General features: G+C 38.9%; 1 long non-coding RNA gene across 1 annotated transcript; it reads right to left on the minus strand.

The window, feature by feature from the left end:
* Positions 1 to 5656: 5656 nt before the first annotated feature.
* Positions 5657 to 20192, minus strand: LOC136568420 (uncharacterized). The gene is made up of 3 exons (XR_010785209.1): positions 20116 to 20192; positions 10351 to 10539; positions 5657 to 5745 (listed from the first exon to the last, which is right to left on the minus strand). It is a non-coding gene; the product is annotated as an uncharacterized lncRNA (long non-coding RNA).
* Positions 20193 to 72089: the final 51897 nt, after the last annotated feature.

A 72089-nucleotide genomic window follows, 5' to 3' on the forward strand; every position in this document is an offset into this window, starting at 1 on the left:
TTCCACAAGCAATATAAGCTCTTTGTCCCGTGTTAACAAAAGTGACAATGTAGGGACTGACCTTGGCAGCTTGATAATGTGCTGTAGAGCACTACAGGACCAACTCTTGCCTTGGAGAACAGAGCAGCTCCCACCAACATCTGATCAGCTCCTCCGTGGTGCTTGCAATGCTGGAAACCTCTGAAAGACACAGGTAGCAGCGCAGGGCTTTTTCTACTTCATTTCCCTCAGTAACTTGCAAGACATCCTAGGATGCTCTCACATGCACGGGTACCTGTCTCTCTCTCTGAAATCTTGCTGAACTCACAGATGTAGCACCAGGAGATCCAAATGGCAGAGATGCCTGAAGTCAGACCCAAGGTTCTCCTGGAGCTCCTGTTCTTGAAGTCAAAACTGATCATCTGCTGGCAAGAGTACTTGGTGTGCACTCATTTTTGTGCTATCAGGAAGTAAACAATAACATTTGGTTATTTTCTATTAGCTGTTGACGTGAGAGATTTTGATTACACAAACTACCATCGTCGTGCTAAAACCAGATATCTGACTAAATCAAATAAAATGTTCTTTCTGTTGTCTCTTGAAATGCAGGTTTTCCATTGCTAATTTTTGCCATTTCTTTTCTCTGCTATTTTAATTTCCCCAAAAGCCAGTTTGTTGTAAGTGTAGTTCTTTGGGGTTATTAAAGTGGGACTTACCATTTGCAAATATTACTGTTACAAGCCTTACAATAATATTTTTCAATATTATGGCTATCACACAGACTCAAGTAGACTGAAATGGCTTCAAAACAGTCTAATTTACTTCCAAAAGAAGTTTAAAGTACATTTTAAAACAATTGTCTGTGATTTTGTTTGCAGAATAAAGCAATAAAACCATGAAAAGAAGACACAGAATCACAAAGCAGTCTACATTAAACTGAAACAGTTTTTAAGATCAACACAGTGAATTTCTTCCTGACTTTGAGTCTCAAACATTTCTCAACGTTATAACTTTGATAGCTCCTATCCATGGTTTGACTGTCATTCTTTGATAAAATATTAGTGTTGTACTGTCATTACACCACTGTGGCAAGGAATCACACATTGAAAAAGAGAGAAAAATGACATTATCAGGAGCCACTATCTCAGAATCTGTTTCAAATTTGTATACAAAGCCATTATGACACCCTGCTCTGGCTGGTGCAGTAATGTTTTACAGCACAATTCCATCTGCAGATGTTGCCAAAGGACAATATTCTGCTACATTGACTAATGCATTTCCCTGTAAATAACCCTCTGATTTTTGTGGGACCTGATGCTGCCTCAGATGCCATTCAGCATGAATAAAGGTGTCAGAATATGGCCTGGAGTTATTATCTGTATAACCTAAACCTTAGTAAAGCAATGAGATACCCAGATTAATGGCTAATGCCTGGGATGATATTCCTATCTTAACCCTTGCTGTCTGACCAAAGTGAATAATAACATGCTCATGGTATATCATCAGCCTCTGAAATGCAGTTGCAACAGTATGAAATTTCAGAATAAATATCTGCCTTCATTCTTTTTTATTCCCCTTGTGGATTTAAGTCAGTTCCCTAAAATATTGTTTAATATGATTTTAGAGTTTTAATAGCATCTATTGACCAAGAGAGGACAAAAGTCAGTTCTCCCCCCAGCTTTTTCTCTGTAGGATAAATTTGTTTGAGAGTGCTTTTTATTTCTAGCCTTATGTTAAGAAACTTCATCTCAATTATCTTTGAAGCCATCAAACAGCTTTTCCTAGTTAATGGAAGGTCTTTAATGATACCTAACAACAACATATTCTATATACTACTTTGGGATCATTTGAATACAAAAAGCATTACAACAAGCTGAATTGTATTTTTATTCAGTCTTGTATAGTTTTACACACAAGCTGAATCACTAATAACAACAAAGTCTAGCTCATATATACACACCATGAAAAAATTAATAATTGATAATTATGTTATTGTATAATTTTAAATTTAAATATAGGGACATAAAATAAGCATGTATTTAATGATTCCATAAAGTACTCCAGAATATTTCTGAATATTCTAATAGAAAAGAGAATGAAATTAACTTTCATTCCTTTGGTACTTTGAGGTCTTTCACCATTGTCTCTATGGCTATTTTCTCATGCTTGCATAATTATTTAATACACAATCAAGTCTGGCAGAGATGATGACCATGTCCATAGCTCAGCAATCTGGGTTTCTGATTGCATTTACAGTGAATGTGTGCAAATAAAAGGCCAAAGCAATCTAGTGCCAAATTCTGTGGTCATAAATTCAGCTTAGGGCCAAAATTCTCTCCTAAGTGAACAAAGACAATGACACTTCCAACTAACAGGGAGATTCACAACACCCCAAACAGCACAAGTGTTCCCAAAAGAAATGTGCATTTGAAATGTTGATCCAGGGCTACAGTCTGTACAATCTATGTAGGAAATGCATTCCTGCATGTGGAATTCACAGAAGGTGAATTTTTGAGGAGGATGACTGGGTTTCAGGACAATAGGATAACAATGCAACTTGTTATTGCTGCCCTACAAGATAAAATTACCTGAGATTAGAAGTACAATTCTTGATCTTCCTTGGTCACAAGTAGTTTAAGTTCATAGCTTTGCCCTTCCTCTATGCAGACAGATGTTCACTAATATGAGGAAAAGAAACACTTCATGGCCACCATACAACAAAAATCAAAAATATCCAAGATTCAGAGGGCCAAGCAGACAATAAAGGGGAATTGAAGACAACTGTGATTCTAATTATTAATGAGGATGATTATCTGGTAGGAAAGCAATATAAGGTGATATTTAAGAAAGGAAGTCTTTCATTTCTTAGATGGGAGATGTGTTAAGTTGTTCAAAAATTAGAGGCTGATACAATTTCCTCTGGTTACAGTTTTGAAGTCACTGCTGTAATTGCAAAGGCAATACTCTGCATTTGCCCAGCAGAACAAACTTCTCAAAGCATAGAAAATGGTCCTCGGGCATGAAATTGCTGCCATTAGCTCAGGTGTGATGGCTGTGCTGCTGGGTATTCGCAGAACTCAAACAGCTTAGAAGATAAAAGTTTGGGTGCCAAGGGGGTGTCCATACTGAAATGGACATTTGGGGATTTATGGCTCAGCTAATAAATGTTCTCATATGTCACTTGAGGCTGGCCAGCAAGGTACATGGCCAAAGCCAAAAGTAGATTAAAAAATTTGTGGAGAACTCAAGAGAAAGAAAAAAATGAATTCACCTTTGAAGAAATGCACATGGTTACACCTTTTCTTCTGCCACAAGTTTATCACAGGAGTGTAGGTCATGCAGATGCACTGGGATGTTTCCTTTACACTGGCTTAAAACTCAGGGGGTGAGGGGTTCTTTATATATGACAAAATATGCTGCAATAGGGTAAGCAAAGTGATATATCTAGTAAAGAGACATGTTGAAAGTAGAATTGCAAACCTTACAGATAAATAAATATACTCCATAATTACAAAACATAAGCAACCCCGCTGAAGAAAAAGAGCCTAAAATTTGCTGAATGTTTTTGATGCTGACAACAAACACTTGAAATCGCTCTTCAATTGAACAATACAGCAGGGAAAAAAATGCTCTTACACTGCAGATTTTAGCTAGATCTGATAAGATCTGTAAAGCCTGAGGTGTATTGACAACTCAATACTCTTAATTTGGTGGGAAAGTAACTCAAGGCAGTCTTCATTGACTTTTGCTCTAACACATTAATCACAGAAAGGAATATTTGGGGTGTCTGGCACCAATTTTTATGACTCCTCTGACTAGCTGGGATCACTGATTTGTTAAAGAATATTTCAAGTTTTTGGCTCCTTTTTGTTATGGATTTTGAATTGTTGTTTGGTTGTTTGTTTTTTCTTTAATTGACTGACTGTTTGACAAGATAGACTATTTCTTGCAACTGAGATATGGAATGAGCTTTTGACATGCAGAAATCTGAGGTCTTGTTTTAAAGTAATTATTTAGCTTTTCCTTGAATGACACTCTGTGAGGGATTATGGAAGAAAATCATTATAAGGTTGCACATCAGTCAGGATACTTTTCTGCCCCTTCTCTTTGATTTAGACATACACTGCCAAACAAATCAAAGATTACACTTGGGAGCTGCATGCTGCTGTGATGGATCTCTGGAGAGGAAGAGAGAAAAATGAAGTTAAAAAAAAAAAGGTGAAAGGAAACGTGAGGAATGAAAAAGAAGTTTCAGCAAGTGTTGGCTCTGCTGTCAGTCAAATGAAAGAGAAGGGACAACTTGATCTATTGCAAGATCATAGCCAAGGATAAAAAAGTAGAAGTTCTCCCTGACAGAAACAAACACACACACACACACACACACACACACACACACACACACACACACATTAATTTTGATTCACTCAACTTTTTGGGTTTCATTGTTCTTTGATAGACAAGAGCTTTTTCCCTGTTCTGCTGACATGCCAATGCACCAGTACAGCCTCTTGAAGACATAATGCACACATTCCATGACACAAAATTATATCCTGATATCAATAAAGCTGAGAAATTAGAAGCAAAAAGGATAGTTTTCATTAATTTCAGAGCTATTAAAGAATATAATCTCTTAATGCCTCAAAAGACTTGACTATTGAACTTCAACTATAAGTACCACTAATTAGAGGTCTGCAATGCCTGATATGTCTTGAGAGGAAAAAAAAAAAAAGTAAATTTCACAAACCAGCTCATTAAAACTGTGATGCTGGCTCACTGCAAACAGCTGTCAGGATGGGTAATTTGGGAGTGCATGTGGAATGAGAGAAGAAAAGCTGCTGTAAATGCAATCCAAAGCAGGGGATGCATCAAAGCAAGCCCAGTGATTTACAAGAGGGTGAGTTGGGTGGAAATAAAGAAAGTAGGCAAGACTCCTTGTATAAGGAGTCCCTTCTGATAATCCCATGACATTTTCCCCTTGGGTACAGTTTTCTATAGTGACAGGACAAGCATTACTCCAAGTTGTGCTCTCACAATTAGCTGACTTAATTGCATTAAGACTGTTTTTACCTGTGAATGTACACAGCCTACCTTGTACCAGCCTCACCACTAAATGTTTTATGCTGGAGTGAAGGGTCTGAGGGACAAATACAATTACAGTCATTGCAGAAGAGTGTAGACTGAAAGCAAAGTTTTCTTCGAGGTATCTAAAGAACCTTTACAAGATCAAAAACTTTCATTAAATTGCATTCCAAAACCAATGCAAAAAGCTAAATGTTGTTAAAAAAAACCTCTTAAAGTTTACTTTGCCCAAGTAGAGTTTGATGTTACAGCATGTTCAGATTTATGGTGGAAGCATCTCAATTTAATTTTTAACAGGCTGCCTTATGTAAATCTCTAAGTGAGAGAACTCATTAAAAATTGTAGCAGAGAAAACTGTGGAATTAATCTATGAACTTTTATTCATGACTATCTGGCCCTAGAAAATTATTTGACATTGCATATGGATGTCAAATACTTGCAGACTGAACTCTGCTGGCTACAACTCTTACTCCCAGCTTGCAGCAATGACAGGCTTACACTTGAACTTAACTAGTTCATTACATCTGTTCTTACATCTTATATCCCTGAAAAGTGATACATGCTCAAAAATATGCATCTGTTATAAAACTTTACCTGTGTTTCTCCTTACCTTGGAGATTTCACTCTTTTAGGTGAGATCTGTAGGATCCCTGCACATGAATCTGCAGGATTTTGTCCCAACAAAGGCTAGAAAATAGGAGAGGATAAAATTATTGGTGCTTATAAGATATTCTACATTTCCTGAGCTCCTGTTTCTCTTGCTCTCTCAGGAAGCCTCCCACCAGCTGCAGTCTCTGAGGAGTAGTGAGAGCTCCTGATGTCAAACACCCTCTGAGATGAGTTGATACATGAAGTGAATTCTGTCTTGAAACTGCTTGATGGCCACTTAAATTTAACCAGATTTTACTTTCTTGAACACAGAAAGTACATTTCTCCTTTTAAAATGAAAGTGAAAACTAATTTTAAAAGTTTCCCTTAAAAAATATCAACTTGAGACTGTTTCCCACCCCTCCCTTTCTTTCTACCTTAAAAAGCGAAGATTTCAAGAAGAATTTATGAACTTAGATAATGTGCATTCTAGTCTGAAGAAAACATTAACCCTCCTTTTTTTCTTAGATCTAGACTGCATTCCTTGTCTCCTCAGAGGCATTGCATTGCACAGATTTGCTTTCTTTTGTATTTACAGTGACTTTTACAAAACTCAAATCAGGGTGGTAGGAGCCTTCTAGGAACTTGACTGGGATTTTAAAAAGAGTTTGTATTAATAAGTGGCTGGTGTTTTGTTTTCATTTTTTGAAAGTAGATGGGGAAATACAATCTTACTATTTCTCCTACATCTAGAAACACAAAGCTTTTAGATATACATGGACTTAGCATTCTATTTCTTCCAACTAATGTCAGTAATGTGCAGGTCTGAAAAAAACTATTTTACACATTTATATATGTATATCTCTTAAAATAAATTTTACTGTGAATTATGAGTATTTTCTTTTTTAATCTAGTTTGCATGGAACAAAAAAAGACCTTTAGCTATTGATAAACAGAGATTCAATTACATAAACATTTTATCTAAAAAAGCAGACAATTGGGAGCATTTATTTACCAAATAACCCTATATGGCTTCATCACCAAAAGAAAATATTTTTCTAAAGATATCTGCATTGATTTTAGTTAGATCAGATCAGCATAAACCAGTTCATTTTCAATAGATACTGACATTCCAATATTCCACATCATATTGATTCAAAATTGTTTTTTGAGAGTTATAACGAGAAAAGAAAACGCAACAGAGGCTTGCAATACAGCCTGCTCTATGGAACCAGGTAAATCACACTTTGCAAAATCATTTTCCCCTCTAATAGAGTCAAAAAATGGTTATTATTCTTTAGGGTTGCTGCACTTTAATTTATTCTTCAATTCCCAATTGCCTGAGCAGTTTTTTCAGACGTTGCACAGTCCATCATGTGTTGCATCTATTTTCTGTTTGAGAGAAATTGTCTTGATTTCCATAACAAAATAATACTTTGTGCTATTGTGATAACAATACTGCAACAATCTGAGATATCCACTAACATTTCCATCTCTGCCTTTGTGCCCAGTAAACTGAGATTTCACCAGCACCATCCTAATCCAGTAAGCTTGGATTTGGCTGAAGCATTGGTCAAGCAGCATTTTACACATTAGAAATGATATGAATAAGATAATAATGCTAATAACAGAAAGATCTCTTTCATTTTTGCACCAATAATATTTTAGACAGAAAGACGTGACAACTGATCTTGTAGAATGTGGCTGCTGCTCGCCAGCCTAGAACAGCCTGGGGAAATTGTTCAGGCAGAATCTCCAGTTGTTTTTCCCACTATTGCAAGGCCCCTGTACCATTAGCTGGCAGCAAAGTGTTTTTCTGAGTTTGTGTTGCATCAAAGCTTTGAGTTTTTGTTGGGAGCTGTAATTCCTAAAGTGGCCATCTCTATCTCCCTAGCCAGACCTCTCCTTTGTACTCTGCCAGCCAGACTTTTTCCCTCTTCCACTTATTTCTGCTAAAAACCTGCAGCCTCCAAAACTCCAGCACCTTCTTAGGAACATCAAGTCACTTGGCAGGCTAATTGCTTTTCTGCTCGAAGAAGTTATCAAGTGAGTACACTATTTTCTATAGTAATTACAGAATGACCTCAGGCCAGACTGTGTACAACAACAAACCTCAGTAAGAAGGCAGATCTTTGCTATTGTAAATGGATAAAACTCCTCTAGTGTCAATGGGGTTGTTACTGTTTCTATGGGCAGATAATTTGGCTTGCAATAGTTGGCTGTTGGTTGACTTTGTCTTTTTAGGAACAATTTCTGTATGAACTCCACCTATAATTGCAGGAAAGCAATTACACCTCTTTTACCTCCAAGGTTATGATGACCAATACTCTCTTAGAACCCAGAATAGCAAATTTAATTCAAATCATTCTCTCCTTTGCCAACATATGGATCAGGCTGCTCACTTTCATTTTAGAATATTTCAAAGTGCTGCTCAATAAAATCCCCAGATGGCAGAGCATTTAGCTTTCCTCCCCCAGTCAATAACAAATGCATGCTCCTTTCATTGTCTCTATTAAAGAGCTCAGGTGCAATTACATCATGGAAAACTTGGTTCTCTTTTCCACATATTCAGTGAAAGAGGAAACTTCTCTGTGTCCCTTGCTATAAGAACTTTAAGGATAAGGGACTACAAGGAATGGATCAGTCTGCTACTTGTTCAGACTTGACTGCTTGTACCAGTGTGAAGCAGTAGCTGTTACTGGTCATTAATATAGAAGGAATTAAAAAAAAATTAAAAGGAAGAGGCTAGAGGGAAATATTTCAAACAATTAGCCATGAGCTCACAGCAGGACATGTATCTGAAGACAAAGCAGGTAACAAGGTCTCAATTGTTTCACAGCTATTTACCTGCTATGTATCATGCCTTGTTTAAAGATGCTTGTTTAATCATCTTGTTCTTAGCTTCACTGTTTTTTTTCCTTGCAGTTATTATTTCCTTACAGGAAAAACACTGGTGTTTTTTATGAAGGCTGCCATTAACTCATCAGCCCCAAGAGACAACAGCAACTGCAAACAGGAACTTAAATTCACAGTTGTTAAGCTGATTATGGCAAGGGGTTTAATGCATAAACTCATCTTCACAGCAAGGGATGAAGGCCACAGGGATAAAGGAGATTGCTGGTGGTCAGGTGCCTGAGTGAGAGACCTTGGAATAAACATTGTGGGGAGTCAAACATACAGTTAACCCTGGCCTGGTTCTATTTTTGAAATTCTTAGGGAAAAAAAAACCCCATCACCTGGCAAGATAAATGATGACAGAGTTGGATCTCAAAAGCTCAAAGTCATAATAATCAAATTAACCTTGTCATAACAAATAATCAAATTAGCTTACATATATCTGTCTAGTTTATCTCCAGAAAACTGGGGAGTGCTTGAAAATCCCATGAGTAAAAACAGAGGAAGATCTGCTGTGTGAGCTCCTAGACCTATAAACAATCAAATCAACTCCCTGAAGAAATAGTAGGCAAGGCTCTTAAAGGCAATCTGTGTTGACTGAGAGATCTGGTGTGGCAGTATTAACACATCTTTTTGGCAAGCATATTTACAAAGATATAACAATGCCAAGACAGGTCCCTTTATTCACCATCAGAACTCTGACACATTCACATTTTGATTTTTTTTTTTTTCCCCTAAGTAATAAAGTTACAAAACAATTGCAAGGACAACCCATGACCTTATGTAAGGGTTAAACCAAGGGGTAAAAGAATCGTGGCTACTTGTATTAAAAGAAATATTAAAACTGCTTTTGTTCATGTTCAAATCCATGTTCTTCCAAGTTCTAGATTCCACAGTATAGCTCTCACTGTTAAAATAAAAGTTAAAAATTTCCCATATGTCAAAGAAAAGGAAATATTACCCCTGGGTGCTTGTCATTATATCTCAATATTGAAAAAAAATTGCAACTGTTTTTAATTATCAAGAGTAATGATTCCAAGCATTGTTTCTGAATTCATTTGTTGTAGTCAGCTGTCTGCATTTCTGTTTCTCTAAAAACAGGCCAAAAATAATCCTGTCAGATTCATTTGTTTATGTTCAAACAAGATTTCTTTTCTGTTCCACAAGGTAGGTGATGCTTTGTTAGTTTTATCTGCAGCAGGTGTGATCCAATACTTCGAGTGTACTATGTTTCTTTTTTGTTTTTAATTGGGATTTTTAAGTGACAACGCATTTTTATGCCGTGCTTGGGTTTTTTAAAGGTTCTCATGCCATTTTATCTACTCTAATGTGGTTTTGCTCAAAGAAAGGTGGCATTTATTTGGAAAGAAATGAGTCACTGTCAGCTACCTGGAAGACAAGTGAATCTGCCATCCCTCTGACCAGACTTATTTGTTGTTTACACTTCAAGTTCCATCAGAAGTTCTAGATAAGTTTACAGTGAAAACACAACCATGGTCACCAGGAGTGACAGGGTTTTAACAAGCACAAGGGAACACCAACACCAAACTTGAGACTTGAGAAAAACAAAAAAAAGGTGAGGAGAGAGACCTGGTAGGTTACCCAGAGTCTCAAATCCATACAGGAGGAAAATTCAGACTGGTAGCCCTTGAGCTCTCATTGGCAATGCCTGGTTTCTTCCCTTGGGGAGATAAATACATTTACCTCAGCATTCCAGCTGCCTGTAGTCGTGAAGTTAAAATCTGGGGAACGATTTGGTTGTCCACACCAAAGGTTACAGCAGAAAATGAAGCCAAAAAATGTGCTTACCAGAAATCCTGATGAGCCATCTTCAGAAGTCTGTTTCCACCATGTTTACACCTCCTTGACAATGTTTGTAACATCTTGATCAAGTCCATCTAGCCAGCATGCACACGCATTCATTGTTCATTATCCTGAGGTCACCTCCTAATCTCCAGGTCCTTCACAGTTCTGTCTATCCTGCAGTGATGAGATGTTCTGAAAGAAATACAGCAGAGTACTTACCGTTTTAATTTGGATTTGCTAAGTGAATTGATTCATAAACAATAACCATTTTGTCTCAGGGTATAAATACATGGCTAATAAATGCTATGTTGAAGCAAGGAAAAATTTCCAACTTGCCAAACATCTTGCAAGTTTTTAAGCATCCTCTGTAGCAGTATCCTCAGATATTTTACACCATAGATCACGTGTCTGTAAGCAGTACCTGAATTCCTGAGCAGAGTTTTTTTACCTTCCTCAGGGTACTGAAGTTTCACTTCAGAAGAGCAATAAGTCCTTTAATCTTAATAAACAAAATAATAATAAAAAAGAATGGTCTAAATGGTTTCCTGATATTTACATTAACCTTTGAAAAGGTCTTCTGTTTTCTATATTACTCAATACAATTTTTACCCTTTATCTGAAAAATTCAAATTGATACTAAAAGCTGCATGTTTCCAAAACAACACTGCTTCTCATAAATTATCCTTTTCCAACCATACAGTAGTTTTAAGGGAACTGAAATTGCAGGAACCTTGCCATTTACACAAACCCCAAAAAAACATTTTAGAAAAGAATTTGAGACACTGTGGTTACCAATATGTATATATCATGCCATTATAAATTACTCTTTGTCTTACTATCTACATTTTAAAACAAAAGTTTCTGACAAAAATGCATTTGGGCAATAGTTGCTTAGACTCCTGGGTTTAAAATGTGTCTGAGAGAAGATATTCCAGTGGATGGATGTAAAATTCAATTCAGTGTAATCTACCATTTTGGAACCTGGGAATAAGATGCTTTTGAAGATTTTATCCATAATTTTTTGTTTCCATACTGGCCCTAATTCTGGGTCCATGCTTTTTTGATAGTTCTTCTTTCATACAGTTCATACATTCTTTCCTTTTATTATATTCTTCCTGTTTTGTGTGGTCAGATTCAGTTTTCAGTAGAGGCTTTAGAAAATGCTCCTTTGAATAACAGAGACAAAAGAATGTGGCCTTAGTCACCTCATATATTTATATAAATATATACATATATATAAACATATATTTATACATACGTTTGTAAAAGGATGCTCCAGTACAAGCACATGAATTAATTAACATTTCCTCATTATTGATTAGCCTAACTGCTTCTGAGATAGTGGACTCTTGACTTATCAAAACCTTGCAAAGACTTTAATTTGTATTCTAGTGCTCTCCCTACATGTCTAGAAGCAATTTCAACTTTTGCCTCTTATATCAAGAAGGAAGCTTGAGCCAGGAAGTGAAGAGTGTTCAGAGTAAGAGGCATTACATCCAACACCACTTTAAAAACATTACACATGCAGTGAAAATGAAGCTTGGAGAGAGAATGCATGCTTTGAGCAATTATAGGTGAGAGATTTTTTTTTTTTCAGATTGCACTTTATTTGTGATGTCTCATTAAACTGACAGTTTCTTAGGGAGGGGAGAGTAATTTGAATTAATATAGTATGCATTACATATATATAGCCATATGGATACTGCAATTCTTTAATGAAATAGAAGTAAAAATGTAAGTTATTTGTGGGCATAGCCAAAAGTGTATTTCCAGGGAGATGAATACGTAGTAAATCCCTGTAAGTTCATGAGACATCAGTGTAGGTGTCTGCAAGTAACAAAACACATGTTACCAGTAATAGGAAATATCTTGGCCCACTAGTAATTAATTAAATATTTTCATAGGCTTCCAAGTGTCTCATGTGAAAGTTCAAGCATCAAAATGAAATTTCAGAAATTAACTTGCTTGTTTTAAGAATGAAAGTAGCTTCTGTGGCCACCACTGAGCTGAAGTATTTAAACACGTCTTCCAAAATGTGATAACTTAATTAATTCCTTCTTAATTTCTTTGTCTGAATATACAAACTTCAGAAAAAATGTCATACATCATGCTAAGGTCTTACCTAATATATGTTTGTGCCATAATTTCTTAATTTTTTTACTCATTGTAAGCCTTTCCCTTCTGTAATAAACTTTTGTGCAGTGCAATAAATTCCTGAGAAAAAGAAGAAGGCTCATTGTTACTTTAACTACAATGTTACATGATTTCAGAGGGCGGGTTCAAATTAAAATTAAAATTAAAATTAAAATTACACAGTTTTTAATTAGAAAAATCTCAATAGTAGTATATATTATAGGCTAGAGGAAGAAGTTTATATTTTAACAGGATGGACTCACTGAATTTGTTGGAATACTAGATGGAATATGCTTTTTTTAAACTTATTAATATATTTTAAAGCAACTTCGACCTTCAGAAATAAAAGTTTAGGAAAAGGCCCAGAGGATCATAAAATGATGATGATGCTTCAAAAAACCTGTGTTTAAGTGGTCTTTTAGTCTCAAAATTTCAAGGCTTAAGCTGAGATGAATGGACATTTATAAAGAAGAACAGCCATGTTATCCTTACATCCCTGCATACTCCTAACATGGAAACATTTTTATTGTCTCTGGAGAAGTCTATGATCTTTTTTAGGGAGGAAAAGTTAATCGGTGTTTTTTCCTTTGTCAATCACACTAGTTTTGCCAATGTTCTTTTTTACAAGAGAGATTCCTCAGTAGAACATTGTGAGTAATTGCTGAGCAGGCCCTGCACACCCAGAAAGGTTTTGGAGAAGATCTTTCCCTTCTTAAAAAACATTATTTTCCCCATCTAACCACAAGCAAACTAAATACTTTCACTGTTTTCACTTTGCCTCCTCTGTTCTTTTCTCTTCCATTCTTACATCTCATTTTTCAGTGCTGTGACTCCACTTTTTGTACTTCCCTCTCTACTCACTTTCTTTATTACTCCCTCTTCCCACTTATTCCAAACCAAGGCAGGTGCTGTGTAACCCCCCAGGAGCACATTTCTCTATTCATCTATTTCTAATAGATGTTTCTATCAATTCCTTATTTCTGTGCCAGGCTTTCCCCATGTCAACAGTCCCACTGAGTTCAGTGCAGCCACACACACAAGCAAAGTCACTGAAAAGAGGTTTGGAAGCATTTGCTGCATGAGAACCTGCAAGCAGACAAAGCATTTCAGTGGAAATTCTGGGGAAATTTTGTGGGAAGTGACTGTGTTCCACTCACTGCTTAAATATCCAGACAGCCTACCCCAAAATAGGGTTTGCTGGGCTGAAGTGATGCACAGATCTGTCCCAGGCCCTCTCTCTCCTTAGTAAGGAAAATGGCAGGAATTGTTGAGCTCTGAGCTGTGCTTCATCATATTGGAATGAAAGCAATAATGACTCAAATATTCTTGGGCAAAATTTGTGAAGATTAATTCAGGACATTGAACATTCATTTATAAAAATGATAAAAAGTATAAAAATTACAGAAGTATCTGGTATTTCTTTTTCCCATGCACTTCTGGCACATAGCATTATAGCAGAAAAGGGAAAAAGAAAGGGATATGTTTTGCCCTTGAGAGCAATAATATGATTAGAAGAAGACAGTTTCAGATCTATTGAATATTTCAAACCATACATTTTAATGTGTGTTTCATTAACTTTGGGGTGGCAATGAAAAGGAGGCTCCTTCATATTTTTTTTTCATACTGTTCCACTTCATTATTAAGCAATGATGCCAAGCTGTTCACCAGGATTGCTGCTAGCAGGCTTGAACAGCTTCTGCCAAGTGTGATTAATGCAGATCAAACAGAGTTTATTCAGTGGAAGAGATTGGCAGATAACATTTATCATCTCTTAAGAAAGTTGGGATTTCCAGACTGACGTCAGGCTGGTGATAAACTTAGAGGCTGAAGGATGTTTGACCAACTAGTTTTGCATATCCTTTAGAAGAAAGTTGAATTCCACTTTGATTAGATTTGAAACCTGAAGAGAACCTCATTTACATGCAAAGCCTCCTCCAGTGGTTAACTTTGTTGTTGAAAGGACAAGGCATATCGAGAGGCTTATCAGTGACTGTACTTTTTTTTCATAAGTATAGAGACTATGTGTCACTCACCAATACAGAGCAGCCTGGCACTGGCCAAATCAGGCTGCATGTAGGGTGGGGGAATAATCCAGCCTGGATTTAATTCCTGCTTTGTTAGCTGGAGCAAGCAGTTCCTTCCATTTTTTTTGTTCTTTCTGTCTGCTTTGCAGTATAAACTTTTCAGAGGCCCAAGTTCAGAGGAAGTCTGAAGTACAAAACAGTATTTTGCTGTCTTAGGTGAATATCTTCCTAAATAATGAGAAGATTTTAATGAGAAAACCAAAGTTATTTAGTCTTTACCTTTCTCAGAAGCTATTATCCTTAGGTTGTTTTCCTGGCTGCTGAGCAACACAAAAGCTCTGTTGAGAAACTCATTCAGTTTCTAAGATCTATTGCTTGGCCTTGAACCTCTAACACAGGCCTCTGCACAAAGACCTTCCTAGAATAACAGTTTTCCACTTCCTCTACCTTCCTCAACCAAACACAGCCCTAATGGCAGTCAGCATAATAAAAAGTCTCCAGCACAAGAAAGCAAGTTCCTAACTGTAGTCAGCTAATCTCTGAGACACCCTGTGTTGTCTCAGGTGTTTGGAGGCTGCAGAAAGCTCATTAACACCAGATAAATCACATCCCCAGGCTCAGCCAGCTCATCAAGGGGAGGTTATTGCCCATATAAAACTCTCTTGGGCACAAAGACCTTTCCTTCCCTCCCATTTTGCCTCACACTGACATAACCTCTTCTGCCTGAGCAAGAATTTCTCTGCAGTGACAAAAGTCCCTTTTTGATATCACTGTGACCTACCTAAGGCATCTGTTTGTCACGACCAGTTTCCACAGACGACTTCTTTGGAACGTGCTGTGGTTCCCAAGGCTCCAAATTAGAAAGTTTACTTGGTTTATTTTCCTACAGAAAGGATACTTCATAAAAATAAGAATAATTGTTTATAACAAGCAGTTTTTTCTCTATAGTAGAAAAGTAAAGAGAGAGACTATTTTAAAAATCTCACTTTAGAGCTACTTTTACCAATTGCAGGTAGTATTTTTTAGCATGGTGGTTTCCTCAATATGGCTGAAGCCATGGCTCAGATTTTGCATTCCTTAACAAAAACCTTTTAAAGGTGCCCTTTTATTTATTTGTTTATTTTCTGAATCATTCTGACCACCTTTGTACTTAGAAAAATCTGCTATTGCTAACTCCCTTTCATATTGATAACACAAGTTTGGAAATATGTTGTCTCAGAGACCCTGTGCTAGACATAATTACTTCATCTGGATCTTCAACCTTAGCACTGTCTTTGGCTAGGATCATGGCTTTACACGAGTCCAAACAGCAATTTTAAAAGAAAATAGCAACAAAACCCAACAGCCCAACACATATAATCTGATGCTGCAGCTTATGCCATGGCTCATCTGGCAGATGTTCTGAAGTGAGTGCCTCTGACTCTCAGAGCTCTGCTTTCTGTTCTGTTTGCAAATGATCATTTCTGCTTTCAGTGGTGGTTCCATGCCAGATCCCTGAGGGCAGTGGCAATATGTTCCACTTAATTTCAGCTTTCACTAGACCAATATATTTTTCAAGTAATAGTAATGCAGAGTTATGACCAGAGTAATAAGGCTGTGCCCAATCTATCCTTGGGGTTGTTTGCAGATGGCTTAGTCTGGTGCTTACTGCTGGAGAACATTGGCTCTAAGGCCTCCTTAGCATCTTCCTTCAAGCCAAACTGGAGGATTTTCAAGTCTTGTCCTTTGCCTGCTCTGCACAGCAGCAGCTCCAGGTTGCTGGCTCAGGCAGCACCAAGGTTACTCACGTTGCTGTGCAAAGTCCATCGCTCTGCTTTACTTCAGATATGCTCCAGGGGCAGGAGGTGTGACACTGGGCTCCCTAAGGAGCTCAGAATGCTGCAAGGCCAGCCTCCCCCAGCAAAAAAAAACCATCTACTTCACTTGGTGAGGTTCTTTCACAGCTTCCAAATCGAATTTGTTTCTCCTTAGCTCTGCGCAACGCCACTCTGAGAATAGCTGCATCTCCTCTCTCCTCTGGCAAGAGCCCAAAGCTCCACAGTCCCCCTGAATCGCTGTCAGCTGCAGTAAAGCAGCTCAAGGATCTTCTGTTTACATCTCAAGATACAACTGGAACCAATCCAGTTCAAAGTTGTCCAAGAGTACAGTCAAAGTCACTTTTGTCACCTCAAGAGTGAGTGACATGAGGCAAAAGAGGCAGCTCCTGCTTTTGCTAAGGACAACTCCTAAGGCTTGTGCAGGGAGGGGGTGTTTAACCCCTGTTATCTCAAGGGGTTAGGGCATGATTGCCCCCCAGTCACCATCCCCAGCCTCTGCTGGGGCTGCTGGAGCAACACCCTCCTCAAAGGGGGGAGCTGAGACCATGGACCAGCATTTGCCCCTTCCCTGCTCACCCCCACCCCAGGAAAAGCCTGGTTCCTGTGACAGCAGCCATGCCAAAGAACAAGCACCTCCCTTCCATCACTAAACCTGCCCTCAGCCAGGAATGCCTGCAGCCCCTCCTCATGATAAACCTGCACTGAAAGGCAATTTGAGCATTCATAATCTCCTATATCAGGCTCTCATGCCATTAATGCCACCAGTGCTGTGACCTTTTAGCAAGATATCAGGTACTAGCAGCAGGCTCAGAATTGCAAACTTTAATTAAAAACTGTATTTTAAAATAAAACTCGGTTTAGATGCACTGATAAGTGATTTTCACTATGTGAAATTTCAGAGTTGCTTTCCTGGGGGGGAAAAAAAAAATCATTGCAAGCTTCCTATTAATTTCTGGCTAGCTGGGTTTCAAGGACAATTTTATTAAAAATGAGCAGAGCCTTCTGTAATAAAACCTTTGCAGTTGTTATGACCACCTGTGCTACCTCCCACCTTGATCCACCACATGACACAGCACAGCTAATTTTCCCACATCCTAGCAAGGAAATTGAGCTGTTACAATTTCAGACGATGGGGCTCACATACATATATTTTAGACTTCATTATTTTTCTGTATGACAAGTCTGAAGCTGGCAGAGGTTGCCTAAACAGCTTTAAGATCTCTTTCTCTATGCAGCATGGTATAAAAGTTCAGATAAAATCATTTAAGTTTCTGAATTGGTGCAAAACAAAAAACAAGAGGAAAATAAAACTGGGTTCCTACAGCCTTGAAGTGCAGAGCACTGGCTGTACAGGAAAGGTCTCAAAGGAGATGATCTTAATGGATTACTGTTAATAAACATTACAGTTTATTAAACAGTTTATAAAACAAACAACAGGGTGGCACTCATCTGAACTGAAACAAACAGGGAAATTATGGCTCTTGAGGCTTACTCACCACAGATATATTGCTTCCTGCTCTCTCCTCAGCCCTAGGTCTAAGTTTTATGAAAACACTAATTGTTCCCCACTGTCACTCTCAACCACCGATGACTCAGTAGGAAATAAAAACAAAACAAAAAAAAAACCCCAAAAAACAAAACAAAACAAAAAACCCAAAAAGCCCAACAAAAAGCCAAGCACACCAGCCTGATTGGGTCCCCACAGACCAGCTTTTTTGGCTGTGCCCATCTCCATTTAATTTCAGGGGGCAAAACCTCCTAATCTTAGCCACAAAGGAAGGGCAGGAGAATTCATTTTGGGGAGAGAGAGTTGGCAAGCTGAAAAATGGAAAGCAGGGGAGGAGATTATAATTAATGCATATGGGTAGTTTACATGCTGTCTCCTCTCCATGGTGAGAATGTAGCAAGCTGTCTAATTAGAGCCTGGTTTTTGGCTCCACTTAAATTCCTCAGAAAGCATTGCACTCCACAGGCTGCACAGTTAGATTTTGTAGGTTTTGGCCACAGCAGAAGCCTAATAAAAAATACTGGGATGAAGAGGGCAAGCTATTTCAGGCATAACATTCTGGAGCAATGCAAAGAGGTCACAACTGGTGAGAATCTGCATGAAATTGCATTAGGCACAGATGAAGTGTCCGATCATCTTTCTGCCCAAATTCATAAATATATTAGCACACACAACCATCAGAGTCACATCTTGTTTTTATATCCAGCAACCACCCTCTTCACTGGTCCCTGACAATTCTGATAAATTGCTACTGCCCTTCAAAAGAACTTTTGATTTCCATTTCAAATCCTGCCCTGGGTGTTGCCAGCATATATGTGTTTAAAAGAGTGCAGTGACACTCTGGAAAGAGAGTGGATGCAGATCTTTCTTGCATTTGCTCAGAGCCTTTGCAAGCCCTGTAAGCAAAAGTTTTACTACCTAAACATTTTTGTTTTCAGTTATTAAGCTTTTCTGTTTTTAAAAAGTCGTTAAAAATTTAATTCCCATTATGCAAAAAATGAATGTTAAACAGCAACAATGCCTGCTAGTTTAGCCAAATGAAGTGGTTAGCTATCCAGTAAATTATGCAGCAAATTGCAAGCTGTGTGAGTCAGATCTTAAAGGTGCAAATCTGGAAGCCCCAAAAGTTTCATAGCTGACATCCAGGAGAGTGAATTTATTGAGTGAGGACAATACAGACACCTGGCAGGGAAATGGAAACATTAGTCTAGAGTGGGGCATCAGCCCCAGCCTCATGAGTCTATGCCTTGGTGCTCCTGTGGCCTGTAACCAGTGAATAAGAAGAATTTAAGTAAAATACAGACTAAATGAAAACTTCATACTTTAGTAAAATGCAGTTAGATATCTATTTCAACTCCAAATGGATGCTTTAGCTAAGTGATGTGAGTGACTACTTTTGAGTGAAGTTAGAAAGCAATTAATAATGAGGTTTAAGGAAAGACAATTTAAAATAAAACGGTGCATACAGAAGGGCAAAGCTGCAGCTTCTAACACTTATCTGGAAACCTGTGTGCTCAGAAACTGTTTACTGAAGTCACAACACTTATTAACTGCATCCCATTCCTCCTAAAAGACAAAATTTAACTATAAATTATTTGGAAAGGCCAGACTCCCTACATTAATTTACTGAGGCTTTCATCTTTCTGCACAGTAGTGTATTTTTAATACTGCTCAAAAGATATCAAGTACCTTCTTTCCAACCTATTCACCAGCTCTAAATGGGATTTGACATTACGAGGTCAGCTTTGCTTTGCCTCTTAGATGACTTACAAATTTGCAGAGACATAGGTTCACTGTTCTCACATGGATCAATGTTCAACAGACCACTGGTTTTGATGGCAAACATTTAACTTTCAGCCATTAAGTAGAAGAGGAAATTCAGGTTGTAACAAATTACCTGGCATCTAAACAATGTTAAAGTTGTCCATTAGGAGTGCCTGTAGACTGTGCAACAGCACATTAGTTTTAAATTGCGAAGTTCAGTCAATGGAGTGATAGAGTTCAGATCTGAAACGTTTTACTGAGCTGGTTAAAGGCCTGAACAGTGAAATGTATTTAAAGTGAACAAGAGTAGAATGGAAATATTTATCTATGATCAGAAGAAGATTGCAATCCCCCCTCACAAGAGTAAAAAAAAATACTGAAAAGCACTGTAAAACATAATGGTAGTTATAGGTGATTTTTCTATAAAATTGCCATATGAAACTGATTTCATTGTGTTTTAAACTGTGTGGGCATCCTGAATAAAAGATATTTTTAGCATTATATTACACTTGGTTTTTCCTACCTGCTACAGCTCTTTCCTCCTATATAGTCATGTGAAATGTCTGTTCACATCAGCTTCCCAGTTAGGAGTGTTTTCCACCTTGAATAGGACTGGAAACCTAAATAAGAGAGGAACAAAAATAAGGAATATATAAAGGAGAAAGACAGATAGTGGTACTGTTTGGGACAGTGGTGTAGAAATGAGATATTTTAACCCTTTGTAGTTTAAAAATGTTTCATTGGAAACTATTTTGGACTATGTGTCAAGCTCTATTTACCACTTGCTTTTTACTGCATCTTGGATGAGGAAGAACAAAAAAGTATTTTCCTCGTGAAACGTTCCTCGTGAAACAAGCTCCCATTCCAGATGAAATGTGTGTGTTAGTGAACTATCTGGAAAAGCAGCCACAGGCATGCAGGGAACTCTCAAACCTCTCAATCAGACCATTTATGGATTTTGGCTGGTTCTTGGTGTTTGCCTCCTCAGCCTGACTCCTTGCTTTGGGTTTCTCTACTCTGTACTTTTTTGGCCCTCAACAGAAATGGTTTGTGTTTATCTCCACTGTTAACCTGAACTGCAGTTCCTTGAATAATCACATTCTTCTGCTGTACCAGGGATCCCAAAAGGAAGCAGACCTCAGTGGAGATGAATCTGAGGGGGTTTAAAACATAAATGGAACTCATATAGCCTGCAGAGACAGTGACAGTAAATGATGCTTTTCTGTTTCTTGATGTATATGTTGAGAGTGTACCCTGAAAAAATGGTGGTTAAACGTAGGAAGGCTTTCCTTGGAGGAAACCTGAGAGATGCAAAGGAGAAGAGAGACTGGTGGAGAAAGCCATAAATAAATGTAAGGTTAAAAATTAAATGAAGGAATGGACCTTAAGGAACTGGAAGGAGAGAGGCAGCAGGAAGGGGAAACAGATTAAAGAAATTTGTGCAATTATTTATTTCATACAGCTTATTTTGTCAGCCCATCTAAACTCTCTTTAAATGATTCCACTTTTCTCACAGTGATAGCTGCAAATTAACCAAAATACTTAGGCAATATTTGGCCTAATAGGGCTGATTACAGAGTTTTTTGTAATAACCACCAGACATGTTAGTTGTAAATATATGAGACAACCTCTATGCGTTTTTGATACTCATGAAAACTGCATAATTCAAAAGATATTTCATCCAGCCATGAGTGTATGGATAAACAAATACCAGGCAGAAAATTCTGTCAGCTTGGAAGACCAGGGGAACTCTGCCTACATGACCACTGTTGCTTGTTGAGATTGTTACTTCCCAAGAGTGCAGGCAGATATTGTTATTTGGAACTCAGTGGAAAAATTTATTCATCTTCACGAGTCTAAAAGCCAAAGGAAATGAGTACCACTAATACATCTACCAATTTACAGACCTCATGATCAATTTCTGCAATTTTCGTGGCAATCAATGCATTAATACTGAAGACATGTTATCATCACTTTAGATACCCAACATAAATGTTAATCTTTTTGGAAATCAACTGAAAGAAGCTGCATAAGAAAAAGAAAAGTCTTAGAAAAAGAGAAGCCAAATGAGCAAACTCCAAGCCTCCAAATGAGCAAACTCCAACCCAAAACATTAAAATTGAGCACCTTTATAACACCTTTCAAAATGAGTCAAAATAAATCCAAAAACTATCCAAAAAAAGTGCAGCTATTAGTCACTGTGCTTGCTTGATATATTATATTGGAGCATGAAACATTTCACAAAGGATGGTCATAAAAATATATACCTACAGGAAGAGTTCTGGCTCCTTACTGTTTGTGTGGGAATTATTGTCACAGACGGTTCTGCTCTTTACTTGTACCTACTGAGGCAGTCAGTGCTGTTCAATTAGTGCTCTTTTTTAATGAAAAAAAAAGAAAAAAGCTGCATTTTTTTCAAGACTGAGAACACAATTTCAAATTTAGTGTCTGTTAGTGCTGACCTCCAGCTAACAGAGTAGAAGAAAAGGAAAATATACATCCTGATATCACAAGGCTTCATTGCTATACATGAAGTCATCATTATTTGTACTTCATTTTTGACATTAAAAGATGATTAAGACATTCTTAAGATTATTCTGTGCAATTGAAATAAAACCCATCTAACCTGAATGAGGCACTTCAAAGATTATAGAATTATTAGCACAATGATGCCTAGAGTAAAACATGATCATGTCATCGACCAAATCAATGATCTGTTTTTGTTTTCTGTATATCAAGTATTTTAAATAAAGGCATAAAATTTATTTCCTCTCTTGAAGCATAAAGTCAGAGAGTCTTTATAGGAATTTATGCTACTATAAGCAGAAAACAACAATATGACATCTAAATGGAGAACTGCCTGTATCTTTTTATACTTGCTTCTACATCAATATCTCTCTGTTTATTCATCCTGTGGCAATGAAAACCAAGGTCAGTTTATCACTATGATACAAAAAAAACCCAACCCTGAACATGTATAAATTTTAAGCAAATTTTATCTTGTAATTCCGCCTTGTGTGACTTTTGTTTATTCCCCAATGAACTTAGTATTTTCTACAGCTGTTTTTTAACAGGTAGCATGAAAACTACACAGCATTTGAGGTGAATAGCCAGCATTCACTAAGGGCATAAACCACTTTTTTCTGTTTTCCTTTCCATGCTGCCTAAGCCTGCTTATGATTGAGCTGTTCAGAAGAACACTGAGGTCTTTTGCTCCAGTGGCTGCCGGGGAACAAGAAAGTTTAAAAGATTCTGGACCATATTAGGTTGTTCAGCAGAGAACAGATGAACTTGGCCGGGCCTGTAGGACAACCTGTCAAGGTCAGGTCTTCAGTACCCTAATTTTCAGCGTCTGATTGTTAACCACTTTAAGTTATACTTCTGCTTTAACATACTAGATAATGACACCATTTTCTTGAGAAATACTCCAGCAAAGAATGGGAAAACACTCACTGCTTTTAGGGCTTTTTTCTCCATGTCTCCCTGCTCTGCAAATGGAATTAGCATCGGTTCTGTGCAGAAGGTGGGAGCAACAAAGTCCTGGACTATGTTTTCACAGGTGATGCCAGTGATGAAGGAGAATGATGGTAACAGATGTGTCAGGGTGCTATTTTTCCATCATACTTCACAAAGGTTGCATAAATTAGAGTTGTTTGACAGTGTGTTGTGTTGGGACTGGGTACATGACAGCCTGAATGCTGGATCAGCTTTCACCTCCAGTTGTAAAATTTTAAGTTCAGTCTACTGGAAAATGTTGCCCTAGCACTTGAGAAATCACAGTTGATATAGGAGTAAAAACAACAACAACAACAGCAAAGCAAACACTTCTAGTGTACAAGAAAAACGAAGGTAAAAAAAAGACATCAGTAGTCAAAATCAATCAACCAACAGCCAACAGGTGCATTAAAGAAATAGCATATTTTCAATAGTACCTCAAGAAAATCTTATTTTTGCAAAGGCAGGGATGTCTCTCACCTGGAAGCTCATCCCATTCCAAAAGTGTCACCAGCTAGTCTCAAAAGAAGTAAGTGTTAAACTTGCCTTTAGTGACCTTGCTATTTGCATTTTTAAAAGAAAAGTTGTCTCATTTAAGAAACCCATTTTCTCCCTTCTCTTAAACTTTACTTCCCCAGTGAAAGGATTACACCATAGCCCACTTTGACAGAATTTTCCACAGCTATTTCAGCAAAATATCAAACATCAGGATATTTTGGTGAAAAGTGGCAAGGCATCAGTGTACAAAAGCCAAGGCTCGAGCAACTTGCTGAATAACATTAGCAAAACTCAAATCCCTCCATGACCCCAGGAAAAATGCCTGTACTTGAATTTCTTTGTGAGATTTCTTATTTAAGCCAGTTGTTAATAGATTTCATGTGAGTTGGAGTGGGTTTTGTGCAGTGCTAACTTTCACACATAACATGAGGCCATATGTCAACTGTTGTGACAGCCCAGTAGGAAACACAACTTTTAAGAAACCTTCTCTATAATACATGCATTTCCCACAAATTTAGAGTCAACCAGCGAAAATAAAGGAATATAATTTACTGCAGAGGTCTTTAGAGGTCAAAATTGACATTATTAATTGTATTACCAAAGAACCCAAGCGCATAAGTAGCATAAACACCACCAAGCACTAAGGAAGGATGAAGAACATGCGCAGCCAATATCTATTCATCATGCATCATCTTGAGAGGACAGGTGATACTTCCAGAAAAGCCTGCCAGGCTGTCACCTGTGTTTATAACACTCTTGCTTTCCTCACATATGCACTTTAGCATGGTGCATTATAGTTTTGCTGCTCAGCTTCAGAGAAATCCATCTAGTACACAGTGGTGTTGTCTCATCTGAGTTGAAGCCATATGGTGCTTCCTTACAGATAATAAGTTGTGCTGTCAGGAAGACAAGCCTATGTAGAGTGGAGATGCACCTCCATTCCGTGAAGTCTCTTAAAACTTACTTGGATATCAATTTAAACCCACCGGGTTAAAACATCTGTGAGAAATTACAACTGTAATCGATTGTCTTGGCTAACGTGCTGCTGTCATGAAATCCTATTGCTCCTTTCCAGTGGAGTAATGCTTTCCAAGGAGAAGCAGAAGGGTGTAATGAATGACGTGACAAAACTATCAATGTTAAAAAACCGAAGCCGGCAAATAATGGTTTTCGGATTCCTCAAGCAGAAATGCACTAAGTTAAACCTGAATAATGCCAATATACTGGGAGAACATGTACAAAAGGAACATTTCACATGGATACCTAATATTTAAACAGCATGCATTTTTGTCCTTCTGAAAAATGCCTGTGTTCAGAGATACAGAATACTTGTATTTGTACCCAACGTTAATCCAATCAAAAATGTCAGGAAAAAGTGTAGCCTGCCTCTCATTCTTTAAGCCAGGACCTATACCTCAGTGTGAAGTCAGCTGCAGTTTTAAATTCAATCCATAAAATAATGCATCTCCAAGCCTGAAATTTTTTCAGCTTCTGAATAAGTGTTTGAATAAATAACTCCTTAAATTGATTAGGTAGCTTGTCTAAGAAACACAAATGCAGGCATTTTTATGTCAACTACCATTCATGTTTGTATACTGATATATTTGCAGGACTTGAGATGCAATAGTATAACAATAATTTCTAGAAAACACTTAGATGAAATGTCATGTTTTGACCTGTAATAAAAGAAATATTTTTTTCATAATGTCTCTCAGGTTAGTGAGAAAACTAAGCTGGGTATCATATCTTTCCTTTTCCCTGAAGGAGATGCCTAAGGAATGTGAAATGACACTGGAAAATGGTCTCAGTAACCCCTTAGGTTGTCAAACCTTTGGCTGCACAAGACTAACAGCTCTTTGTAAAGCATCTGTCTCAGCAACACTCCTGCAGCCCAAAGGCTCAGATCACAAACTTCTTAAGGAAAAAGTGATAAAGGTTCATTAATGTTGATAAGCCACATTTTAGTCCAGAAGCAAGTCACAGAACTCATTAGCAGGTAGAATTATAAAGATAATGGATGAGGACTCCTGCAGCTTGGAAAATGTAAGCCTGAAGTATTTAAGTTCATTTTGCTTTATTACAGGTTTTATGGTAGTTTGCAGTCATGGTCTGCAGTTTTCCTTTCTCTCAATGCTGTTTCTCTGCAGAGAAACTAGAGAGAGGCACAAAGAGACAGAGGATTTATTTGAGCTCTCTAAGTTTAAAGCAGGAGTGACCATTCTATGTCTCACACACCACAAGGGATGCTATACGTGCTCAGCTGTGACAGAGCTCATGTCTCAAAGAGAGAATTAGAAACCGGTGTGGCACTCCCAGAAAACAAATCTGTAAAAGAATAGAATTCAAGAAGAGAAATGAAACTAAAAATTACCAGTTTGCAGTCAGGAAGACACCCAGTGATGAAAAGTTCTGCATGTAGTCAAACAGCAGCAGAAATCCTTAACAGGTGCCTGCAGGCCTGGCACTGCAGAGTGCAAGGTTCACCTCATCTGTGACTGATGATCCTGCAGAAAATTACAAAAGGCAAAAAGCCCTTGGAGAATGCAGGCAGGATCTCACCTTCCTAAGTATATGAAATAAATATGAAATAAGTCCAAAAGTTACTTCAAATTTTGTTGGAAGTGGCTATACTGTAATCATGAAGAGAAAGAGCAAAACATCACCAAAATTAAAAAAAAAAAAAAAGAAAGGATGATGTCACAGCAAGGAGTAAAATTAATACAGTATGTGAAAGCCATGTCTTATTTACAGTGTTTTTCAGCCTGTTTGGTTTGTAAGAACACACTCACAAAGAGGTTAAATACAGGCATGCCTTTCATAGAACCCACAAAGAAATTATTCCACTGCATCTTGGCAAATGTGTTATGTGATCATCCCTTGTGCCAAAAAGAACAACAACCACACCACGCAACATTCATTTCAGGTTAATTCCTTCTGTACACACAGACACACACACATTCTCTCTGCATAGATACTTTTACACACACACATGTATGTGGATGTAGAAATATAATGCATAGGATACATACACACAAGGACATACCTGTAGGTATCATGTACAGGAAAATAAAAAGCAATATAGGATGAAAATGACATGAATGATGTACATTGCAGTGACCAAGAAAAAGACAACAATTGGTGGGACTGTACTTTCACATAATGGTGAAAAGAATTTCATGAGGTGCCAAATGATATATCAACTCAAATTACTTTGCAAGCAACTGTATATAAATAATTTTCCCTTACAAGTTATGAGATTTGTAAATCTATTTTACCATAGAGCTGAGTGGTTTTGCTTGCTGCATCCATGGAAACTTTACTTCAATTGAAGAATTGGCTTTGCTTGCTTTCTTCTACCAGAAATGCCCAGAGCTTTTTGAAAAAGTTGAAAAAATATCCTAGAGGTCTGACAGGTATTGGAAATGGTAGGCTTGATTTGGCAGTGCATGCTCAAATGGGGCACATATCTTCATTGTTGTGTTGTCATTATGGAACATGCAAAGATGAATATTAGAACATGCAAGGTTGAATATTGGAGCTGCCAGAGAAAGTTTTTCAGATATTATCCACCCAAAAGCCCCAAGTCAAGGACTTGACATCATCTGTCCACAATAAAAATTCAGCTCTTCACTGCCTCAACCAGGTTGGTTTTCCTTAAGTCACCAAAGCTCTCATAACTTCTTCAATGAAGAAGTATGAGGCAATATTTAATTAAAGTGCTCATTGGCTGCAACAAAGTAAAGCCTTTCAGAGATTTCAAATGTATCAGGCTAAAGTGTTTGTATGAGATTTGTGAAGACTTGTTCATTAACACTGCAATTAATTCAAAGACAAGGACTGCCTAAGCTTTTCTTACAAACTCATCTCAGCAGACTTACACAGTTATTGCAGCTTGGGTATCACCACAAACACAAAAATCCTGTACTCCATTCATTTCTCTATACTCTAAAATCTTAGGTGAAGAAGCCCTGAATAGTTCTTACTTTTTCTTCTATCTAATTTTTCTTCCATAGCATTATCATGTCTTTGGAAGATTCATTGCATTTCTTTCCTTCACTGTGTTTTTGGAGTAAATTATGTTCACACCTTAGTCTTTTTTTGACAGTATTAAAGAAAAGAAAAACCTCAAATCAGTGCATCTTTCCTTCCCTAAAGGGAGGCATGGCTGGACATTGTAAAACAAAAAAAGAGGGAAGATAATTGGAGCATTTTGGAAGGAATTCCAGAACTGCGTCATGGGTTACCTCTGATACATAGAAGTTAGACTGTAGATTCTGACTTGAAACCAGACTGCTGAAAGGTGAAATTGTCCAAACTGCTCTCCGGGCTCAGAGTGATTTTGAATATATTTTACAGAATGTCTTACAAAAGCATTTTGGTTCAGGCCAGCAATTAAATCTTGGCACTTGTTATTCACGGTGCCTTGGTCTGCATACCAAAGCAGACTCAGTGCGCACATTTCTGCATTCTGGATCAAATTAACCAAAGGATTGTGAGCTCTCCATACATGCTTCAGCCATGGTGTTCAGTCCATGGGATCAGTCTGGAGCCAGACCAAAGGCAAACACAAGAATGCTGAGTCTTCAGCCACATCTGCTTTTCCACACTGAGCTTCTCCATTGTGTAACTTATCCTGATAAGATACACGCAACTTTGGGGAGGACTGCAATTTTCTGCTGTGCCTGAATGTATCTGCAGAGAAATAGGACCAGCTCCCAGCTGCAACTTGAATGCAATCCAGACTATGACTACAAATCAGTGGGACAGCACTGGCTAGAATGGTTCAGGATCATCAAAGAAAAAGTTGAAATTATAGACTTGATTCCAAAATATTGTTTGATTCTGAAATAATCAGAGGATTAAATAAGGACATCACAATGAAATCAATGGAGTTAAAGTTGACTATGCCATCTGTGAAGTTGGCTCACAGACTCATATTGCTTGTCAGTGTTGGAAATAAAATTGCAATGCACTAATTACCTGCTTCTTAGGATCCCCATAAATACACTGAATTTAGCTACAATATGTTTAAGCACTTAGTCCATAGATAATATCAAGATAAACTATTTTCAGTCAGCTCTAGCCCATTATGGGTGTACAATAGTTGTCAGCCCTGACAACAACACAACATTTAAAATTTATGCCAAGTCCATGTGTTTTAACCATGCACAAAAATTCTTAATTTAACCTTTTTCAGATTATTAGCATTTTCCATAATATTTTCAGAGGATCTAATCAAACTATTTAGTCCTTAAAGTCATTGGTCATAATTTTTTTCCCTGTGGACACTTAATTTGCAAACCTGGCAATTCTAACTCACATTTTTATAATTTTAATTATAAAGCATGTCAGATTAGGTTTTGCCAAAAAATTCCAAGATCGATAACGGTAGAGTTAAAAACAAATCCTGTCACTTATTTCATTCCAAACAATACAAACAGAGATTACAGGCAAAATCATACTATAGTTCCCATTACATTTGCAATGCCTCTAAAAAATAATCAGTGTCACTATAGAATTCAAGGAATTCCAGACTGCTGAAGTAACAGTGATTGTTTGCATTGAAAAATGAAGAGCTTTGTGGCTAACCCTGTACAGCAGAAGGGTCTCACATTATCTTGTGGATCCAGCCAGCTCTTTCCTCCCTTCCCAATGTATTCCAATCCTGAATGCTCACAGCCCCCTCCATATTTGGTCTCCAAACCTTTATAGTGTTTGGGATGTTTCAAATACATCGTTTCCATTCCATGGGGCCAAGGTTGCTCTGCCAGACTGAAGGGCCAGGGTAAACACATTTCCAATTTCAAAGCTGTTTGTTTTGGTAATTCCAGATAGAAAGGTTCTGAGATTGGTATACACTCATTTTTGTGTTTACCAGAGGCTGTTTCAGGTCAGAATTGCTCCCACAGCCCTCAACTTGCCAGAGCCCACATGTGTAGCATAATGTCTAACAAAGAACCAAGTTGAGGGACTCCAAATATTTACTAAAAAAAAAAACAAAAAACAAACCTGAGAAAAATAGTGCTGCAAATCCACAAACTTCATCCCACTTAAGAAATAGCTCTTGCTGTATAATCATTTAATAGGAGTGAGAGGTAAAGTGTTGTCTCAAAGGTAATTTCAGCAAGAAAATTGAGAGGAAAAGGAGCTTTTGAGCTATACAGAATGGTGACGGCTTTGACTATATTTTACATGAGGAGAGCCCTCAAACTGAAGGGCATTTGAGAAACACAGCACTTTCACATTGCTGTGGTAAACTAAACCACAATCAAGACGCTATCTTGGGTTAGATATTTTGGTTACAAATTTGCAGGGCCTTGTCACAAGTTCTCTGAGGTTATTAATGTCATTATTAACTTATCTGTATGAGAGTGGTGCCTTGAAGACTCCAATGAGATTGAATCTGCTGTAGGCATTTTACAAGTGCTCTTGTACTCTCGGTCACATAAATACCAATGAAATGGAATGAATGATCAAAAAGGAAGAAAAGTGACAAAGGATTGGAGAGGTAGTTGCTGTGAGTCCAGGAGCAAATCTGTTCTGCAGGGCAGGCTTGGGCAGGCTGTACTGCTCTGCCCCCCGTGCGCTGTCAGGGCACAGCCTACACCCATGGCAAGAAGTGGCAAACTTTGGGCAAGTGGTCAAGGCTTCCCTCTCACCAAGCTCTAGGACACCAGCAAGGTCTGCAGCTTGAAATGGGCTTCTGTCCAAAAAGCCTTGGATTTGAATATCTTCTAGGTCAACCATCTATTTCTGGGAGAACAGCCAGAATGAATAAACCCAAATCCCTCTCAGCCCAATAAGCAACCATCCAGAGCACATTTTTTCCCCCAATAAATATATAATCCACAGAAATTATTCTCATAGCTCAATAACTTCACCATTATAAGGGAGTGAATTAACTCCCCTTCCAACATTTTTACATAATCATAAGCTCGTGCAAGCAGTTGTATTTTAGAGCGAGCAATATGAAATCTTCAGTGGGACCACTATCTTTATAAAAGTTATATACAATAGAAGGAAGTTTCATTCTCCAGGTAATTAATGCGTGACTTACAGTTTTTATCATCTCTTGGTAATTATTTTCCCTCATCAGAATAAGTTTCACTGGGTATATCATGTATCATATTTTAAATAACAAATTTTAATGCATGATATCCAATACCATATTCATTATTCTTAGTGAGACTAGGGAATCTAAAACAATAGAAAGTCTTATTTACATCTGACTTGAACACAACTCTTTTTAGATGTGAAAATCCCCATCTGATCTGTGAGGGCACATATAGGATTACTCATATTTGCATGATGTACAAAACTACATGCAATAATTGTGTAAAAATATTCCGCTTTTCTGAGGCTACCCAGTTCAGCCAATACATACATTTGCCATCAGCTGTGATCAACACATAATATAAAATTTAAAGATGTTGCCTTCCAGAATCCTAAAACATTGTCTGAAATATTTTATCTATCTCAGATAATAATCCAACCAGTTTTGTCTGCAATACCTATCTCCATTACTGGAATAACTGAGCTCCTCATTTTAGTGTGGACATCCATTAATAAAAGTCATTTTTGCTTGCTGTTCATAGACTGTGAAGCTCAGAGTAGAGCTGTACAAGACATTTTGTGAGATGCTAAGTCCTCTTCTACCAAAAGATGAGAGGTTGCACGCTACTTCCAAAAGCATCTGAGGGGTATCCAAATTCTGTATGAAGGAGGAAAATGCGAGCTCACTTCCTTTTGGACGAAAGGCACAAGATCAACTCAGCCATCTGTAAGACCATAAATTCCAGTCTCAGGCTGAATTTCCCAAACTTTTGATTCTCTGCTGTGTACTGCAATCCCTTGGCCAGGGTGAGGAGTACATGCAGGATGTTGGAAGAAATTGGTGTAAATATATAGGTTTCACCAACTTCAGTTTGCTGAAGGAGTCACCTCCTCCCAAAGCCTCCCAAAACACACATTTATGCTTTTCCAAGACATGCAGGTGCATTATAATGAGCTTCAGAGAGGTATCTCTCTGGGATTAAGACTCTTTCCCTCATCTCGGTATTACAAGTGTCCAGATCTGCTGCTTGTCACAAAGTTGGGGCTGTGGTAATGGCTGCTCTGAATTTAATGATTGCATTTTTCTGCCAACGTCCACCAGATCATCTGTCAGAGTCTTACACATATTTAACTCCTTGCATATGCAAAGTGAGGTTTTTGGCATGCCCAGAATATTTTTTCTTTTGAGTCAAACTAGTCGAGGTTTTTTCCAGAGAAATTATTTTTCCATCAGGCAGAACCTGAGGATTTTGAACATCTGAGCAATAAGTCTGGATGCCCCAAAGTGCCAGACAAATGCCACTGTAGATTCAGGATCAACTCAGAGCAAATGTGCTCTGAGTTCAGCATGCCTTAGACATGCTGGATACCACACAGATTAAATCTGACACATTCTGGGATTGCTGGGCTCAGCAGATGCACAGCCTGGTTGGGTCTGCAGACAGTTAAAAGTTTATAAACAGAAATAGGGGGAATGCCATTTAAGATTGTTTGAACCTGTATTCTCTGATGTTGTAGTGCGTTTTTATATTTTGTAATACTTTAAAGTAGTTTTGTTTTGTATTCCCATATTTTTCCCAAATGGTTTATCCCAGACTGTACCCCCCTCCCTTTACCTGTGTTATCCCTCTCCCGGGATGAGAGCATCCCCAAACCCCCACCCTGGCTCTCTGTCAATCACTCAGCATCCCATCCCCTCCATCCAGAAGTTTCGGTCCAAGTCGTTGAGTGATCAGCCAGAGGCCAGGGGTCAGCCCCCCAAGCCTTGCCCCATACGCTGTCCTATATGTCTGTCCCCCACTACCCATCCCTTACTTATTGGTTGGTAAAATGTTATCTACTTTTGGTTTCCGCCTCCCTTTAAATGTGACCTTGGCACATCTCCCGGGGCTATCGGCAGGAGGCCCCTGAGGTGCAGGAGCTCCTTTGGGATCCTAATAAAACCTTGGATTAACCCCTGCTAAGAGTCGGCCCTTTCTCTTCTACCGATGTCTCTGGTGTCTCTTGTGCTGCACAGGCGACCAGCCCAGGTGCCCTCAGCACCCTCGGGGCACACACAGAGAGTGTCTCCCCCCAGCCCAGGTGCCCTCAGCACCCTCGGGGCACACACAGACAGTGTCTCTCCCCTGCCCAGGTGCCCTCAGCACCCTCGGGGCACACACAGACAGTGTCTCTCCCCAGCCCAGGTGCCCTCAGCACCCTCGGGGCACACACAGAGAGTGTCTCCCTGCCAGCCCAGGTGCCCTCAGCACCCTCGGGGCACACACAGAGAGTGTCTCCCTGCTGTCAGCCCAGGTGCCCTCAGTGCCCTCGGGGCACACACAGACAGTGTCTCTCCCCAGCCCAGGTGCCCTCAGCACCCTCGGGGCACACACAGAGAGTGTCTCCCTGCCAGCCCAGGTGCCCTCAGCACCCTCGGGGCACACACAGACAGTGTCTCCCTGCCAGCCCAGGTGCCCTCAGTACCCTCGGGGCACACACACAGACAGTGTCTCCCCGCTGTCGGCCGTGTCGGGGCTGCCCCCCCGGTGTCTGCCGACTCGGGACTGGCCCAGGGTTCCTGAGAGGCTCGCAGAGAGACCGAGACCCTCTATCTTCAAGGAAGGTGTTCTAGCAGAGTGACAGGTATTCAGGGGTGATCAGAGGAGCTCACTTTCAGTGCTAGAAATAGTTCAGTTTGTACTGAATAAATAACTGGTAACTGGGTCTGAAAAGGGAAGGGAGGGAGGAAGCCTGAGAGGATGTTACTTTTTAGCCTGATAGTAAGAGAAAATAAAAAATAAATAGTATATCTGCCATCTTTTGTGTAAAAAGGCTTCATGCAGATTTGCTTTGACACACAGTGGATTTGGCCACTAAGGCAAGAGAGTGAAGAAACATTTCTTTGTTGATTGCAACACAGCTGATCAGAGCTAAATCCTCATCAGGATTAGGCTCTGTGAGGCAAACTTTTAATAATCTAGACCTTCAATGAGCTATTCAATGCTTTCTGAAGGACTCTCCATCCACCTTGCTTTTTAAAAAAAACAAATACGAATACAGAGATGCACAAATCCTGGTGACTCTATTCACTCACCTGAAAGAACAGAAAATTTCTAAGCTGGGACAGAGCACTGAGCTCAAGTGACTTGTATGCCAAAAAAGCCATTAAACAAGAGAACTGAATCATGGATCATCTCCACCTTTGTAGATGGAGAAATAAATTCCAGGAACAAACAAGAACAATTCAGATTATATGGAAAAAATATTTTTAAAATCACACAATTTACATAAAGTGACATCTACCTTAAAATGTCCATATTCCCTGCAGATATACTTTGAGCATCTAAAGGAAAAAAAATCAATTGGAATTAAGTGCTTATGATGATCTTGATCTCTGATCCATAAAAGTATTTATTTTATCATAGACTTGAGTATGTTTGTAATTATCGTATTGAATGAAGGTATTTTCCTAGAAGAGAATATTGGTTTCCCAGGGACACTTTGAAGCCAGCCAAAACTGTATTTGATTGTACACACCTTTTGATCTTTTCAGTTGTATTTTATATTGGGAAAAAGATGCTGTTTTAAGAAATACTAGGGGTAACAATATTAAAAAAAAGGAAAGTCAAAGATAACTTAGGCCAGTTATCCTTCCAGTTTTCCACAGTCATGTGACAGCAGGCATTTATAGTAGCTGCCCAATATACTCTGCATATTTAGCAAAAGCAGACCCACCAAAAGCCCTACATCCAAGGGAAGAAATACAACAACGGTAAAGGGCATTTTTATTCCCTTTCATCCGTCACATTTTTTTCTCCAGTGAACTCACTAAAAATTTCTTCCACGATGAAAAATAAAAAATAGAGGAGTAGGTTCTATACTGCATGTCAGTGTCCTGATGAGACATCTCTGTAATTAGAATAAGTGAGTAGATTTTAGCAAGGGGATTTAACACATCATGCCTTATTCTTTTGGCTTTGAGCTATTAGCTGAGATCTCTGAGCTTTATTCCATACCCCACTTAAAAACTTATTTCACATATGAATCACTTAAAGCTGGATTTCAAATCTGATTCTTCCCTCAACTTCTTTTACAGATGGGAAAGCTCAAGGCTTCTCAGCTACAAATTCAGCTTTGTCCTTCCAAAGATCCTTCAAGCAAATTCAATTCAGCAGCAGGAGCATCAGGCTGGATTTGAAGGAGTCACCTGCTGACAGGGTGTGTGTTGTGGTGAAGGGCAGTGCTTGGAGGGCCAGCAAGGGCAAAAGGAGCTAAAAATTGTATCTGTGTGGTAACAGGAATGAAATAAAATTTGAATCTCTCCACGTGGCAGGAAGGACTACAGGTGAGTGAGAGAGAGCTGGATAAAAGAGAGGCATGGAAAGGTGGGAGAGTTGGTTCTGTGTGGAAAAGAGTGAGTAGAGTAAGAAAGGGACAGAGGGTTGTTAGTAGAAGAACCAGATAATTGAGGGGAGAAGAAAGACCAGCTTGGGAATATTACCTTCAACTTGTTAGGTTGTTCTTACTCAAAATCCAAATAGCCCTCTCACAATCCTTTGCCTACTGCTCCTGTTGTCTCTGGGCCAGTGAGGAGGTGCAGAGCAGAGGCTCCAGGGCAGTAAAGCACAATCTGCCCTCAAACCTTGTGGAAGTTGGAGCCACCAGAGCCTGAGACTGTAGGAGCACATCCTCCAGTACAGCCAGAACAAGCTTTTCCTGCTCCAGCCTGCCTCCCCAAACTGGTGCCTGATTCCTGTGCCTTTGCTGCCTCTGCTTCCAGGTGTAAGCTCCAGCATCCACAAATAGACCCTCTGCAATCAGTGAGACTGCTCATGTGAGTAATGGCTCACAGCTGGATGCAAACAGAGTCATGAGCTCCCTACATTTTTAGTTTTTGGATGTTAGTATTTTTCTTGCGCTTTTTTTCCCCCTTGAGAAATTGGATAAGAAAATTGCTTTTCCTAAAATCTTCTACATTTAGGATCACAGTGATCAGCACAGCTAGACAAGTAAAAAGGAATCTTAAGTGAAGTTATTCCAAAGCTCCTGCAACTCATAGCTTTTTATTGTTGTTCTATAAAGCTCTTTTGCTGATATGGTTTTTAAAAGCAGTGAACAACTCTCCTGTGATTTCAAAGCATCCCCAATTCTAATAAATCCTGTTGTGGTGGTCACAGCCTATCTGTTCAGATGACTGAGAGATCATGCTGAATTTACTTTTTACCAGGTATCCATTCCATTTCTGGTAGGATGTGGTTTTGGGTATATACCAATAATCTCTAGTGATAGCGTTATCCCCTGAAGTCACTGGGCAAAATGGATACTATTTCCTTAGGTTCTTCTATTTTAATAAATTTGAAGGAAAAAAAAGACAAAAAAATCTCAGGAGAAAATAAGGAGATTTTTTGGTGAGGAGCTGATTTTTAAATGGTGTGACTACTGCAGGACACACTTTCAAAACATGTTTAGTGTCCAACCATTACATCTGCAAAAAACAATTAATTTGAGAGAATTCAAACAGCATGCTACTGGCCACTGCATTGTATCCAATAAAAACTTTCAGATTCTCTTGAGACCTTGACTGTAAACAGGCAAACTGTCTTCTAAAAATCCTTGTACTTCCTAGTAAATGTCACAACACTCCTCCCTCAGAAGGATGGAGGAGTGATGGAAGGAATTTCCTCATTCATCCTTAAATAAAGCAAATATCTAAAGTAATTCTATCCGATCTGAAGTATATCTGGAAATTCATTTAAAAAAACCTTATTCTTTACTGAATTCCTACTTAAATTCTTTATACAGACATTCTGCTTTGTGATTTATTTCTCTATAATTATCTCTCCATCTTCCTCCCCCTGTAGCTATCTCTGTGCAGCCTCCTCTGCCCAGCAGCTTTCTCCGGCTCTGGGTTGTACAGCTGATCATTCACCACTATTCCTACTGCTAAGCCTGCTCTTCATTATCCTATGGACACAATTCATCCTCATCCCACTTTCCCTGCTCCTCTTCTCTCCCTGCCTCCAGGACAAGTTCATCTTCCTTCCTTGCTGCGGCTATAGCAAGGTTGCAGCCCTTTTCCCCTGCTCTCTCTCTCTCACTTGTCCACTTCATAAGCTCTGACCTCATATCTCTATAAAGCTCTTCCTCTGTCCAGACTTCACCTCTTCTTTCCTTCTAGTCTCTTACTAATTTATTTTTTATCGTGGAAGTTCAGTGAAGGACAAAGAAAGCCACAAAGGCTGCACAGGATAGTCCCACACTGATTTTCAACCCTATTTTTGGTGGCCTCTCCTATTTCAGTGACTCCCTAATTCTGTCCAAAATCTGTTTGTGTCATGAGAAGTTTAATTAGTAAAATTTTTGTTTTGGAAGCCCACGTGAACAATTGTGTTTGAAATTTGGTTTACGCCAATAAATCCATAAAACCCGAAAAGCATCTCTTGACAGATTCCTGAGCAAATGAACTTTCTGGCAAAATATGATAATGACTTTTAGATTGATCAGGCAGAAAGATGACTATTTGAAAGTCTTGTGTCTGCCTGAGGAGGGAACATGTTAGAGGAGAGGATGTCCATCCATCTGGAGGAAGAGGTAGCAGTGTACCATAAATTCATTTTTATAGCAGCCTTACCACATGAAAAATAGGTAAGGGTAGGCATATTGGCAGGATAACAGCTGCCTTCTTTCAGAATTTGCCTGTACATATCAGAACTGTATTTTTGATGAAGTGATAAGGAAGCACAAGCTGCAAAGTTCTGCCCACTGCCTCAGTTGAAATAACTTCATCTTACCAACACTTGGAGAACTTCAAAAAACACCCCAAAAATATTAACACAAACATGCAAAGATCAGTTGTACTTATAAACTTATGTCATTTTCTCTAGACTGTTGGGTTTTTTCTTCATTTCTGTTCAGGCACAGCAAATAGATGTGTCAGCTTTTTGTTGGTTCAGTAACAGAAAAATCTCTCGAATCTGATTATCCCTATTCATATATAGACTTCAGTTATTTAAAAATAAGTAGTTTGGAGATTTAGTTTTGCTTCAGAAGGTAAAGTAATCTTATTGTTCCCTAATAAGAGTAGCATGAGTCACTTCACTGGAATAGTCCCTCCACATTCCAGTCTTTATTGTCTCCAAATTAAGGAAACTGTTAGATGCATCTTACTGTGAGGAAATGAATATTTCTGATCCCTGCTGCTAAATAACATGGCAGAAAAATCCTCTGAATGTACAACAGACCTGTTTGCTAATATGAAAACTGTCCCTTGAATGCATTATTCAGTCATTTTTAATTTCAGCAATTATTTATAATTTGTTAAACCTGTAGAATAATATCACAGACAAAAAGTGAATGTTACTTCTTTATCAAGAGAGGTCCCCATGAGCTCCCAGCCTTTCTTAGTTCTTGACAGAAACTTGATTGTGATAATGAAGCATTATAGCCACAGGTCTGTTAAAAGCCCTGCTTTTGTTTTTGAAAGGAGTTGTGACAATTGCTTCCCATTTGAATCAATTTTACTCAACCCTCACAGCAATTTTTTACTCCGTGATCATTTATTAGGCATTATTACCTGAGTGCTCGGTGACTCCCAGCACTGCAGAGGACTCACCCTGCTGACAAATTGATGGGCAAACAGCCTCTGCCCCTAAACATTCTCATTTGAGGCTGTGGAGAGTGTGTGGTGAGGAGAGAGGTGCTCCACCACCCCACACAGCAGCCAAGGGGCACCAGGGCCATGGGTGTGGCACAGCCCTGGTGCTGATCCAGAGGAGCACACGGGCAGGGATGCTTACACTGAGCACCAAAGGAGCCCCTGTACACCTCCCACTAACAGTTAGAGAAGGCAGGCAAGCCTAGCAAGGGTAATTCACTGCCCTGGAGCAGGATCTCCACCCCACACCAGCATGAAGTCAGACCTGGATGCACAAAGACTTTCACTTGTTTCAGTGGTGCAGGAGGGAGACCTAGATCTTTATGCAAATCCTTCTCCTCATTTCAAAGAACCCTGCTTTTTGACAGGTTTTAAAGAAGAGACATGTTTTTCTTACATTAATGCAGCTTCCACCTCAGCAAAGCAATGTAGTATAGGAAATGTCTTATTAAAAACAGGTTCTGTCTTTAAATATCTAAGAAACCCTGCCTAACAAAGCTGTGCTGTATGCAGTTTCTTGTTTTCTCTAGCTTATTCTGCATTATCTAACCTACCAAATATTTCAGAAAGATTCTTTTTATGTAAAACCTGCCAACAAAAATCAATGCATAAGTAGTAGAAAAGTAATTTTGACTAGTGCCTGCGTTACCTCCAACACATGAAATTTAACCAGCAGAGCTCGAATTCAATGAAAAACATACATATTAAAAATTAAAAATAGCAAGTACAGAAAATTGAATTGAATCAGGATTCTCCTATCACTTGGGAAAACATATGTAAAATGGTTTATTGCACAGGAGAGTCCAGACAATATTGACCAAGCCCCTCTTGACTTTCTCTAAAACATTTTTTGCATTAAAAACAACCAGTAAGAGCAGTGATTTATTTCTAAATTCCCTGTGTGTGCAGAGAGATACAAAGGTCCTAAAACTGCTGACTAAGATAAATTGCAGGTTGGAATGTATTTAACAAATGATAATGAAAAATGCAGAAAAATATACAGAGGAACAGGAGATAGCAGTGGAATGGAGTACATGACCTGCCTGAGAAGTTACTACACACAGCCAAAGAGCAGATCCAACTGCAGATAAATTCCCCCAGCTATCAATACCTACAGAATTAAAGTGCTATTAAGAGAACACAGTGAATCCTTCAGCTGCTTAGCAAAGATGACAGGGAAACTGGTATTACAGTAGGAGAATCAAACCTTTGTTTTGAGGCTAAGTTAGGAGAAAAGAATGTGCTGAAATTAAATTATTGAGTTAGAGAAGGAGAGAAAAAGAGAAGAAGCAGAAAAAAAGATTAAACAGGTGAGTATTAATAGTGACACCTCCTGCCAGCATGGCTGCCAGCTGCACTGTGCTTTGTTCCACACTTTGGAGCATCTGTCTTGGCTGGGATTTGAGGCTGGACACGGGAGGCAATGGACCAGTGGTCCAACAGGGCAGGGAAATTCCTGCCATCCTCTTTTGTACACAGGTGCAGCCAGCCCTGGCTTTGCTTGGTTTGTTTGCTTTTTGAAGCTCCTCTCCCTGTTCCTCTCTGCAGGGCCATCTCATCAAGCTGTCCCTGCAAGGCTCTGGCAGAGCAGGTCCTACCCTGGGCCAGGGCTCAGCAGCAGCTACAGAGACGTGAGAGCAGCTCATGGAGCAGAGCAGGTGAGAGAAAACAGAACCTGCCAGCCCCCTGAACCCACCTGCCTTCAGGATTTTCACTGTCCTTGCTTCCAGGCACTCCAGACATGAATGAGATGCACCAAAAAATTCCTCTGTCCACTTAAGAAAGAGCTAATATCAGAAAAGTCCACTCCAATATCAGAAAATTGACATAGAGAATTAAGAGGGGATATTAAAAGGGAACTTGTCTTTGGTGGATAGGAAATAAATTTAATAAAATCTTCATGCTTATAAATTAATCATCTCCTACTGAGACTCCTTCACAGGCTTAATGTTGAATTGTTTGTATGACACTACCACAGTGTGGTGCACAAACACTGGAGATGGAAATAACTCCACAGGGAATTGAAGGAATTGTTCTGGAGTGCAGACCTCAATTCACCACCATGAATCCATGGTAAAGTAGGACTAACACCATTTTAAAAAACAATTAAAAAAAGAAACAGAAATATAATTTTATCTCCATGTGGGAACTTGTGGGAATTTTATCTCCATGGCTTTACCATCTGGGCTGAAAAGAAAGGGAAGACACAACTAGCTCCATGATGAGCAGATCCTTCTGGAGACAGGTTTCAATATCCCTCTGTTACCAGCATCCTCCAAATTCTGCATATGACCTGAACCCCTATTCCCTGTGTCAACAGGGCCTTATTATTTTCCTTCCCTGCAAAGTCAGCCTTAGCTCTTCTCCTAAGCCCTGGATTTACTTTGAGAAGAGGCCACCAGGCCAAAACCAACACTAAATTATGTGACTCTAAGCAAAATATACATTCTGAAATAGAATTATTTAGCCAAAGAAAACTGTATTGATGTCTTCATTCATTTTTCTATTTTTTTTAACCACAACAATATATATATAAAATCTGTTTTCCCACCCTGGGGAGGTCTGCTTTTTCTAAGAAAATCAGAAGAGGAAAGGCTTTCTGATATCTCATCAAGGAAAAAATAACCAAACCAAAACCAATCCTCTATACCTAGCTGGATATTGCCACTGACTCACAGGAATGTGTTCCATTAATCCTCTTCTTTTCTCTTTTATTTTTATTGTGCTAAAAGAACTACTATTTTAGCTAATTAAAGTCCCCATTTAGATGTGTCTATCATCAGATGGGAACATTCACTCCCACCTCACGATTTATATTTGCCAGGCTCTTCACCCACCCACCCACCCACTCACCCAGCAGACTGCCAGCCCAGCAGCCTGCCACAACACACAGATCACAATTTCTGACTTGCTCTGCTCTGCAATGACCCACTACACCCCTGAAACACAGCAACCACAGAAACTCTGCTGCTACCCATCCCAAACCTACTCTAATCCTGTGACAGGTGAGCACACAGAAATATTAAAGGCCAAGCTTTAGATTTGTCTTGGTTCTGGTGCACAGCTGTATTTAGAAGGGCATTCAATCATTTAAATCATGTTTATCTTTCTGCACTGAATGACTTGTGGTATACACCCCTCATATTACCCTGCTTAAGCTGGGCTTAACATCAGCAGTTTTATCTTGGTAGCCAGAAGGGCATCCAGTGGTGACATTCAGCTTTGCTTTTTTGGGACAGCACCAACAGGGATTTCTACCAACTCTTGGCTGTGCACAAAGCACAGAGGTGATGCTGTAGCCCATCAGCAGCCTCCAAAGGGTCTCCTCAGGGTGCCTGGCAAATGCAGCACACACAAGATGATGTGTGATGGGGAAAGAGAGAAAAATTTGCAAGGATGCAATGGACTTGGTGATCTCAAAGGTCTTTTCCAACTTAGTTCTCTGATTCTGTCTGCTTTCATCCCACAGATTCTTCCAGAGCTGCCACTTGGGTCCTTTTGCAGAGGAGAGGATGGGGTGGGGGTGGTGTATAAAAATTTTGTGTTTCAAACCATGTCTCTGTTTTGGAAGAGGCAGAGACCAGGTTGGTCATTGTTACACAAGACAACTACGAGAGCTCTGCACTGTCAGATGGAACACACAGAAAAACAGCTGGCCTGCTAAAGGTGGGACACCTGAAAGTAACAGGATGAAGAAAAACAACTCTAAAACTCCAGAAAATCCTGAGCTGCAAGGAAAAAAAAAAAAAAAAAAGAGAGAGGTCTGGTGAGATTGCTCCTAAGATTTTTATGTTTTTAATTTGAGCCGTACAGCCAAGCAGTTTTCCCCACTACCTGTCTTGTTTCTAGATGAGTCATCTTTGTGCTGCCACTGCTCTCACCTCCTTCCTTCCCCATCTGTGGCATTTCTTCCATCCATGGTAATATGCAATAGCAATATTGTAATATTGCTCTTATAATGCAATATTACTATGTCTGAGCAGTCCCAGCAGCTGATCAAATAACAGATTATGAAAAATAATCTATCACCAAAAGAAGATGCTAAAAACAACCTTGGTTTTACTTTTCCCTCCTCATACCTTCAAGCCTGTTTGCCTAACATGTACACCAAGGCTTCCAGTGCTTTTTTGCAAAAGACCAGTTCCTGGCTGCCTTTGGCAACATGCTAAAGAAACACTCATTATTTATTGGATATGACATAGCCTTTCCTACATCCCTGGCTCATTCTTTGATCTCTCCTGACAATTTATTTTAAAGAATTTTGCTATCTTAAAGGACTATAACTGGTACATGCTTTCCCTTCAAAAGGATTTAAGAAAAAAAGGGGGGGAAAAAAAAAGAGAAAAAAAGCCTGAAACATCATTTATGTTTTTTCTACTTTTAAAAAGTTCAGCTAAGTTCACATTCACCAGTTAGGAACTATTTTCATTTGTTTCCTTTCCCTTCAGAAGCAAACCACCACTGCCTCATGGCACCATTATTACAGCATTTGTGTGTGAATCTGTCCTTTCATTTCTGTGATCCTGAGGCAGCAAAGACCCTCAGTGTGTCACCTTGGGGTGCTCTGTGTGCACTCAAAGCAAGGCCAGTACTTCCATTTTTCTGTACAAAGCCAGAAGGAAACAGCTTCCTGAAGTGTAGTGCAGTCTGAGATAGGATCCATATCCTAATGAGATTTTTTTTTTCCCTATGACTACATAAACAGGGGAGCTGTTAATTTTATTCAGTTATGTAAGCACCTGTCTCAAGTGGGAACATTTCACTGAATCTCTGTGCTGGCTGGTCAAAAGTGGTGTATAACACCACCTTTACATCCTTAGAAACAGAAGTCATTTTCAGAAGATGCAAGTGAAGATCCTTTTTTTTCTTTTTTCAAGCTCTCCACATTTCCAGAATTGCAATATCAAGGGCAATTTTAGTCTTTGCTTCTCTCATTTTGGGCTCACAAAAAAGATATCTGAGTAATACCACAAAGATTCAAAGATTTGGGAACATGCACAGATCAAATTTAATACATTTTTTAGCTTTCTGAACGGATATTTTAATGTATCTTGAGTCAGACTGATATTGGCAAAGTCAATGTTTCTGATTGCTGTGTACAGTGCAGTGAATCATCTCTGTACACTGAGGTGACTATTAGCAGCAGAGTTTAAAAGTTCATTAAAACTAGAAAATTTCCTTGTTAATTTTCAACATCCAGATACAAGGGCATTCATGAAAATTTACCAAGAGTCTGCTCAAATTAGACAGGCCCTACAAGATCTTAAGAGTATATCTGGTACTGAATTGCCCACTTTTTTACAGTGTGATGGCCAGAATATTGCCATTAATTGCTATATAATAAATTTATATAAATTGCTATATAAATTGATATCAAGAGTTTGGCTGCTTGCTGTTTGAGCACTTACAATTCTGCTAATATGTTTCTTAATAAATCTAGATATCTCATTGAAGGCAAGCATTAGAAGAGGAAGTGATGCAAGCACTCCACGACAAACAGGAAAAAAGCAATATATTCTGCAGATAGTCATTCATGACCTCACTGAGGACAGCACAGTGCTTGTACAGCATGATTTAGGGATACAGGGAATGTCACAGTTTTCCTGGTTTTTCACTGTCATCCATTTCAAATAGAGAAGGATGATGGACATGTCTGTAGTACATGAAATAGAGAAGGATGACGGACATGGTAGTACGCCCCAAAAAAAGGGGTGAGATAATGGCTTTAGCTGATCTTAGCCCACAATAATCTGCAGTACTTCTATCCAGCACTGAAGAATTCAATATTGTTTTTGTCCCTTACCATTCTTCCCTCTCAGGCCAGCAAAAGCCTTTTTCCTAAGCAGCCTGTGGGCAGCAGAAGTCCTCTGGCTCTTGGTGAGCCTGACAGAAAATGGAATAACTCCCCTGCCAGCCCAACCAGGTAGAGAATACACAAAGTTTTACATTTCCATGGAAAGGAAGCAAGTCCTAAAGTGTTTTCTGAGAAATTATTTGAAGAGAAAGCATTTTTTTGGAATGTACCCCAGGAGTCTGTCACATCAGAGTGATCCCACAGGAAGGCCAAGCGTGCAGAGACAAAGAAAACTTCTCAAGGGGGCTCAGGTTATGGGGGTGACAGAAGAGAGGATCCAGACATGGAAATCACTCCAGACATGCTGACTGGGGCTGACGTATTGCTCTGGAGGCTGAAAGGGGCATGAGGAAGGCATGAGGGCCTCACTTTGACTCAGTTATTTGTCTGAATGCCCATAAGAGCTAAGGGAAGGATGCAGGAAGATATCTGATCAGGATGAAGAAAAGAAAACCTTTCTTCCCAGAAACCGCAGGAAGGGCTTTTGAGCTGTTCCTGGAAAATGATGATTTTCAATAGGAAGCATAAAAAGTGACATCTCTGTACACAGGAACACAGCTATCTCCCAAAGAAAGATGAGTTGTCCTTGGCACATAACACCAGAAGGCAACAAAGCAGAAGGAACGTATCAAGTACACTGATATTGCAACTGCTCCTTTACCCCTGTGAAAGTACAGTGCAAGTGGGGGACATTTGGAACTGGCAAAATTGCATTTCTACATGGGACTATACTTTTTTTCACTTTTACATTTTCTGTGTTTGACTGGTTTATGAGAATTACTCTTAAAAGCTGGGACCGCAGACTGAATGGTCACTGCTGTTTGTGAAACATGTCTTGATACAGCCTGTTTTATTTTAATTACCTAGATCTGTAGATTTGTCTTTGTTGCCATGACCTTAATTTTCTGATGTTGTGGCTTTATGACAGCTGAAATTCTATCACTGATATTAAGATGTGGTGCATAACTAATGGCTCTAATATTCTCCTCCTTTATTGCTAGGCCTTTAAATGAAAAAGTTATTTTCAAAATCTATCCCAATACCTTTGTTCATGAAGTGAATACCATCTTTTGAAAAGTGTTTCCAATCTTTTTTTGCTTGGAAAAATACTCAAATATTTTATCTCTACCTTAGCTTCTTCGTTTATTGGCCTTTTTCTGACTTCCCTATGCCTGATCCTGCTAAATTTCAGAGCACTGCATGAGCCTAAGAGATCCATTGCATATGTTCCTTTTTCCTGGTCTCTGGTGAAGTTACCTTTTTGTGGTACATTGGTGCTTTTATAGCTATGTCCAAGAGAAAGTGTGCTCCTCCTTTTGCATGTGCAAATAAATGTAGAGTTACATGTAACATATGAAACTCCTTTGTTCACATCTTTATTTATATTTTTATATATACATTTGGTAGGGTTGCCAGAGACCTTTGACTTTAACTTGCTGCTACACCTCATGTCCCTCATGGCCCTTGACTACTGTCTCTGCAATGCCATTGACCTGAATATTCCTGTTTTCATTTCTGCCTTGTGGAAACATCTGCTCAGCCCCTCAAGCCATGCAGGGAGTCTGGTTTCATTCAGGTGTCAGAAAGGCAGCAGGATTAAACCACTTCAATGGGTACATGCAAGCACTGACAACTTTTAGTAGAATACAATAGGGAATAGGAATTAGTGCTTGGATCATAATGCTTTCTGTGCAGGCAACCACAGACCTCACTACCAAAGGAAAAGTATTTGATATCAGGCAGCAACTGTGCATTCAAAATAGAAAAGGCAGCAGGCCTCCTCTTGATGAGTTTAAGTGTTCAGGGACACATTCTGTCTCCTTTTGTGCTCACTCTGATTAGTCTCTCACTCCCTTTATATTCCTGCTGTAACTGGGAGGGCAGAATGTGAGTTATACAGTAGTGACATGGATGGCAGAATGCAGTCTACAATAAGCCACAAAAAAGTACAATACCCCAAAAGAAAACAAAATTACTCGTATGGCAGTGAGGAACAGTGACACTGTGTAATTAAATGGCAGGATATTGGTAAAAAAAAAAAAAAAGCCAATATTAAGTTACTATATTTATCCTTTATTTGCACTCCATTATTTTGCTGCACCTCCCTAACACATTTTATTTCTTAGGATTTTTGGTTGAAATTGTAGATAAATAATCTCGATTTTATCACGAGACACTATTATCACAATAATAGAGACCTGAATACCCTTTTCTTGTCTTCAGTGGGTGGCACAGAGTGTTTCCAAAGCTCATCTTTTCCACTGTGTCCAGTGCTTTTTCAATGCTAAATCTTTTGTTTTAAGCACACAGAGCTGCATTGCTCAACTCCTGCACTGTGTGACTTAATGTGCTTTAGGTCTTATGAAGAAAGAATTCTCCAGACTTACTTAAGTTGAAAAGACACTTGCCTGAGTGTTCCCTGAATCTGTTACGACATCATTATATCAAAATGGATTAATGTGACAAGAATGTGAATATTCAGGTCAGGGGGTGAGTTCAAATAATTTTTAAAGCTCACTCCAATTTAAAATTGTGTGAAAGTAGGTTACTCTTACAGTGACTAAAGCTAGGAAATACTGCTGTCCTTTTAAGCATCACAGGGGATGGATGCCAGCATGGCATCCCAAGGAATGGTAAATTCTTAATGTGAGGAATTGGATAATACATCACCTCCAAAGGTTGGGGGAGTGATATGAAAGATTGAAAAGCCTTAAAGGACACAGCTGAAAGCTGGCTGCTGCCTATCCTTGAGATGTTCATGCAAGGACTCTGTGATGTACAATGCTAAAAGAAGAGGCAACCGTGGGCTCTGTGGAGACAAGGTACCTCTGTCAGTGCTAATAAGATGTGAGGTTATCTCACCGCTATGTTTGGGTCAGAAAAACACTGGAGTTTCTCTGAAGACACATGGCTAAAAAGATAATGAAAGAGCTGAAGAGCTACCACTTTTCACACAGCCTTTCCTCAGCGTGAGAAGATTAATGGTAGATTGATGTCACTCTGGAAGCTATGCTAAGGCTCATGGAAAATAAGGAAGGGATTGGTAACTGCCAGCATGGCTCCACTAAGGGCCTAAATCATACCTGCCAAATTTAGTGGCCTAAAACATCATTGGTGGACAAATGAGGAATAAGAGATGCCATTTACCTGGAGTTGTGCAAAGCATTTGACAGTGTCCTACATGACATGTTTGTCTATAAACTGTGGAGGCTTGGATTTGATGAATGGACCACCCAGTGTAAGAGGAATTGGCTGGATGGTTGCACCTAAAGGTGTGGTCAACAGCTCAGCATCTCTGGAGGGAAGAACTCATTGTGGCCTTCCTTTCCACCAGCTTTCAGGTTTAGATTAGCTGTTTGAAAGAAATTCTTTACTGTGAGGAAGGTGAAGCACTGGCACAGGTTGCCCAAAAAAGCTGTGGATGCCCCATCCCTGGAAGTGCTCAAGGATGGGTTGGATGGGCCCTAAGCAACCTGGTCTGGTGGAAGGTGCCCCTGCCCGTGGCAGGAGAGTTAGGAAACAGGTGTTGTTTATGGTCCCTTCCACCCAAATCATTCTACAATATTATAGTTTCGTGACAAATGGCATCTTCATCTCAAGAAAGTGACAAGTTCTCTTTTCTATTTCCCCCTTTTCCTTTCTCTGTCTTACTTGCTTAGAATTCAGCCATTATTTTAGGAGACTGTAGAGCTTTCTTCATCTCAGCAAGAACACAATCTTTATGGAGGTGTGCAGAGTCCAGGCACTTTAAAATAACACTGTTTTAAAAATCTAAGAAAGGACAACCCAACCCAAAACCTACATGGCTAGAGGGCTGAATTAAAACTTATTCAGGACTGAGGTTTCTGGTTGGGCCAGGTCTCCATAAAAAGCACAGGCTGATGGCTCCATGTGCTTTATCATTATGTTTTTACCCATCCTTACCTGACTTGGAAGTGATTTTTTTTTTCTCTGAGCCATGGAAACAGCAGCATGGGACACAGATCAGTGGCACATTGCCAAACTGATACTTGGATGATCAATAGCTGAATAGTAAAAAAGAGTGCCTAACCCTTACAAAAGAAAGATGGTAATGAAGAAATCTCACAAGAGAAAGAGAGCTCCTTGCTGCAGCCACAGTCCAAATTCTCTTACTCACTATCCCAGCCAAAGTCCAAGATGAATACAGAAAGTGTATCCCCTGTTCCCTCTTCCATCTCTCCTCTCAACCTTTAACCTCTCTTTCTCCAGTCAACCAAAGAGTCAGAAATGTTTTGTTATATCAGTCAGATACAGTTTTGCTTTTCTGAGTTTTTTGTGTTTTGTTTATCTCTCGTATTTGTCTGTTTTGCTCTAATAGTGTAACCTGAGGTTTTGTTTTCACCTCCTGACTTTGGTATTTGCTCTAATCCAAGCCAAGACACAGATCATGATTTTTGAGTGGGATATAAACTAAAGATGACATTTGCCTGGTCCTCTATTTCTGCCCCCTGGGACTGGCCTTTCTCTCAGGGGATGTCTACCAAGCAGAACAAAGACGCAATTGTAGTAAGTGTCAACATACACATCTTGTGCAGTGACTACTTCTTTCAATAGGAAGTAAAAGCTGCCAGAGACTGGTCTACTCCCTCCTGAGTGTCTTCAAGCTCCTAAAACTTCAAAAGCAGCACATTAATTCCTTGTCTTTTAAAACAGGGAGATGTTCAAAGCGAATCTGCACATAAACTTTTCATGTTTGCAATATAGCAATATTCCTTCCTCAGCTGAGTTTCTTCTTCCTCTATAAATAATCTGCCTTTATTTTTCTAGTTTTACAGGTTAATTTAACCTATCAGGTTGTTCCTTGTCACATTTTCCTTTCTGTCACATTCCAAATTGCCAATACCCATATTCTACACATCAGCAGAACTTATCTGGAACTTTTATACACCTGGGGAAGATGGAGATTAACCATCCCACCTTCTTACTTGATTGCCAGTGGTATTATGCTACCTTTTGCCTGATAAGCCAAACAATTCCTAATCCTCATTTGCACAGTCAATAAACTCCTGAACACTTCCCCTTCTCAGAGTCCTCCTTATATTTCTGCATCTTCCAATAAATTGTGCTTACTCTGCTATGGCGTTAGCCCACTACAAACTGGGAATTTTTGCCCATAAGCAGGGAGAAGAGATCAATTTTTCCTTTATTCCAGAAATTTTTGTAGTCTTTAAAAACATTTAAAAACATTTTAAAAAACATCTTCCTTTTTTTATTTTGCCTATGCAATTTCAATCTGGTCTCTGAACTCAGACAACAGTTTCTAGGAATCTATTAATTCTTGGAACCTCCTGTTAAAATGTCTCCATCTGATCCAGATCTTTCTTTAAGCAAGTGCCCCAAATTCAGTATAACCCTTTAGCCTTGAGGCCCAGGGATCTTCATCAAAGTGGAGCAGAATGGAAACAGTTCCTCAAGTGCCCTGCTGCCTCCCAGTGTGGTATTTGGATTCACCACAGCAGCGTGACATTTTTAACTCATGACTCAGACGTATTTGCTGGTGGTTCAGCACAACCCCTGACCCTTTTCTATATAACAGCTTCCCAGCCAGCTGCTCCTCATACTTTATTTATGCAGTTGACTCAGCTTGCCTACGTGAAGGATCGTGCACTTCCCCCTCTTCCATTTCAGCTCACATTCCCCAGGTTGCAAGGATCATTTCGAATTCTGCTCTGGCTGCCCAGGGCACTCGGCTTCCTCCCTCTCAGCTTGCCCACACCTTGAGGGTGGGGATCATTAATGAGCAACCAGGAGCACAGGGCAGCTCTAACACCACTCTTTTGATAGAAAATCTGATAATTGCCTTCTGTGTAGAAGTTTCAAACAACACATTTTACACACACACACAGATATATACACACATACACACACATGCACAGTCACAGATCTCTGCAGACCGCTTTCTTCGTTTTTGAGGGTATCAGGAGAGACAGGGTCAGAAGACTTCCCAAAGTCAAGGCACAAGGTATTCAGTGCTTCTTCCCTGGCATGATGTAGAAGCAAAGTAGGTTGGTTGAAACACTTGTTCCCCCCCCAAAAATCCATTTTTTAAATGCAACTTCAATCTAACATCTTTCAATATTTTTTTTTTCATTGGCTCCTTCAGTTCCCAAAATAGGGATCTTGGTGTCCTTCATGAAAGCCACCATCTCTGACAACACCACACTGATCTCATTCCCACAAGTGGATTCAGATCTTGGATACTCTCTGTGTATTCACTAAGAGAGAGATTATCTGCAACATCACCTCAAATTATTTAGGGAAACGATATATACAAGTCTCCAAAATTAAAATTCTGACCTGTCAGTAGTACTAGGAAATGGTGGTGAAAGTCTTGCTTCCATATTCCTTGATTAATAATATTTTTTTTAATAAAAGCCCCCTCAATTTCAGCTGTACAAATCATCTCCATTTTTTTAGTTGGCACCAAATCCATTATTATTATCTTTGTTGAAAAAAAGAGTTTTTTAAAAAAGGCTACCTTTAAGAAAAGAAAAAAAAAAAGAGTGCCATTTTACTCTATCCTGCCTAGTCTCAGCACACACATAACTTAATTCAGCATGGATCCACAGTACATTCCAGACCCATCAAGACAACTTTGCTCATAATGTGATTTTCAGTGTTTGTGAGAATAGGTTATTGGTTAAACAGATGGGGGAAGAAGGGAGCGAGGAGAGCTTTTGAAGTTATGAGATCACAGAAAATTTATTCTGATGGTCGAATCAAGGGACTTGAAAACTGGTGATAAAAAAAAAGGATTTTGCAATTTCTCATGTCTAGTTAAATTTGTATCTACTCAGGGCATTGTCCTTATACTGCAGCTGAAAAACCTGTAAGACATCCAAGGTTATACTGCAGCAGGGCACCTTCCCTGGCTTCTAATAAATTTAAATTAAGAGAGCCCTGAGTTATTGAGACAAAAGCTGAAATAGTCTTCTGTCTGACAGGCTCAGAAAAAGCAAATGATCCCACCTGAAAGGATGCATTTTGCTGAATGGGCACTCTGGAGTCACTCTGCTAAAATACTCTTAAAGCGATGTCAAGATAAATATCCTTATTTGTGTTTGCAATTATAATTTATACTCAAGATATAGCACCAGATACAACAGAAGAAAAATGACCTTTATAACAGGAGGTATTCAGAAAGAGCAGCACCAGAGGATAACTAAAAGGTTCCCATCAGTTAGAAAACAGCTCCAAAGAAAGACATTTCTTTGGATTTTGACTCAGCAGGGTGGCCATGAGGATTTACTGGGGCTATCCCAGGTCCTTGAATCTAAAAGCCTTTGCAGGGATCAGCCCCAGCTTGGTGTCCTGGCAAAGACCAAGTTCCCAGAGCAAGGGACATGGCACCAGGGACATGGAACAGGGACGTGGGCATCACCCCCTGCCCCCAAGATGCTTCTGTTCCCCCTGTCTGGCTGCCCACCAGAACCTACAGTTCTCTGACCCTGTAAGATGTCCTTTCTGCCTCAAAAGCTGCAGGGACTGATAAATTGCCTTTCTTCTCATTCCAAGGATTTCTCTTCCCTCCCCTGGCACACAGAACATAATTTCTATCATTCTGCATCTGCAGGAATTCTCATTAAAATTTCTGGAGCACTGTCCTTGTGATTATCCTGTTTTTCTAAAATTGAGGGCACACTTAGAGGAAAACAAACTGTTCATGACTTTCTCAGAGCAATACAATACATATGCGAATAAACAGATAAAACTCCCTCAGATTCTCAGAGAATTTCCACAGCCCAAAGGGGCATAATTCTGCTTGCTTGCCCCCAACTAGAAGGAAAATGCCCCCCTTTTTACAAGTTCAGTCTTCTGTTGTCATGAATATTACCTAGAAATAGAGATGCCAAAAACCAAGCTGCAGTTTTAAAACCGCTGGTATATGCCAATAAATTTGTTTGTCAAAAGAAGAAAGGGGCTTTATAAGAGCTATAGAAGTTTAGTATTCAAATATTGATCTAGATATTAGAATAACTAAATGAGGAGGTACATTATCTCCCTTTTATCATGTCAACAATTTTGATGTCAACTATTTCACCCCACTTCAAAACACAGACTTGCAAATTTATTTGGCCTCAGAAACCACCTGGCCCAATGAACGGCATCATGGACATGACTTGCAGGTTGGGCAGATATCCTAACCCAAACCTACAGATAAAACTCCCGCTTCTGTCCAAGGGGGTCACACTTCTTTCAAGCTACTGGGCTGGAGTTGTTTTTTTTAGACAAAGAATTCTCTCTCTTGCAACCACAACTTCACTAGGCCACACTAACAGTAAAATAACAATAATAATGATAAAATTCAGCAAAGCATAAAAACTTGTAGAACAGTAATAGTGATGCTCCTGCCATTTTTATGGGGCACTAATCTGGTTGCCTCATATGGAAGCAGATTATGGGCTCATAAAACAGCACAAGGGATCTGTGGTGTAATGACTTTAGTAGGTACAGCAGCAGCTTTACTACAGCTCCCCTCTTGACAAGCTGTATGATGTAGGATGAGAAGTATAAATATAAAATCAATCTAAATTTTATTTGATTGTGATTTCCTCCTTATCAGGACAGAAAGAGATCGAAGGAGAGCACAAAGTAGCAGAGAAAAATGCAAAAGCCCAACCTATAATAAAAGAAAAGCTAATGCTCTCCCAGCTGCCTAAATGTAAAAATATTTCTGCAGATGCATGGAACACTAAAAGTATTTACACAATTCATACAAATTAGCAGGTTTAAAAGCAAGTAATCAGCTATACAATAGGAATGAGAGAAAAAAAAAAAAAAAGCCAGAATTAAGTAAATTGAGGTATCCCTCCAGAAGCTGTCATTTGAGTTACATCAGCTTGTTTCATTTGTATGGAAGAATATCAAAACCATACCACTGAAATGACAAAATTATGCATTTTATGCCAGCCTAGAAAAAAAAGGTAAAATGACAATTTTGCTTGATTGCATATTTTTTCTGCTCTGTTTACAAAGGAGTAATTATACATATTTCATTTTACATATTCCTACAAAAAGGATACTAACAGAATAAGACAGCAGCTACAAAGACTGATAAGCAAGATAGAGTGGCTGTATGTATCCAATGCTCAAAAAGTCTACTGAACATCTTCTTGCATCAGCTACCAATATAATATCAGAGTATTGTTTCTATTTCTTTGTGTCATTTTGAATTTAGAGATGAGACAAGGACCTGTTTTTATTTTAGTTGCTGTTATTTAGTGTGTAGCAGCATGAAATCCAGGTCTGCAATTGTAGTAGCTCGTTTCTAAACACCACTGCACTTCTAAATAAAGCCTGAATCTCTCTGATCATCCATGATAGAGCTGTGAAAATTGAAGCTACTTCCATAGTTTTTTTAAAAACTTCTTATTGGACTTACAGTATAGTTTCAGAGCAGTTTGGAGGGATTGTAACAGAAAAGTTGTTATTGTGCCATACTTCAATAGCAATGCAATTTTTGACAGAGCCTTATGATGTACAATCTGGAGGTATTTGAATATAGTTGCAAATTCAGCCCTACCTGGTTCCATCTAAATGCTGCTTGGAGTTTTGGACTCTCCTGCTGCTTCCCTCAAGCATGTCCAGGGCTGTGTGGAAGGCCCTCATAGAAGATCTAATCAAGAAGACCTCTCCACTCCTCCACTCTGCTAAATTACTGCTGGTGTTCCAGAATTTAGACCTTCAGGCACCAGGAGGACAAACACCTGCTCTGAGGAGTCTGTAAACTGAAATCTAAGTTGTGCAAATGTCCAATGTATTTCTTGTTCACAAGCCTGCTCTCTGAGAATGGTCTCTCAAACCTCTGAAAGTGCTGCAAACTTACTCTCCCACATATTCTCTTCCACCTCATCAGCCCAGAAATTCCATGAGTCGACTGTTACCTTGTCTGCTTTCACATACACAAGTAAAAAATATTCACCATTTTCCCCTCATAGTACCTGATTCTGTCTTCAGCCACAGAATTTTTTTTAGTAGCAGCATGAAATTTATCTAATAAAATAATTGAAACAGCAATCCAACAAGTGCTTTGGATTTCAGCCTTGCTTCCAATTCTGTGTCTCCAAAAGAGACACAGGAACACAGGAAAGAATTTTTCAGATATTTTGAGGGTTTTATACTGAGCAGAAAGCAATGTTTCTGGTGAGATTGGGGTAATAAAATAATTCTGTGTTGAAAAGGGGCTTGGCAACAGCTGCACATGCAGAAGACCTGGTGGAACATCATAAAATGTACCACAAACATAAAGACCAAACATGTAGGATGTTAAAATGCACATGTCCACCAGAATCAGAGAAGTAAATAAAGGGATCTGTTAGCAGGTAGAAATACAGTTAAATATATGTCATAAACAAGTAAAAGAGTACCTAAAGATCTTTGAGTTTCAGCTGCTGTATCATCTCTGCCCCTCAACCCTGCCTTTCAGTGTCCTTCTCTTTTACATAATCAGAAGTAAGGCTGTGTGGCCTGAGCAGCAAAATGTTATTGCAGGGGTTTGCATCAACCAAGGAGCTGTCTAGCAGCAGGATAAACTGCCACAAAAGCAAAGTTATCTTACTTTTATGTAAATTCCATCTTTGACCTGCATGCAGCTGACGGTGCATATTTTATTGTGTTCACTGGGTTTTCATTAGACTCCTTGTCATTTGCTGAGAGGTTTTTTAACTTCATTTAAATCTCCTTGTGCCTCAGAAATGTCAATAAATGTCATTGTTATCATCAGTTTTGTCCTGGCTTGACTTTTCTGAGTTTTCTGTCTCTGGATTTGATTAAAATTGGGAAATAAATAGCGAATAACATATTGATTGCAGGCTGGGAAAGGTTGCAGATAATTTATTATCTGTGAGCATGATATCAAGGTTTTTTCTACCAGAATCTTCAGACTAACAAAATTCATTCTGATGGAAAAGTGGGGTTTATAGCTATTCTTTAGTGCAAAGTAGTTTTTCAAGTCTTTGCTTGGTCATCTATAGACCATAAATCAAGCTAAGATCAATGGTAGTTACCTCACACTGTTAGTTTAGCAGACCTTAAAAAGGAAGCTATTAGAGATTATTAAGCCTGAAATCACAATGCCTTGCTTACAGGGGAAACAAGAAAAAACAAACAAGGTAAACAAAAAAAAAAAGAAAAAACCCACAGACATTGCCTGTGAACATTAATCTAAACCATAATTCAGTGTATTAGCAGTAATTTCATTATATTGCTTTATCCAGTCTTACAGAAGAGTAATTATTTGGAGCTATATGTCCTAAACTGACATTTTTACAATCTCCAATACTGCATCACTAGCCAAGAGAATGAAAACTTAACTCACCAGCATATGCTTCTGCACTTCTCATCATACCAATGAACCCTCAAGAATGTTCCTGCTTTCAAATCTTTCCATGACTGGGAAAATCTGAGCATAACAATGGCAATGATTTAGAGAGAGCAAAATGAGACAAAACCAGATAAGACATCAATCAGGCCCTTCAGTCTTTTCTGTTTACCTCTCAAAGAGTACCTGATCTAATGCCCACTTAGTCTAGAGGAGCTCATTTACAATTTCAATTGTAATTACAGTCAGAGCCTTTGCCTCTGACTGCTGTCACAAGAGGAGACTGCTGGTATTACAGCAAACTGAATTAATAATCAGAAAACATATTAATGTGTCTGGTGGGCTTAAGAATCACTGTTATATTTTATTCCCCTGAAATACCAACAGTGCTGCTGTTTAGTGAGGACAGCTCAGGTAAGCAACTGTTCTACCACACACCAGGAAAGAGTGCCAGAATGTCCAGAACTCCAGAAAACCTATAAGGAGCACCACGAGGAGCAGAGCTCTTGGTGGAAACTGGAGCCCAACAACAAACCCTGTGCCCACCTTTGGCCTGTCAGAATCACAGTCACTGCTCTGCGGCTCAGGTGGACTTGCAGACTGGGTGCCAATGAATGCCACTAATGCCAATTCCCAGTAGAGTGGAAAAAATGTATTACACTTTTCCAGAACCATCTGAGACACCCCATTTCCATCATCCCTAAATCCCTGACAACCTTTAATCTGCTCATTCTCACTCCACTGAAGGTAAAGAATCCACATGTTGCCTCAGATGGGATCACTTGCTAAGCAGGTTAGAACTGGTGCTGTGATTACTGTAGCATCAAATTCAAAAGACCCTGAGTTATTCCAGCAGTTCTCTGGATTGAACAGACCTGGCTCCCTGTATGGCAAGTGCAGAGCAGCAGCAACACATAAACAACCAACATATTAAAGGGCACCACCTCGGGCATGTTAGTGACAGAATACAGGAATACAGACTGGATACATTAATCATTTCTTTTAAGAGACATAAATGAACATTGATCAGCAATACTTATGTGATATCCATACAATAACATATGTAAAATAATCCACACACCTGCCCCTAATGTTCAGATCAAGTTTTCCATGTATGTCCACAGTCAGGAAAGCTGCCACTCTAAAGTGACACTGTCAGTCAAACAATGTATTAACAGATGATTACTACTAATACAACAGAAACCATTCTAGTAGTACTGAAAAGCCAGAATTTAGTACCCCTGGAGCATTTAGGACAAAACAAAACAAAAACAAAACAAAACAAAACAAAAAAAAAAACCAAAAAAAAAAAGAAAAACAAATCCCAAACAAACTAAGTGGTACAATATGAGAGGATTAAACTTAATATTATCTTCTGGGCATTTTTAAAGAGTAAACTTGTTTTCTACCACAATCGTTGTGAGCAGTTGGAGGACAGTTACCATTTATTCCAGGAAGGACTCTTGTAAAGAGAGAATGAGCCAGAAGAACTGCCTCAACAATAACAGAGCTGGAAATGAACTGTCTAGAGACAAGACGCCTCGTGTAAGGTATTGAGCCACACACACTTTGTTCTGTGTCTTATTCATTTGTAATATCAGGGGTAATGGTGCTTTTACTGAGGGCCCAGATGCTTCTATTGCTCAAGCTATTGCTTTCTTACTAATGTGAAAACAGAAATATGAAGCATGCAGGAAAAATAGCCCAGGTCTGGAGGGGAGTAAAATGGCAAACAGAGCACAGACTCATCCCTGTGCTTCCATTTCAGGCTGAACCCTGGCATCAGCCTCTGAACCTTGCTTTCCAACCACAATCCCTCTGTAGCCAGGACCCCTCTTCCACCAATGGACTCCTAATGGTGCTGCAACAGAAGAAACACTCTTACATCTCTTACAGTCCTATGGGGACAGATCCTATGAAAGTAAATGAAAAATAAACATTACTGAAGTTATTCTGCTTCTTGCCTCAAATTATTCAGACAGTGCCAACGACCCAAGCAACAGAAGACTAATCATTGTCACTTGCAATAAACGTGGAAAGGTAGACTCTGCAGAGTTATTTTGCATAGAAACATATATCATGTTTAGTCTTTCAATATTTTTAGTTAAGCTAGAGATGGATTTTAAGAATTTCTAAGAGATTTCAGCAACACAAATTCTACTGAAATGAATGGCACTTTTTCTCCTAGTTGCTTTCCACTCTCCTCATTAAGTCCAAGATATTATTTTCACCGTTTCTGTACCTCGATTACAAATGTCTGCAGCATTTCCCAATGTACAATTAGACTTGGTAGCTTCCTACACTGCCCAAATATTAATTCAATCTTGAAACTTGGGAAGATCAAGCTCAGCTGCGCAGTTTCATGCCCTGCACACTAAGCTGCCCTCAAGCATTTGTCCATGGGGGAGGGATATGTCAATGCCTGTGAGAATGAAACCTCCCTGGTACAGGCAATACACCTGGCTCATAAGAACATAGAGCATGATCACTGGAACCTCATTTCCATGAAGCTCACCCACATCTTGAACTGCTGAAAATTAGTGTAGGACACCTAATTGAAAAGATAAACAAAGAAAAATCTTGGAACAAAGACTTTTTTACGTGAGTGTTATTATTCTGTTTCCACTGCAGCTTCTTTTCATTGCTGTGTTTCAGGCAATGACAAACCCTTTCACCTCAGAAACAATCAATGGGATGTTTGAAGGGGTATGGTGGGGCAGAGAGATGTACATATACAACTTTTTTTCTGATTTCCCTGGTCACCCACTTACCAGAGATTCCATGACACCCCATCTGCACACTGGGCAGCATCTGTGCTTTAAGCTGCAACACTGCATCCCTTCAAAGTGGGATGGAATGCTCCCTACACTCAGGATTCTGTGCTAATGCCTGCTGCTGACACCGAGGCAATGCCCAATCAGCTGCCTGAGGAAAGTGTTGACAGACCCCAGAGATGCTTCTCTGCCCCTGCCGTGATGAGAGGGCAAAAGGAGAAGGAACAGAGTCCATTAACAACTTGAGGGGGACGTCAAGGGATTAAATATTGTTCTGAGTTTAGGATGAGATGTGGAATGACTCACAGCTCCTGCTGCTCCACTGGGAAGGGAGGAGCAGGCTGCAGAGACAGACAGTGAGGAAGAGGCTGCAGAGGGAAGGTGAGTAAAGGATGCAGCAGAGAAAGAGCAGAAATTTAGCCCAAACTTTGAAGTACAACCTCTGCTGAGAAGAAATATAGCTGTGTTGTCTAACACAGACTCTCTCCTGAGGCCTTTGAAGGGTACAATTTACACTCCTGCAGTTGTCCCTGAGCCCAGCATCAGAGAAGGGATTGATCAGGGATTTCAGTGTCTCTTGGTTTTCCCTTTGCCTGCTGCCAGTGGAAATACCCAGAGCGTGGAAGGGCAGCACCTGCACTGTAAGCAAAAGTAGAATCCATCTGCACAAAGCCATAACTCAGTTCCTTGTGACCAGCTGAATGTTGATGCTCATCTCAGAAAAGGGATCTGGAAAGCCCCTCATCAGGACATTCTAAGGTGTGACAGTGAGCAGAACAACTTTCCTTACACATTTTATTACAGTTAAATATCTGGTTCGTACCCCTTCTCTACCTCCCAGACCCCTGCATCTTTTCATGGTTCATTTCACTAAAACACCTTCTTTTTTTAGATAAGTCACAGCTCAGAAAACCCTTATGCAATTCTGAGCATTGTAAGTTTGCTGAAATGAATCCAGTGCATTACTCGAGCAGAGAAAAACACATCATTCCTGTTCTGTTCCCGTGAATGTCACAGAGAGTGAAACAAAAGAAATGTTTAATTACACTGCCACTAAGGCTTACTCAGACCCTCACCACCCTCCTCATTCCAGTACAATAGCAATAATCAAGCTAATCAGGAAGCTGGTGTTTATAAATCAATTAATACATCAATTAATGCACTGCTTAATGTGCTGCCTAGAGCAGCTGTTACTGGCAGTACATGTCAGCTAATTGCTTCCTTCCTACTCCACTGGCTCAGTGGGAATCTGTTGGCAAGAGGCACCTCTTGTGTTCATTTTTCTGATATTGAGGAAGATGCTGGACCCTCATATTTGTGGGTTGTGACATGCAACAACCTGGGTGCCTCTCTGTTTTCCACTGCCTCAAGACAAAACCTTCCTCCCTGTCATCCTCCCAGAGGCAGAGGGTGAAACACAGTGCTTTGCAACATGATGTGGAATCAAGGACACTTCACTCCACTGCATCACACCCAGCCCCTTCTCCCCTTGATCCTGCACCATCAAGGCCCACAGAGGGACTGAATAAATCACAGAACCAGCCTCAAAATTGATGCTGTAGGATGTATGTGACACACATCAGCAGGGACCCTACACCTTTCAAAAACTGTTAAATGAGTATTTCGTGGAGTAGCTGTGAATAATTGCAGCCTGTTTTGCCTCAACACAGCAGCACACCACAGATCAGAAATTAGCTTCAGAGATGGAGTCACAGAAGTCACAAAGAATTTGATGTAACAGTGAGGTGAAGGTCCTCATGTCCATCAGCCCCCTGCCTCAGCCTTGGTGCTTTTCCTGAGGTTCACTTCCTTTAAAAGGCAGTGCATAAAACACAGACTTGCCAATAAAGAGCAAGCTTGGTTGCTGCTGAAACTTGACAATACACCTTGGAAAAACCTGTCCCTGCTATTTCCCAGCCTTTTTCCTCTGGTGCAAAGTACAACAATAACCTGTAGTTTTAACCACAATGGTAACAGGCCTTGCACAATACATCTTTCACACCAGCACACACTTGATGCTTCAGCCTGAGTTAGGGGAGCTGTCAGCACCGATTAAGTACAGCCTTGCATTAAAATGGCACATAAAGTGAATTATCCACTCAGGCTACAGCTAAGGTCTTTTGGATTTGGTTGCACCTTGGGCTTCAACTAGAATATTGGGAAAAAAAATCCCAATTTTTCATTTTTGGATTTCGTTTGGGTTTTTTTGCAGGTTTATGGTTGGTTTTGGGGGGTGGTTTTGTGGTTTTGTTTGTTTTGGTTTTATCTGTCCATGCAAACAGAGAAAGTAAACAGCACTGGATAAAAATAGATTTCTTGAGTTCAAATCTCCATCTTCCTTTCATTTTTTCCCCTTCTCCTTTCCCTCCCTGAAATGTGAAGAAACCACCTTTACTTTCATTATTACTTAAAAAAGGATAAATAGGAGATTTTTCTGTTATGAGAGGGTATTATAGACTAGCAATCAAGTTCTAATTCTACTTAGCTGCATAATTGTTGTAGTTAAATTGTATTACTTGGAGTGTATGACATATCAATTCATTGGCTTTCTATACAATTAGACTGTAATAAATCAAAGTAATTTGCTGCCATATTACGTGCAGACACTTATATGAGATCTCATTATCCTCAATCTGCCAGAAAAGGTTTTGTATCTTTGTGCATGCAAAAAAAAAAAAAAAAAAAAGGAAATAATTTGTTGAATTTTAAATTCTGAGACACTTGAGGTATCTGCACAAACCTTAAAAGAGTTTATGTCTTTAGAAATAGCTGTTCAATAAAACCCAGCAAGTTAGAGACAAACATAAAGCAGAGTAGCAATGATATATTAATGCTGAATGTTCTCCACAGAAAACCAAAGATAACACCTCAAAAAAAGAAGCTCCAAACCAGAAAATGCAAAGCAGATAGTGAAGTTTAAAAGAATCAGGCCAGAAACTCTTCAGGTGTGGAGAAACCAACTCCAGTCATCATCAGATAAGCTGCTAACTCTGAACATCTTTATTAAATAAGGCAACAAAGAAGATAAAGACACATTAAAAAAAAAAAAAGAGAAAAGAAGATATTCTGGAGCTGTGAAATGGGTGGTAAATTTGGAATGGATGATGCCTTTAAAGGCACTGTATTGACTGAGCACTGCCTCAAGTGAAATGGAAAAGAGCTCCCAGGAGCTGAGGGAGCTGAGCTAGTTCAGTGCTCAGTGACTTTGAAAAGTTTCCTGTGTAACACACAAACCCCAGCAGCTTTCAAGGCTGCAACACACTGATTACATAAACTTCCACTCTCCACAGGGCTGGGGTTTCAGCACTGGTGCAGTTTGCAGCAACACTCGTGTTTTTAGTGAGATACCTGCCAAAGAATCCTTTTTTTTGTCTCTGGTTAGCCATGTAAATACAAAACCTTTTGAAATCTCAGCAGCCTATGCAACCTGAGCACTGCAAACAGGGGAAATAGTTCAAAACTGAAGGATCATGCCATTCCCCAGTTGGCTTGTTGGCCATTTGATAGTTGGCTTCACATTGCAATATGAGCAAATAGATATAAACACCCACATCATAATAGGGAGAACTCCTTCTCCAGGATTTCTTTTCCCCTGGCCACAGAAACACAAGGTTGTTTTAAATGTAAAATAAAACTTTTTCACTAGAATAGGCTGGTTTGTGTCATGTAGTTTACTTTGCAGTTTCCAAGGGATTTAAAAACGGGAAAAAAAAAAAGAAGGGCCACCCTTTGGAAATGCCAAAAAGACATTTAAAAAATATAAAAGCATCCTTCTGTAGAAAACAAGTCATAGCTATCCACAGATGCACTGCTTAGAGATGCAGAGTCTCAGGAGTTATACCACCTGCTGTACAGTACTGCTAATTCAGTTGAAGTATATGTGAAGAAAAACATTACATAGCCTTAGATTTCTTGACCCTCTGACCATGTCTAAAAAAGAGTTCACTGCTCTTAAGTCTGTGATTCAGCACAGAAACACAATCCTCTGGAGCACAAGAGCGTACACAACCAGAAACCTCCTGCTCCTCTGTGAACTTTTCCTTTGATGGACTTCATGGAATAGAATTTGCCAAGTCTGGACGTGTCACTGATACTCAAGTACACCAAAGATTTATAGGCAGAGATTCTGGCATGATTCACTGTTTGCCTCTGAACTAAGATATAGAAGGCACATTTCTGGACAGGAATGTGAAATAGTGCTAGCCAGGTAGTGATGAAGGAGAGCAAACAGAGGAGAAAAGGAATTTCCATATACAATTTTTTTTAGGAGAATCTGGAAAAGGACAGGAAAAAAAAAAAGACAAGGAGAAAGAAAACTAAAACTAGATCCAGCAAATGGTGAAAGAGACAACTATAATCAAGGTTAAGGAAAGAAACAAAGAATTGCCACACGTAGCATGACTATGGACACCTCTTGGTACATCTGCCAGGAAGAGAAATGAAGGGAGCAGAAGCTTTTTAAAGAGTAAAGCTTTTTGCCACTCTGGATTTAAAATTGACACATAATGCAAACAAGAAATTATTAATGCAGATTTTGGTCTTAAAAATACTAGTGAAAGCTCATAATTTTATAAATAGAATTTATAAGAGAGTAAGAGATAGGGTATGCAGTAAAAAGGGGACTGATTTCTGTGCTCCACTGAGAAAGCCTCTCAGTGCTGAGGACAGGAGAAGAAATCACCAGACTGAAAATGGATGTGCCAGTTCCATACAGGAAAGATTTTCAGAGTCATGGACCATTACAGTGCCTCCTATGAAGAGAAGCTGAGATTACACTTTCTTATCAAGAAGAAAATGCACTACTCTCCTCACTGAAGTAATACATTATTTCTGAACAGCTCCAGATCTGGCTTCAAATCTACCACATCCTTCTTACCAAGCAGCTCCAAATCCATCACAAGTTACCACTGAAGTGTGAAACCATAAGAGAAGTTTGTTGGTAGAACCCACAAGACAGAAAAGAAGAAAAGAGTGACAAACTGAACTTTCCATTCACAAGAACCAGTCAACATGTTTCTATAAATGACTAATCAGACACAAGTGAAAAAATACTTATTCTGGTAAAATGGATCAAGATAATCGTACAAGGTTATGAGACTGCAATATTGCAAGGGGGGGAAAAAAGCCGCCAAACCACCAAAGAAAATAAAACACAACAACAATAACATATATTAACACTATCCAGAAGTCCCATGGGGAGTTGAATCCACTTTTATTAATACAGATTGTTCAGTATTTAGTGATTTAAGCTTGTAAAGAACTTTATAAAAGGTAAGAATAGATGACTGGTTGACTAAACATTGACTATACAAAATGAGGTGTTTTTTTCCTCCCACTCTCTCCTCTTACACAGGTAATTATGTAGACATGGTCTTCAAAAGTAACATCACCATGTCCTACAAAATGTCTATTTAGCATGTTGAAATCACTAAATCACTATTGCAATTGCCAATGGGAAAAAAAAAGGGTTTTTCTTCCTAGTCATTCTTATTAGTTTTAATTCTCCAAGTATTTTTTCATATGGAGAAAGATACAAATAGGAACTCTCTCTGTACTTTTTATTATCTGCTGTTGTAACAAGTGCTGTGAGGATGTAAATTAAAGACTTTCTAATGCCTCCTGTCCCTGACCAAGGTCATTAACCCAGCAGAACACACATTATCTTCTGTGTCTCAGAACTCTATTTTGTGAAGTTTAAAATAAAACCCTTAAAAGATCCTTGAACAGCGCTGCCTTTGACATCTTAATGCAATCTCTACTGTTAAGCCTCCTAGCTGATTTCCTATGTAATATGTGCAAGATTTTTATGCAATTCCAAGCTTGTTTCCTACAATACATAAATGACAGAATATCTCAAGTGCTATGTCTGCTCTGTGTGAGCCACAAAGTGTTTTTCAAGTAATCATGGAATCTAAAGTGGGTTGCTTACCATGACTGAGTAATATATTTCAGAGATAGAAGTGCTTTTGTATACATAACATTATGATTTTCCCTTTGATCTCAGCTGTCACATTCAGAAGTATCCTAATCTTGGAGTTTTATAGATCCTCTTGAAAGTTTATCAAACAAAGCTTTCATGAAACATACACATATTCTTGGATATACCACATATTCTGATTTCTTCCTTTTGGTAATCATGAGCCTACTCCTCTCCATGATATTTTTGAGCAAAGGTCACACTTCTTAACTGCACTTCAGATAACCCACTTAGAAAACAGCCACTATCTCCTTACACTGTTGTGAATTTTGGAGTTTATTTGCGGTAATTAGCCAATTGCAATAGACAAAAAGCATCCCCAAAAATATTACGCATATTGCAATAAACTATGTGCCTCTATAGAAAACAAGATGTTTACAAGAGTTTCAAAATTAAAACCAGCAAAACCAGTTTTTAATGAACAAAGCCAATGTCAAAAACATGGTAAATTCAGAGTGGCAGAATCCACATTTCAAACTTTTCTCTCTACTTCTTTTTTAATGATAATGAGTTGATTGACATCCTCCCCAGAGGGGCAGACTTCTGAACACTGATAATATCACAAGCAGCTGAGCAGATTCTTTCACTAACCATTTGAAATTGCTGGGTATTGTAAGGTATTCCTCTGCTAGTGCTGACAGTAATGAATACCTAGTTTTGCACAGCTTCAACCACATGGGGGAATCACATTTTACTGTCTTCAATTTTCAGCTGGTAATCTCATACACCAGCATATTTAATACCCTTCTGATTTATAACAGAACACCCACTAATATCTTCTCAAGCACACATTTTCAAACCCTTGTACTTGAGGACTTCACAAGTGGGGGGTAAATTGCAAGGATTTGCCTTCTACAGGTTTATCAGAAGTGCTGTTACCCCCTACCTGTGTGCCTCTCTGTCCCTGCCATATTATAGACCTAGAATTGCAGAATCCACCATTAATCTTAATTTTCTGGGCTTCCTCATGGGAACAGATCTTGCATCTGGAATTGAACACACAGCTCCCTGCAAGAAATGAACATCTTTTCCTTCCCACCGCCGCCCTCCATGTGTGTGTGTCCCTAGAGAAACAAAACAATTAAAGCTCACAATATCTAGGTGTTTAGCCACTCTCAAGTGTTCACTGCTGTTATCAATGAGCTGCCAGTCCAGGTGACTTTCAGTGACATTAATATCATTCCATAACGTCCCCTGAAGTTTGGGCATTCCTTTGTCCCTAAGAACTGTGAGGATGGGCTCTAGGATCTAGGTGACACCTTCAACTCCTGTCAAATCACCTTCAAAGAAGTCATGGGGTTTTATCCATTTCTCCAGATCTGTTTTGACAGCACTAATGGCTGATTGTTGCTCTAACTATCCACATAACATGTCATAACTCTGTTAGAACATCTGTTATTAATTTACATTGCTAAAGAGCCAGCAGGAGCTGCTTTGTTTATTTTCCAGCAGTTCTTGCTGTGTGGATGCTTCGGAGAAATGATGCAAACACTGCTCACCTGGTGCATGTTCAGGCCCTTTTCAGTGGCTGAGCTGAGAGTGTGTAAAGCATCTAATAGGAGAGGACAGCTCTGCTTCTTTAATTGCAGTCAACACGTGAACCACACTATCAGCGGAAGCAGATGGGTTCTGACAATAATTTTTCAAATCTTGCTGAAATGCCACGCTAGTCAACACGAGTGAGGTTGTGATCATTCAGCTATCAGAACAATCTGACTTGTTCAACTCTCTCTTTTGCAGCACAAAGTCCTGGTCTGATGTTAGCTGTGTTTGAAATAATTTTTATTGTCACTCAAGACACCGTGGCCCTAGAAGTTAAGAAAGATACATCAGAAGCTTCTGATGTGCTTTTGGCCTTTGATTTCTATCCAGGCTCATAAAACATTTGCAAATGGCTCCTCTTGGGAATGCAACACTCAGACTGAATTTTATATAGAAGCATGTAAATGCTTTCTTTCTGCAGCTGAACAGAGAAGAAAACATAACCAAGGGTTTGTCTTTGTGATCAACTTCACAGTTCAGCCCTAAGTTAGTGATCAACTTCACAGTTCAGCCCCTGTTTGTCCAAACTGAACACAAATCAATTCAATTCTAGGTTCTTGAAGTCAACCAACCAGTTTCTACCAAAACAAAACTAAGTTGTTTCAAATATTTTACTCCAGGGACAGTTACCTACGTTTCATTATTTTACTGTTGTGGGTAAGACTGTGCTTCTTTGGTTCTCCTCACTATGTGTAGTCCTCCAACACTATATCACAGTATCCACTGCATCCTAAAGGCTGCCCTTCCTGTTGTGCTCCAAAGCATGCAGTGCAGACTTTTGGCTCTCACACTAGCAAAAAGCCAAACAAACTTCATTTATAGTCTTTAACAATATTTCAGACATTCTGAATTAGGCAAGAAGCCACTCACATACAAACAACCATGTTTAAGGTGCAGCTGTGGGACCCAGGAGAGGTCTGGATCAACTTCTAAGCAGTGCTGAGACACTTGCCTTCCAGAGCAATTCCACATTTTTCTTTTCAGAGGCATCATTACTGCACTGCTGGCTTTTGAACTCATGTTGCCATGGCAAACACTGTGCATTGTCTCGTTATTATTTATGCTTTGAAAGATTCTGTAGGCAATTATTTCAAAACAGAGGTATTTGCATTCTTGAGACTGAAACGAGGCTGTGGATCTTGGAATTCATAACCCAGTGTGTGTGCCAGCTAAATCAGTACTTGCATTTGACCACTGCAGGGTTATCCTGGGGTGCTGTTGTTGGCAAGATACTGGAGGGTCATTTTTAGATAGGAAAGATGATGGAAGCTGGGGCCTCACAGGCCACTTTTGACAGAGAACAAGGAAGGAGCTTTTGTCACTTCTGAGTGACAGCAGGAAACCTTGAGATACAGAACTTAGTGAAAATTACTAAAATACAAAACAAAGGTACCCAGTTCAACATTCACACAAGTCAACCCTCCTTAGCTCTGCAAGAGTCACTTAATTTAACAGGAGGTCACATATAATCAAGGGCATTATCGTCTGCTGAATAAACTGTGAACAGTGAAAAGTTTATCTGGAGCTTGTAAAGCTGCATGGATTTTAATGGCAGCAAACAAAAGGGGGGAAAAGGGGGCTGTGCTTTAGGCTTCACTAACTTTCTAATTTGTACTGTCTAGAAAACTCTCACATTACCTTGTAGAGAGCCTCAGGATCTGCCAATTCTTTGTAACAAAAGCATGGAAATGTCTAAACATCAAGTATTTTCACCATCAGTGTTTGTTCATCTCCCCCAAATAGCTCTAATACTAAGAATTTTTCCAGTTACTCAATATATACTGTAAGTACCACAGAACAAGTAAAGTGGTCTCCATACATAAATGACAGCATAAACCTCACCTGTGTTTGTTCCTGTAAATTGTGCTGTATTGGGCAGGAAGAAAACTTGGATCACAACACTTACATGCTATTTTCCAGAGCCAGACAATACCTTAGAGACGAACACAAGGGTAGGAAGAAACATTTTTTTCCCAATTCAGTGGTTTGGAAGGTGGTGTGACACTGACATCAGATTTAAATACCAACAGTAAATTCTCCCAGAAGTAAAAGTGAAATCCTATCAGCTTGAGTTTACACCATGCTGAAATCCTTTAGATGCCCTTCACTCTTTTTTGCTTTATCTCCAAATTTTACCAGGGTGATTTTTCTACAGAAATTGAAGTACAAACCCTATTTTTCATGACTGGATGTGGTTTAGGAGATATTGTGACGTTAAAGAACATCTTGCATTTTATCTTAAGTTGTTCATCTGATGTTCCTGGCTATTTCTGGAGGGATATTTGTTACACAGCTTTGCAAGTGACCCATAAGCATTTGTGTGTCTAGCAGGACATGACATGGCCAAATGAAATTGCATTTACAGCTACATATAAACACATTTATTTGGCCTAAGAATGAATATATAAATGCCTGGGAGAGGTCCTTAGTTTCATATTTATTAAAATAATCTAAATTATTGAAGAATTATTATAGAACACAAAAAAAAAGCTGCCACTTACAATCACTTATCAGATTTTTGCACAGCTGAGAGTGAGATTTATTTTGTTACTGTATCTGATTTCTTGCTAATATTGTAATTTTAAATAAAGATACCCTTGCAGTAGAAACACAGTTGCTGGGATTTTTCAAATCCTGGAAAGGCTTTGATGGCACTGTGATTACTTGAGTAGCCATAGAAAAATGGACAAATTGAAGGTTGGTAGGCAACAGGATTAATCAAAGATGAACAAAATAAATAACTCCTTAGCACTGACAGATTATTTGTTGGCAAAAAGGAAAGCAAGGATATGGGGGGGAAATACAATTTTAATAGAAGGTTAGTTGAGTGCACTGCAGCAAGGAATTTGAGTGCAATGCAAAATTGCATATTGTTTCACTTGGCTTCCACATGCTTTCCTGCCATGCTAATGAAGAAAATGTCTTTAAAAGATCAACAAAGAAATATGAGTGTGTACCAGAGAATTAGATTTGGACGCAAGGTCATAAAATTTAGGTCACACAGTCCAGTGCACAGAGCAGTGCTGATAAATTCTGACAGAGGTGGTAATCAGTTAGGATGAAAGGAAAATAAAGAATTAAGGAAAACAACAGTTTTCACACGGCTGTGGTGCACTGAACAATTTCTATACTCAGATGCAATACAAATAGCTTGAAAGAAAAGGCAACCTGTAGTGTGATAGCCATTTAGCCAAATGCTCTGATAGCTGAAGGGCAATGCTCAAATCCTTTCTGTTTTAATAAATAACACTGGTATGAAACCTAGGACAAAGAAGATAACCAGTGAGACCCATATAGCTTAAAACAAAGAGCTCAGATCTAAATCAAGTCCCCACCTTGTAGACTGCAGAATTTTCAGAATTTAGAGGGTGGCATTTTCCAGTAGCATGCCAGAGTCAAACTAAGACTGCCAATTACCAGGAAGTACATTTGAATTAAAATCCTGCATAAAGATCTAATACAACTCATGTCGTTCTAATATTTTCCTTCCTTGTATGAGTCTTCCTCTGTCTTCTAGCCTTACAGCCTGGTCCATACAAACTTAAAGACAATGCATAATTTAATGTGTACACTAATGTATAATATAAGAATATGATGCAGCATTGCCTAAAGCTGATGAAGTTTTCTGCAAATAAGGATTCTACAAAAGAGCAGAGCCTCAACCAAAACAAATATTAAAACCACATCATTTTTAGAATGAAATAACCACATATTCAAGTAATTCTGCTCTTTTAAGGTAATTCTTGCTAAAAATCCTTTGAGAAAAATTGTTTCATGTTAAAAAAAGGTGTCAGTGCGAAACTACTTTTTTCCTATTTTTGAATCACGTAATGTAAGAACCTGTTGAGCATTCACCATTGGCCTGTTGGCAGTGCACAGAAGAAGAGAGGCTGTGCTGAAGGCAGAAGAGCAGCATATTTGTTAAATCCTGAAGTGATGTGATTAGAAAACTCAGCATTTTGATAGGGCTTAGTAAGACAAACAACAAATGCTCTCAGGCAGGAACTTGCTCATTTTAGAGCTGGAATAAAGCTTTGCCTCAGTTTTCCTCCTTGCCAAAACAAGTTGAATTGGCAGGTTGTATTAAATGTCTCTTTGAAATGCCTTTTTCCCTAAAAAGATCAATCAATTTTTATTTAATAGGATTGGATGGAATTACTTACTATTTCCAGGATCTGATTTGTTTACACAAAATAGTAGCTTATTTCAAAGTCAACACCATTCGGTGTCTATCCCTATTTCATCAGTATCTAAGTCCCCCAAGGGTTGGATAGCTTAGCTCCTGTAGTCTTTACCAATCCTTCACAATCCTTTGGGAACCCTTTTCAAAAACCTATTAAAAATGCTTCACTCAGAGGAAAAACTCTGTGTAGCTTGTTTTTATTTCACCATGACCCTTCCAATTTCCATGTGAGGTTGGTATCTTCCCTGAATGCCCAGGAGTCTCTTATTGTGCCAGTGATTAAGATAGTCAGTTTGTCTTATGTGTACCCATAGGCAATCTCCAGCACCATGAAATCCTCTTCTCCCAGACATCCACACATCCCACTGTCTCTTTCTCTCACAAAAGTATAGCTTGAAACAGCCTGGCTGGTCCTCAGCTTCCACTATTCCCAGAATGGACAGCATGCTCATAATAATATTCAAATATCAGGGCTTTTTGTAATAATAATTTGGTGAACGTGTCACAGATCAAGCTGCCAAAAAAAAAAAAAAAACATAAAAAAAAAAAAAAATATATATATATATATATTACTGTCCATGTGTAAAGACATTCTGAAGTGAGTTAAACATAGGATATTCCCAGAGCTTGGAAACTGGGAAACAAAGGCCAAAAGTTTAAAGGTGTGTTGTGACAGGCAGTCAGCACCAGCCACATATACAGCCAGACTGCTGCCTTATTCTGCCTTGCTGCTTGCTCAGGGGGTAATTTCTGACAGAAGCTGTGACTCACTGCAGAAAGTGCTATTTATCATAACTATGTGTAGGAGACTGAGGATCCAGTTTGAATAAAAAGTCTGATTTGCATCTTTAATGTATGATAGTTTATATTTTAAGTTATTAATGAGTATGCTGAGCTGAAGAAAGAAATTTGCTAAATATTTAATGTTAAACAAGCTTTGCTTAAACAAACTGGAACAGAAGAAATTTCTGAAGTTGCAATCACAGCATTTTCAAGCCACGAGTTTATCAATATTCAAATACTTATAGGAGATGTTTGGGAATCTTAAGCCACATAACAATCTTACATTTTTATAACACCTTTAAATCAAAAGGAGGTCAAAGTGTTTAACAAACTGCAGGCAAGGATCATTTCACCTACAATTAAAACACAGACATGGCTGCAATGAGCTTTGGAAGAGGTTTAGCAGCACAGGGGATCACTGCACAACAATACAGGAAAAGAATAAAGCTGCTGCAACTTCAGAGACCCAGCATCAGCAGGGATTTAATCCTCAAGGTTTATGAATTCATATCAGCATGTCTGCAAAGTTAGGTCCCCACGCAATTAAAGAAAATAAAATCCATCAAATTAAGCAGATTGAAAACAACTAATCAAATATACAGAATATTGTGGCTAGCCTACGAGTGTATTTTGAGCAGCAGGATGAGACTGAGCTCAATGTTTCTTTATTGAAATACAGCTTTTTGTCTCTGCTGAGAGACAGCATCTTGGTAACAGACATATTCTGTGCTTCCAGTCATGATGTAAAGTAAATAATAACAGCCCAAACCAATTATCCCTATCAATCATCAACAGCTGGTCTCTCAACCTTTTTTCCTCACAAAAAAAAAAAAAAAATAAAAATAAATTTAAAAAAATTTAAAAAAAATCAAGTATTTTTTTAATTTAAAAAATTAAAAATAAAATAAAAATTAAAAAATAAAAACTTTAAAAAATTTTAAAAACTAAAAATAAATGTTAAAATTAAAAATTAATTAAAACAAATTACTAAAATAAAGATAATAACAATAAATCAAATATAAAAGTAAAAAAACTAAAAATAAATAAGAAAGGATAAACTTTAAAAAAATAAAAAGAATAAAAATAATAAAAATAAAGAATAAAATAAATTTTAAAAATACAAATTGAAAAAATAAAAATAAAATTAAAAATAGAAATAAAAAAAATTTAAAAAATAAAAAATTTTAAAAAAAATTGGTTCTTTAGAACTCAAGTCCTGATGGAACAATGTTCTTTGCATAACAGAGCATAAATAGTGCATTGCTCAGTGGCCTTCTGGCCCTGAGGTGCTGGAGCACAGTCCTTAATGTCAGCTGGAAAAACAGGGACAGAAACGGCAAAGCCAGGAAGAACATTCACAA

The sequence above is a fragment of the Molothrus aeneus genome, chromosome 2 (assembly GCF_037042795.1).
Source record: "Molothrus aeneus isolate 106 chromosome 2, BPBGC_Maene_1.0, whole genome shotgun sequence".
NCBI classification, from domain to species: domain Eukaryota; kingdom Metazoa; phylum Chordata; class Aves; order Passeriformes; family Icteridae; genus Molothrus; species Molothrus aeneus.